The sequence below is a fragment of the Marmota monax genome, unplaced genomic scaffold (genome assembly GCF_021218885.2).
Source record: "Marmota monax isolate L192 unplaced genomic scaffold, Marmota_monax_Labrador192_F-V1.1 WCK01_AAM20220418_F8-fsc00251, whole genome shotgun sequence".
In the NCBI taxonomy this organism is placed as follows: domain Eukaryota; kingdom Metazoa; phylum Chordata; class Mammalia; order Rodentia; family Sciuridae; genus Marmota; species Marmota monax.
In genome coordinates, this window is record NW_026694546.1 from 1,533,113 (window position 1) to 1,605,201 (window position 72,089).

Here is a 72,089-nt window from a genome sequence, read left to right on the forward strand (position 1 = left end):
AACCTGATAAAGAACTCCTGGGAAAGACATATAATGAACTAGTCAACACTACTGTACTTAATGGTGAGAGACTGAATGCTTTCCTACCATGACCAAAAACAAGCCGAGGATATATATATTCATAACTTCTATTCAACATTCTACTAGAGGGTCTAGCCATTACAATAAGACCAAAAAAGAAACAAAGGTATCAAGATTTGAAATGAAATAAGGCAGCGTTTATTCATAGATAACACCATGATCTAGACAGAAAACCTGATGAAATCTAAAACAGAGCTACCATAATTAGCAAAGTGGCAGAATACAAGATCAATAGGCAAAATTAAGTTATAATTTCATATACTGATGCAAATGCGTACAAAATAAAAATTCAAAAATCAATGCCATTTATAATATCATCAAAAATATGAAATACTTAGGGATAGAAACATGTGTAAAAACTCTAAAATAAAAATTCAACACATCATCCAGAAAAAATAAAAGACCTAGAGAGAGATCTTCCTTCATAGATCAGAAGGTTCGATTTTTATCAAGATATCAGTTATCCCCAAATTGATCTCCAAGTCCAACTCAATATTAATCGAAATTCCTACAAAGTTTGTAGAATTTGCCAAGCTGATTTTAAATGTCATTTAATTCTAAATGTCACAAAAGACATGGAATTGCCAAAAGAATTTTGAAACAAAAGTACAAAGTTGGGTGGAGATGACTAGTCTAAATTCAAGACTTATTATAAAGCTATATTATTCATCTTTATATTTTGGCATCAGGATAGACGAGTAGATCAATATAACAGAATAACAAGACCAAAAACATATCTGAACATAAATGAACAACTGATTTTTAACAGACACAAAGAAAGTTTTGTGGAGATGAGACTCTTTTCAACAAATAGTTCTGGGACAGTGGATATCCATATGCAAAACATTCGTGGATGATATACTTTTGATTCATTCCCCTGCCAGAGACAAAACCCAGCCCAAAATAGATTATAAATCTAAATAGAAAAATCAGAACTCCGGAAGAAAACACAGGAGAAATTTTTTGTGACTTTGTACTTGGCAAAGATTTCTTAGATGCAAACAACAAAAAGGTAATCCATACATTTTTTTTTTAATTTGGTAAACTTGATTTTACTAAAATTTAAAACTTTTGTTCTCTCAAATACACTACTAGAAAAGTAGGAAGAAAAACCACAGAGTAGGAAAATAATTATGGAGTCAATATCCAACAAAGGACTTCAATTGGGATATATAAATAAATCTCAAAATTCCATAATAAGAAAAAACTTTATTAAGAAATGAGAAAAAATGATTTGAACAGGCAATTCACTAAAGATATTCTGGTTGCAGATAAGCATATCAACAACAACAAAAGATCCGACCTTATTAGTTAGTCGGCGATGAGAATTAAAATCACAGTGGCATAATACTATACAATTATTAGAATGGCTAAAATTGAGACTAACCAAATGCTAGCAAGGATATATAAGAACTGGAGTCCTTAGACATTGTCAACAGTGATAGTAAGTGGTATAACTGCTTCTGCAATCAGTGTGACAGTTTCCTAAAATGTCAAGCTTATACCTGCCATAGGATTCAACTACTTTATTCCTAAGTATTTACCTAAGATAAAAGGAAATGATGCTTCTGCAAAAACTCGTGTATTAATATTCAAAGCAGCTGTGTGATAGCTCCAAACTAGAAATGACTTTAAAATGCTTATTAACAGATGAGTAAATAAACATGTGATACTCTGACAATAGAATACTACTTGGTAATTAACTGGAAAAATCGACTCATACACTCGATAAATTTATTTTCAAAAAACACAAAATGTTTATTTATTTATTTTCAAAAAATACAAAATTAATTTCAAAAATATACTTTAACCCCATATATCGGAACTATTTTCATTTAAACATATTTTTAAAAAACAAAATAATGTACTTAAGCGAATGCAAATTAATTATAACTAAATAAATTTAAATAGTCAACTCCGCAGACAGATGAGCCACTTTTCAGAATGGCTACGTGTGGCTAGTGGCTATGAGGGAAGAGTGCAGATCTAGACCATTTGAGACTGCTCTGAAGTTTCTCTGCCATCTGTATTTATGCACAAAACAGAGGTCAACTAATTCCTTCAAATATTTGTAACCCACCTACGACAGATGACTGAAGCTTCCTTATATAGCAACAAAAAGGGGGGCAGTCATCTCTTTTCTCCTCTCCATGTCTTAACACTTCATTTTTAGAAAGATATTGCAAGTGGCATTTGGGGAACAGCTGGGTGTGTTCAATTGGTCCTAGTTCTTTGGACCCAACCTCCCTTACCATTGGAAATCTCTAAAGCTCCCTGAGAACAGTCTTTAAGTTTTGTAATTTCAGGTTCCCACAACTCAGTCTGAAATATATGTTGTAATGTTTTATGCAGGCACCTTACAACCTCAGAGTGACCCTCCTACCTCCCATTCCAAGAAAGTTGTAAGAGAAAGAAAGAAAGAAAGAAAGAAAGAAAGAAAGAAAGAAAGAAAGAAAGAAAGAAAGAAAGAAAGAAAGAAAAACAAGACCTCAACAACATTTCTTCTTGCAAAACCTGTTTTCATTCTCTTCATTACAAACCTCTGGTATATTCTCCCACACAAAGAGCAGATTATGTAAGAGATTATGGGAGAAAAGAGCAAGAGGAAAGGAAAAATAAAATTTTACAACAGCAAACTTTTCTTTGGTACACTGAAAAGTGAGAGTAACTTTCCAAAGACGTCAAATATCTAGAGACCAATTTAAGACACATGGACTAAAATCTGAAATTTGATATTTGTGGTTATGTTTATTTCTTTAGGTTGTATTTGACAAGTAGTTATAAGATTGACATTGTTGTACATACATTTATTGGAGATCATTACCTCTCCTTTTCCCCCTAAATTAAAAAAAAAAAATTATATATAGTTTCTTGTGCCTTGAAGTGGAGAAAAAAATCATTATCATGGAGATCTAATTTGTTGTTTGGTCATGGAGGTCATCTCCATGAGCCTTGTTTTCTTAGACATTTCCTTCCACAACAAAAATGAGATTCTTTGTCCACTCTCTGTCATCCCCCTCCTTACAAGTCTCTTCCCATTCTACTCCTCTGGGGCTCTGAGAAGAATTGCGCAGTATGGGCCCTCCTCAGTTCTTACTGATACTAGTTGGCAGAAATAGGAATCCTGAACTAGCAAAGGAAAAGGGAGGAAGGAGGAATGATTGAAAACTAAGATCTACATTATCTTTTTAATTCAAGCACATTTCTAAACAACTAAACCCACATGCTTCCCTAAGGTTCCCTGTTATTTTCCAGTTAGTGAATCTGGGCTTGTGAGTATACTTATAGGACCTCCATGATATGCATTCCTGAATTAAGTCCATGCTGAATCTCACTGAATGTCCTGAATTCTTCTCCATCCTGCCGATTCCGACTGTTTCCCCTAGGATTCCCACCACAGGTGATTGGGGACACTGTAATTAATTAACCTTCTGCTTCATAAGAAGCACTGGGACAACTTGATATTCCCCTGCCATTTGAGGAGCAAAAGAACAAGCAACTAACTCACATCTGGACAGAAAAAAGGGTAAGATGTTATGGTCACAGAGGTGACTATCTAGAGAAAGGTAAAACTGTCCCATGAGCTTTGCAGGAGCCAGACATCAGAAAGGGGCTCTGCCTGAAATGTGATATGCAAGAATAATTTTTGGTTTGGGTTCTAGCAGAAATTTCACTCATTAGGAAAACTGCTGTTGTGCGAAATGTAAGCAAGCTATTGACATGCATGCAGCATATGCTTGGAGCAATCTTCTGGGCTCTCAGGTGCATGTATGAATCTGCTCCAAGGTGGAGCATGTGGTAATGATAGGGGACAGACATATGTAAGTGGTGGGAAAACGAGGCTAAGGGAATAATTCTTTAAAATGAGTCCACTGTGCTGAACCCCACGTGGTTTCTTTTCCAAAACAGCAATTTACCTGCAGCTTTGCCTGACCTAAGTGAACAGGCTATACAACATTCCTTAGCAAACTACCTGTTATGTGCAGGAGAAACGCAGGCCAGAAATAATGTTGATAAGAGGAACATGAGTTACCCTGAAGGGGGAGATTTTTGTGACCCTTTTCATAGACCAGATCCTGAAACTCAGGGAGTTAAGAGTAATTCTTCTTCACCATAAAATCTGTAAGAATTCATGGTGAATTTAAGAATCCAGTTAGAACCTGTCAGCATGGGCCAAGGTGACATAGAGTGACATTCATGGCAGTAGGGACATGAATGTCCGAGGTCATCCTGCTGTCAGTCAAAAGTCAAGAGACTCTCTGGAAACTTGTGCGGGATCCTCAACGAAAGTTGAGTGCAAGACAGGCACATTGTCCCTCTCCTCTCTGAGAGAACCCACTCTCTCCCTTGAGCGTATCCCTTTTCTCTTTTCCTACCCCTCCAATAAGTTCTTATTATTCTGACCGATGTGTCTGAAATCTTTCTGACTTGATCACAAGAATCAGGGTTTGAAGGAGGGGTCTTCACTTGGCCTCAGTGTCTCTGAAGGCCCCAGGTCTGTAACACTAAGGTCTATCAATTGCCAATGAGATGATGAGCCATTCTACATGATAAAATGAGCTGCAAAGGAAGATGATATAATGCTGTGATAAATCTCGCACATTTTATTTGTGAATAGAGAGCTTTATAGGCAAAACTCAAGTATTTCTGGTTCTCTGACTGATGTTATATGACCCCTTCATTACACCAATACATTCTCAGCAGTCTAAAGCACTATCTACAACAAGTTTATAAACTTCTCTTGCTTCTCCTTCCTTTTTCTTTCAGTGCTGAGGATTGAACCCAGGATTTTACACACGCTAGGGAACTGCTCCACAAAAACTGCATCCCCAATGCTGTAAACTTCTTAAAGGAAGAACTATGCTGTCATTTTGGTCATCTTCCAGAGGGTCTTTATTGTGCATAATTAACAAATGAACAAATAAATTAACATTAGTTTATAAACAATGTGGCTGTTTATTCTGCCCAACCTTAGCTGTTATGGTTTAGATATGAGGTTTCCCCCAAAAGCTCATGTGTGAGACAGTGCAAGAATGTTCAGAGGTGAGATGATTAGATGCTGGGAGTAAGAACCTAATCCTCTACTGATGTGGATTAACTGGGTGGTAACTGTAAGCAGGTATGGTGTGGCTGGAGGAAGTAGATCACTGGAGGCATGCTTTTTGGGATGGATATTTTGTCCCTGGTAAGCAGAGCTCTCTGCTTTCTGACTGCCATGTCCTGAGGTGCTTCCCTTCCTCCATGATGTTCTGCTCTGTTTTCATGCCTAGAGATACAGAGTCGGCCAACCATAGACTAAACCTCTGAGACCATGAGTCAAAATAACTTTTACTCCTCTGAATTGTTCTTGGCAGATCTTTTGGTCACGGTGACTCAAAAACTGACTAAAACACTAACCAATTACATTTTAGTAATATTACACTTTACAACATGAAATGATCAATGATTAAATGATTTAATGCGTGGAATGATTGTATAATATTTCTATCATGTACAGAGTACAAAAATTGCCTAATTATGCATCTTACAGTTGTCATCAAGCTGTAAGGGTGAGTCAGAGCTGGTAGAAACAAGGAGAAGAGAGTTAAAGGACTGAAATGAAAGAATTTAAATCCTCAAAGACAAACTGGTTCTAATGAAAACAACAACAACAATAATAATAACTAACATATATTAGGCACTTGCTATTTGCCAGTATTATGTCAAACAATACCCAACTCTGTGATACAGATACTGTCATCATCTTAGAAAGGTTGGTTATGCTGAACTTGGACAGTCAGTCAGTGAAAGAGCTGTAATTTGAATGCAGGATGCCTGAACCCCAGGCTCTAACCTCCAGTTCACCTAGAGCTGCCTCCAGGGTCTTCATGGATTTTTTTTTTTTTAGAGAGAGAGAGAATTTTAATATTTATTTTTTAGTTTTCGGCGGACACAACATCTTTGCTTGTATGTGGTGCTAAGGATCGAACCCGGGCCGCACGCACTCCAGGCGAGCGCGCGCACCGCTTGAGCCACATCCCCAGCCCAGTCTTCATGGATTTTAATGGCAAGATAAATATGTTCCTAAAAACAGTCTATTAAAAACTAGGAAATAAAAAAGGAAACACCATTGTTGTAATTGTGGATACAATGATGGGATTAATTTTATGAACACCAAGGACACTTTATCCCTAAGTCAGAGAAATCATTAAGAAGCCACTTTTTTTTTTCTTTGCTTAGACAGGTCTCTGAATGTTCCGACCCTCATGGAACTAGATGAAGCCCAGAATGAGGCTTTCCTTTCAGTCCTTGTGGAGGATCAATCCTGTTCTCTCTGCTCATCTGTGACTTCATCTGAAAGCATGGTTAAAAAGACTTTGAGTGTAAGCAAACTTGCATACCAGACTCCCTCCCCCTTAATGCTTCCCAGTCTGTGAATAAGTGTGTCTCTTAATGCATATAAGTGCAGCGGGACCAACAGGCTCCAAAGATGAAAGGAAGAAATTCCGAACACTCTCAGGTGCTTCCTGGTCAAGGACCAGCCACTAAAGCCAAGGATGGCACTCTGGGTCCTTCTGCCCTGGGATCTAGAGATAGAAACAGTAATTTGGTTCATTTCAGCCCCCAAGAAAAATATCTTGTACTTAGTGCAAAAGAATAGTTGGGGAAGGAGAAATTAAAATAATGAATTTTATTCAAAATCTTGAGTTTATGAGTTTCAAGTCAGGTAAGAAGAACAAGGGAGCAAATGATTCCTCCACGTTATTGGCCAAAGGGAATTTCCTGGCTCAAAATATCTTGAATCCCATAAATTGTAAATAATGCCTTCTTGAATTACCTCTCAGTTGTGAAAAATCTAAACACCTATAATTTCAACTGTTCAGACCCATATCACCCATCTACATAGGTAATGAAAGCTTTTCCAATGCTTCAGGAGCTAAAATGAAAGGCATTTATCTGCTTTTGGATGAAGAGGATGAATTTAGACGGTGCTACATGTATCACAAAAATACTCCAGATTTTGCTTCTGCTGTTTTTCATAATTTAGCAGAGCAATAGAATTATCCTGGGAAATACCTAATGGAGTCCAGAAGAACAAAACGTAGATGGAATCACTCTTTATTCAACACCATAATGGCCAATTAGGAAATGTTTCTTGGCTGGAATTCGTCTGAAATGTGGATTTGCCATATATTTCTCAGAGATTTACATTGTAACTAATTAGGAGGATGTCTCAAGGTGATTACCAGACCCCTTCAACACTTGAACCTACACACCTGGATAAGATGAATCCACATGTTGAAAATTTTATATTCTAAATCTGTGATGTGTTAATAAAACTTAGGCATTTAAATTCTTATATTGCTTTTGTCTTCATTTGGAATTTCAAAAATAAAAAAAGAGGACCAGTAAAATCCCCCAAATAATATCTCTTGAAACTCTAAACTTGAAGATTTAAATTTTGGAATTCACAAACTACATCATGAGTGATGTAATCCAAAAGGCATTATCAATCATGTGAAATCAATAGATCCCATCTATGGTGAATTGTCTTGCAATTCACAGAAGTCACTTGCAAAGAAGTGAATGTGAAGTGTCACTTACAAAGAAGTGCATGATGTGAAACTGCCAAATGTATAGAAAATGACTACTTCCACATAGTCATCAATAAAATAAACTGACATTTTTCTTATACTAAAGAGACTGAGCTCATACCACATTTTCAAGTTCAATACACACACACACACACACACACACACACACACATAACATGGACATAGTCCAGCCACCTGAGCAGGTTGAACATCAAAGTTAAGAATCAAGATTCATCAGCAATACTCAGGAGTACCTTCTGTGGATTCCATGGGAGATTTGTAAGAAGGAACCATATCTAAAAGTTCTTAAAAGGGAAGAGAATATGTTCACAAATAAACTTTTTAAAAAGTGACCTAAGGATTTTATTGTTTTTCACATGTGACTAGAGATCCATGACTCTACTAAAACTCTGATTTCTGTTACAATCCCATTTAGAGAAGTGCTGTGTCTCCCAGGGAGTGTAGCTTGGTCAAAGTTGGATACACTAAACTCATTGCAGTATTGTAGATAATCAACAAAAGCATGGTGAGTTTAGGCAAAATAAGAAGAATTACATTGAAATACTGCATGACCTCACTCATATGTATAATCTAAAAAGATTAATAATAATCTCATAGAAATTATCAGAGCCTGGGGAGGGTGGGGAGGGACAGGAATGAAGAGAGCTTGGTCTACAAGTGCAGCTTAGATATAAGAATAAGCTCTGGTGCTTTATTGAACAGTAGGGTGACTATAGTTAGCAACAATGCATCATATATTTTCATAGCTAGGATAGAGGATTTCAAATGTTCTAATAAATAAATGGTGAATATTTAAGCTGATAGACATACTAATTTGATCATTATACAATGTATGCATGTACCAAAACATCATTGTTCTCTCATAAATATGTCAAATTGTTATGCTGATAAAGTTGAATTTTAAATATGAAATACTGTTTTTAATCCTTTATAATCATCTTATGATATATTGTGATTGTGTTGCCATTTTTTTAAAGACTTTTTTTTTAGTTGTCAATGAATGTTTTATTTTATTTGTTTATATGCGCTGCTGAGGATCAAACCCAGGGCCTCACACAAGCCAGGTAAGTGCTCTACCCCCTGAGCCACGGCTCCAGCCCCATTTTAATAAATATTCTTCTGCAACATTTTTATTGGCTTCTTGATATTCCATTTTATAGATGCAGCTTCATTTCCTTAAACATTTTGCAATTATTTCTGTGTTTCCCTCTTTTAAACAAGTCTGAAATAAATAGTTTTGATTTAACTGAATCTTTCATGTGGTGTTGGTTTTTTCTTTAAAGTAAGATCTAAAGATAGAATTGCTAGTCAGAGGATATTTTCATATGTAATAATTTGGGTATCTATGCACAAAATTTATCAATTGATGATCTATACTAATGTTTCTTTTCCAATGTAGTACCCAGAAAAGTATCCCATTTTAATCTGTAATTTTTATATGTGTTTAGCAACAAATTATTAGAGATCAGAAGACAAGTTGGCAAAAAATAGTAACAAATTGAATGAAGACTGAAGGGAAAGGCAAAAAATAAAAATAAATAAAAATGCTAATGGATTAGAAAACATGTGAAAAAGATAAATACAATATTTTTAGTAAAATAAGAGAAACAAACCATTACCAAGATGAATAAATAAAAATGAGAAAATATAAACATGAAAAAATAGAAATAGGAAACATAGTATGGGGAATTTAGAAAAACTATTAGAAATGCTTGCCTAATTATCTGAAAATAAAATTGAAAATATGAATAAAAGATAAGATTTCTTGAAAATAAATTATCATAATAAATTAGGAATTTGAATACTTAAAGAGGACACAAATTAGGGAACATCTGTTTTAAAAAGGTGCCAGAGTACTATCCTTGGTTGACAGGATAACTATCCAAGAGTGAGGAGGTTTAATTACAGAGTTGTATCAAATCCTCAAGAAAAATCAGCAACACTTAATTATTCAATGTCCCCCAGTTAATTTATAAATTGACTTTCTCTTTCAAAATGAAAAGTTAATATTTGCTTTCAAAATAAAAAGGCCTTCCTGTATAATTCTTATAACATAAAAACTTGTCTAGCTGAGAATTATCAGAAAATCTGGATTAAAACAAAAACCAAACTAAAAACAAACAACACATAATTTGAGAGCATTGGAAGACACTTGCGAATCCAGCAGTTCTGAGAGAAGAAAACCCGTTGAAAGGACCCCAACACTTCTTCCTGAATGTTCCTTCAAGGAATTTACCAACTAATAAACAGCAGATCAAGAGGTTGGATGGGGCTGTGGTTGTGGCTCAGTGGTAGGGTGCTCGCCTAGCATGCGTGAGGCACTGGGTTCGATCCTCAGCACCACATACAAATAAAAACCACATACAAATAAAATGAAGATACAGTGTCCACCTAAAAGTAAAATAAATAAATAAGAGGTTTGAAAAACCTGTCCCAGAAGAATATGCATTGGAAGAATAGGGCAGAAAAAATAAACAGAGTATTACAAACCTAAAAGAGTTGGAGAGGCAAAATAAGAGTCAAAGCTACTAGGAAGATAAGGGTACAAGATCCCAGAGAAAAGAGACATGCAAAGAAGCGATTCCTACCAGGCAGAGCAGCTATTTCCCTCAGAGCATTCAGTGTTTTGTAAACAATGCACTCCCAGAGTCTGAGAGCAGCGCAGAATGTAGCTGCGGAAAGTACAGTTTCTAATCAAAACTCCATTTCTGTAAATTCCTAAGATTGAAATATTTCTCAGAAGCGCTCAAGGACGGAAAATAAATGTCATCCAAACAATCCCCTGAGAAAGCACGAGATTTTGCAAGTGAAGAAATGTGTTAACTGTTCATGTCCAAGGTCCTGCTTTGTTTGATAGTGCTCAGAAGGATGAAGTATCTCATTCCTTTTTTAAAAAACTGACCAGAACCACAAAAATAAAAGATGCATTATCTTTTTTTTACACTGAAAGAACAGACTTAATGAGACATTTGGGAACAGCTGGAGCAGGCAGCTGTCTCCTCTTGACCATCTTTACTGCCTTACAATTAACCCACTCGAAGCATAAAATTTGTTGTTTCTGAACACATTTACCTTTGCAAAAAGATGTGTAACCACCACTAAAGTTAATTTTAATAAAACATTTTCACCACCTCAAGAGGAAATGTCATGCCCTTTAGCTACTACAATCCTATGTCCCTACCCACCTCTCAGCCCTAACCAACCACTAATCTATTTTCTGTCTCTCTGTGGATTTCCCTGTTCTAGACTTTCCTATGAATGGAATCATATAATAAGTAGTTCTTTTTGACCAGCTTTTTTTCACTAAGTATCCCATTTTCAAGTTTAATCCTTGCATGTAGCAATACATTGATGCTTTTCATAGATAACAACATGGCTATGACAATTGTGTTCATTCATCAGTTAATGGACATTTGGGCTGTTTCCACTTTGGAGCCACCATGAATGGAGAGCTGCCATAAACATCTGTGTCCAAGTTTCTCTGTGGGCATTTGTATTTGTTTCTTTTGGTTTATATCTAGGGATGAACTTCTGGATCATATCTATGTTTAATCCTTTAAGGAACTGCCAGAATGTTTTCCAAAGTGGATGCCCCATTTATATACTCTCGTGAGTAATATATAAGAGCTCCCGTTCTTCCACAATCTCACCAACAACATGTGTTCTCATCGGCATTTTGATTTTAACTAGCCTAGTGGGTGTGAAAGGATATCTCATTGTGGATTTGATATGCACTCTTTCTGATGAGTAGTAATGCTGAGCATCTTTTTATGTGCTTACGGGCCATTTGTGTATCTTCCTTGGACAAGTGTCTAATCAAGTGGTCTGCCCATTTTTAAATTGATTTGTCTTTTGATTATTGAGTTGTAAGTCTTCATCACACAGTCTATACATAAGTCCCTTATTTGATCTGTAATTTGCAAATATTTTCTTCTATTTGGTAGATTGTCTTTTCACTTTATTCATGGTGTGTCCCCTCCCCCCTTTTATTAGTGCACTATAGGTATACATAGTAGTTGGGTTCATTTTGACAAAATTATACATAAATGGATTTTTTTTAGAGCAAGCGAGAGAGAGGTTTTTAATATTTATTTTTCAGTTTTAGGTGGACACAACATCTTTATTTTATTTTTATGTGGTGCTGAGGATCGAATCCAGCGCCCCGCACATGCCAGACGAGTGCATTACCACTTGAGCCACATCCCCAGCCCATAAATGGAATTTAATTTACTCCATTTCACCCCCAAACCCAGAATTTCATGATGTCCTTTAAAGCACAATTCTTTTTAGTTTGATGAAATCCAATTTATTGATATTTCTCTCTTTGGTTGCTCATGCTTTTAGTGTTATATACAAGGATCCTTTGCCAAATCCAAAGTCAACAAGACTTACCTTTGCTTTCTTCTAAACTTTTTATGTCTTTATTCTTACTTTTAGGTCTTTGGTCCATTTTGAATTAATTTTTGCATATGTGTTAGATAAGGGTCAATTCATACTTTTGCATCTGTTGGATTTTGTCAAATACATTTTCTGAGCCTATTTGAAACAATCATGTGATGTTTTGTTTTTTATTCTGTGGACATGATGTATTACACTTTTACTTTCAACCTATATCTTTGAGTCTTAAATGTGTCTCATAGACAAAATCTACTTGGATCATGGTTTGTTTTTTGTTTTTTTTCTAAATCCAGTCTGACAATCTTTGAATGTTGGTTGCTTTATTATAATTATATTATAATTATTTAATATTATGGATATATTTGAATTTCAGTCTGTCATATTTTGCTTTGCCCTACAATGGATTTTTCTCTCTTTTTTTCTTTCTCTTTGCTTCTGTCTCTGGCTCTTGACCTGAACTCCTCTGCATGATCAGTGCACCAAGAATGTACGATTTATGTCACAATGAAGAGTCTCTGAGGAAAACAGGAAACTACCATTATCTTAAAAGGGGAAGGCTGAGCAGGATGCTGGACTCAGCAAAACCGAACTGGTTTAAGCTGATTTGGATGTCCTCTTGACCAGTCTTTGCCCTCCAAACTTAATTTTAATGCTTTTCCTTAGTAGAGCTCCCTCCTTCTAATGCCATGGCAGTTTACAATTTCTATGGCATCCCTAGAAGTAACAAATATGGTCAAAGGAAGGGGTGATTAAACTCTCAGAGATACGGTGTCATCTTCCTGGAATAGTTATAAATATTCTGCTCACATTTCCTCCTTATTTTTGACTTTCAGCATTTTTTTTTTGGATTAAACTCAGGGGCTCTCAACCACTAAGCCACATCCCCAGCTTTTTTGCGTATTTTATTTAGAGACAGGGTCTCGCTGAGTTGCTAGGTGCCTTATTTTTGCTGAGGCTGGCTTTGAACTTGTGATCCTCCTGCCTCAGCCTCCCAAGAGCTGGGATGACAGGGGTGCACCTCCGTGCCTGGCTACGTTCAGGATTTTTACTACGATGTGTTTTTTTGTTTTTTTTTCTACTTGCATTAACTACATTAGCCTGACCCTTCCTATTTTAAGAAGACATATAAACTACTTTTGCTTACTGGAGGTGGGGAGGATTGATTTGAGAGCTACACTCCTGTTCCTTCCTTCACTGGCCTCTGAATCAAGTCCTGCCTCTTTGGTCCAATGTCATCTGGTGTGATCATTGGCTCTGATCCCCAAGGTTAAAGAAACAGTCACAATTTTACTTCTCTCTTGCCTAGGTCACAATTTTACTTCTCTCTCTCTCTCTCTCTCTCTCTCTCTCTCTCTCTCTCTCTCTCTCTCTCTTCCTCTGTTCCTTCTTTACTGCTTTCTTTTGCCATTCAAGGAGTATTTTCTGATTAGCATTTTAAACTTTTTAATGGTTAGTGTGGGAAAAAATACTACCTTAATTTCAGTGATATGTAGAAATTAGTGCAATATAGTTCTATTTTCTTTCCCCCTTTTTTTGGTGGTCTTATTGTTATTATACATAGTGCATCTATTAATGTCATAATCCAGTAATATATTGTTTAATTACTTTTTCCATTGGTATTCATTGCTTTAGCCCAAAACAACTTTGCTCCCACAGGCTCGCTTTGTGTTATTATTGATCAATATAGCATAGACCTATTACCTTATATGCGATAGGCTCAATAATACATTACATACATGCTATTTTATACACTTGATTTTAAAACCAGTTAAGAAACTTCTCTGGTTTTTTTTTTTTTTTTTTTTTTTTTGGTAAAAATGGGCTTGCCAGAACAAATTTCTCAGTTTTTGTTTATCTGGGAGTACATTTGACCTTAATTTTGAAAGATAGCATTACTGGAGAGAAGATTCTCGTACACTTGTTTTTTTCTTTGTGTGCTTTAAATACATTGTCCAGCTACCTCTTGTCCTTCATCATTTCTTCTAGGAAAACAGCTGTCAATCTCATTGGGTTTCCCTTGTATTTGAGGAGTCATTTTTCTCTCACGGTTCATGAACTTAATGGTGTTTCTCTCTCCCTGTTCTTCAGGAAGAAGATACCCTCCAGCTCTCTTTATATATATATATATATATATATATATATATATATATATATATATATATATATATATAAGTTTCCACAGTTTTAAGCACCTACTAGAGGTCTTGGAATGTAACACTCAAGGAGAAAGGGAACTACTGTATCTGTTGCTTGCTTTCTTTTTTTCCTTTTCATTCCCTAGTGCATGGGTCATAACTTTTCTGTTTCTCTGCATGGCTCATAAGTTTTTTCTTTCTGCGGGAAACTGGATAGTCATATATAATGCATTCATTCTTGAATAAATCTTTAAGACTCTCATTTTTTGCTCATTCTTTCTTTTTTTCTCCTTGTTCTTCAGTTTATGTGCCATTCCAGTTCATCTATTTTCAAGTTCACTTATTCTTTCTTCTACTAGTTCATGTTTAACATTAAATACATTTGATGGGTTTTTTTAAAAAAATTAATTATACTTGCCACAACATAATTTCCATTTATTTTTAAATAAATTCTCTTATTTAAATTCTTTGTTCAATGCAACATTTATCATAATTCCTTTACTTCTTTTTCTTTTAGTTTTTGAACATGATTATAATGCCTGCTTGAAAGTCTTTTTCTGATAAATACAACATTTGGTTGTTCTCTCTCATAGATAGCACAGGTCACCCTTATTCACAGTTTTGTTTCCTGCAGTTTGCTACTTACAGTCAACTGAACACTGAAAATATTAAATGAAAAATTAAAAAAATAAATAATTAAGTTTTAAATTAGGTGTCATTGTGAACAGTGAAACAAAATTTTGTACTGTCCTGCTCTGGGAAACAAATAATATCTTTGTTCAGTGTATCCATCCTGTATATGCTACCCACATTTTAGTCATTTGGTAACCATTTTGATTGTTAGTTCAATTGTCACAGTATCACAGTACCTGGGTTCAAGTAATCCCTATGTACTAATCCAACTACATCACAATACCTGTGTCATTCACCTTACTGCATCTCAACCTGTAAGCATATCATCTCACATCATTAAAAGAAGAGTAAATATTGATTCATAAGATATTTTGAGAGAGACTAAATTTACATAATTTTTATTGTAGTATATTATAATAAGTTCTCTACTTTAAGTTATTGTTGTTAATGTCATAATATGTCAAATTTAAAAATTAAACTTTATCATAGGCATATATATATATATATATATATATATATATATATATATAAAGATTATACTATAAAGAGAGTTCAATAATCCACTAGGCGGTCTTATAATGCATCACCCAGGGATAAGAGGGATCACTCTATCTGCTTCCTCCTACCTCCCAGTGCATGGGTCATTCTGTTCTTTTCCTTTGCATGCCTCATAGTTTTTCCTTTTTATAGGAAATTGAATCTTTTACATTATATATATATATATATATATATATATGATAGCAACTCTGGGTTTGGGTTTTCCTACTCATGGGTTTATTTTTATTATTTTCCTGTTTGTTTATTGACTGGCTGGATTATTTTAATAAGTCTATTTCCTCCTTACAGACCTCTGATATCATTTCTCAGGCAGAGCTTTGAGTATGTTCATAGTCACTAAGGATTACAGTGATTTTTGTAGGGTTCCTTTTCTGTCTTTCCCTGATTACTCATCAGTTATTAAACTCTGCTTATTGCAGAGTTGCTCCACTGTTTTCAACAATGCTGTGCATAATAAATAGCTCTACCAACAAATCCAACCAAATTCTGACTCCTTTCAAATTATACTTTCTGCAGTGTTTGATTTTAGTTTAGACCCCAGGAGACAATTTCTATGGCTTGTATTATTCCCTGGTTCTCTCCTGCCAAGTAGCATGCCTAGAGTTCAGCCTGTATCTTGGATTTCCTCCCAATTGTCTTTCACCAAAACCTCCACTATCCTTGGAGAATGCCTTAGACCTTGAACTTCTTCCCTCTGTTTAAATGAAGTCAGTTCCTTAGGAAGAGATTAGGAGCTGTTATGTCACTCAGGCAAAATCTGAGCCAAAGTTTAATGGGGGTGGGGAAAACAGCAAGCTTCTCTCAGGCACCCTGACTGTATTCGCTGCACACTTGGAGAGGGGTGGGCGGCTGGTCTGGTTATCAAGTTATCTCTCCTGGTTGAAATCCTCACCTCATAAACAGGGCAAGAGTAATCAATGCTCCCATATCCTGAGCACAATGCACCCAAAGTACAGCCTCCATTCCAAAAATGGGGTTTAGACAGAAAAAGGAAGTGGCCACTTCTCAATTGCACTCATCTGGGGCTTAGCCTCAGCAATAGGTATGTAAGGGCAGAATGAAAAATGCTGAGTCCAGCTTTCCCTGGGAAGAAAGCCCTTTGGCTAGGAGCTGGGGATAGGGAGCCCTGGGTCACTGGCTGGAACGGCTGGATAGAGTTTCTATCACACTGAACTGAGAGGAAAGAAGGAGAGTAATCTTGATTCAAATAGTACCAAATTTCACAGGTGTTCTGGCACAGTTGTTTCTGTGTTTGCTGGTTTTATTTATTTTATTTTGTGTATTTATTTATCTAGGTACCAGGGACTGTACCCAAGAGCACTGAGCCACATCCTCAGCCTTTTATGTATTTTATTTTTGAGATAGGATCTCACTAGGTTGCTTAGGGTCTCACTAAGTTGCTGAGGCTGGCTTTTGAACTTGCAATCCTCTACCTCTGCCTCCTGAGTGGCTGGGATTATGGGTGAGTACTTGTTGTGCCGGTGGTATTTGCTGTGAGTCCTTTTTTTAAAATTTTATTTTTATTTTTTAGTTTGTTCCAATTAATTATGCATGACAGTAGAATGCATTTTGACACATTGGACATAAATGGAGCACAACTTCTCATTCCTCTGGCTGCAGAGTCATACCGGTGTTGTAGTCACACATGTATATAAGATAATAATGTCCGTCTCATTCCACCATCCTTCCCACCCTCATGCCCCCTCCCTTCCCCTCACTCCCCTCTGCCCAAACCAAAGTTCTTTCATTCTTCCTACCCCAACCCCTTATGAATCAGAGAAAACATTCAGCCTTTGGTTTAGGGGGATTGGCTTATTTCACTTAACAAGATATTCTCCTGCTCCATCCATTTACCTATAAATGCCATAATTTCATTCTTTAAGGCAGAGTAATAATCCATTGTGAATACGTACTGCATTTTCTTTATCCATTCATCTGTTGAAGGGTATCTAGGTTGGTTCCATAGTTTAGCAATTGTGAATTGTTGCTATTTTGTCCTTAGGAATGTTATCTGAGGATTTAAATAGTCTTTTTCTTTTTTTCCTCTGTTTGTGTGTGTGTGTGTGTGTGTGTGTTTGTTTAGTTGTTTGTTTTTTCAAGTTTTCACCAGTTTCACTGGGCCATGGATGGGTGGATGTTCATCTGTAATGCAGGATATTCTCTCTGGCCTCTTTTTGTTCCCCAATTAATTTAGAGCCAGTGGTGAAGGAGAGAGCAGCCCTGGATGACTAATCTGGTGCCAGGTTCTGCTCAGGGCAAATATTGCAAATATGTAGCTCAGTAAATAGCTGAGAAAACTGGAGAACCTGCTATGGTTTGAATGGCCCTGTTGGGGAGGCCCTGTTGGGGAGGCAAAGCTACATGTGGTAGGGCCTAGTGGGAAGTGGTTGTTATTGGGGATGCTACGCTCAGGAGAGATCAATGCTGGTCTGTCTCAAAGATTTAAGTTCGCTCTAAAGAGAGTAGGTTATTACACAAGTTCACCTCACACATTTGGCCCCTTCTACATGTGACCATTTCCCTTTCTGCTTCTCCACCACGATGTGAAGCAACCAAGGAGACCCTTACCAGCCCTTCTGGGCCACCTGATCTTGGACTTTCAGCTTCCCAAACTGTAAACTAAAATACATCTCTTTTCTTTGAAATATGTAGCCTCCGGTATTTTGTTTTTGCAACAGAAAACAGACTCAGAGATGACTACACAATACATTACAGAACCATTGCCAGGAGCCTAAGCACCCAACAGCCTGGCTTTGTTATGAAAGCAGGGTGGGGGAGGGGGAGCAGGTGGCCCTGCCCTCATCGGGGCAGGACCCAGGATGGAAGCTTGTAGTGTGAGGGGTTGGGGCTGCTAGTGAGAAAGTGGTGGTGTAGGCGCCTGGGCTGGGAGGAGCCTGGGTATAGACGGGCCATGATAGGAAGCCCTCTCTTCTGGGATTCTTGAAGCCTGTTCCACAAAGTATCAGGGAGCCATGTCCCATGGGCTCCCTGTGCATCCCAGTGGTGTGCCACACGCGGCCAGCCTAAGCCCAGCAGAAAGCAGAGCAGAAGGGCCTTTTGCCTCTGTCACTTCGGACAGATGAGGATAAGAGGAAGATGACAGGCGGCAGGGGCTTCTCCATATCCTTCGAGGTGAAAATAAAACAGCACATCCAAATATATTTATCAAACATTATTTTTGAATGGTGAAAACGGTGATCTGTGTTCCAGGACTGGAACTTACACAAAATATGTGTCAATTGAGCTACTTTTCTAGTATGTTCAGTGGTCCTGGGAAAGAATCCACTGAATATGATTGAACTTGGAGATTCCTGAGCAGAATATTGATATAGAAGCACTGAAGGTTGCCTTTGGATTACTATGTAGGGAGGATGTCTTAAGAAAGCCCGGTTGAGTTATTCCCATTTTGGAAGCAGCTTGTATGCTGCAGTTGGATGGTTTAACACAGCATTGTGGTGAGACAATGAAGGAAGCAATTAATGTGAAAATCGTGGCTATTACACATCAGCAGGGACTTATGGATAAGATTCTATAAAGAAAAAGTGCCGTGAAAATCTTCTAAACAATTTGATGACTCAACAGAATGTTAAAGTTTTTAAAGAGCTGGGTATCAACATCATGAAACAGCTCATTGGTTCATCAAACTTACTTGGGATGCCAGTAGACGTGGATGTACATATAGCTCTAAAACAAGCCTTCTTGGAACATATCTTTAAAACAGCTTTTGACAGAAACAGATGTCTGGTTTTCCCAGCAGAGAAAATATCTGAAGGCACTAACTTCCTTGAAACTGAGAAAGGAAAGCCATTTGCATCCGTGTTCAGACTTCTAAGGTTGCTGTGTATTACCAGTGATCTGGCTTCTGCAAGGGTTGTTGAATGAGATTCTCTAGAACCTTCAGAATAACCATCTTCTGTGTGTAAACATCAGTGGCTTCTATGCTTCTGGCAGAAAAGACAGTGAAGTGAGATTGTGTTTGGCTTCTTTTGATAGTAGTGGGAAACTAATATGTAGTAGAGCAACCGATTTTCAAATACTTAACACTTGAAAAGGATCCAGAGCAACTGGTAATGAACTTGGACAGCAGGCTTCTGATGCTCCCTTTATATATCCGCAGTAAGTTCTCTTATATATCGCCAGAAAAAAGAACTGAAACTAATCATTACCCAGGAAAATTTAAATAAATAAATAAATAAATAAATAAATAAATAAATAAATAAATAAATAAAAACCCGAGGATCCTAATCAGTTAGAAACAGTAGCATTTAGAAAACTTTTTAGGCCAGCTTTAACTTAACGGCCCTACTGATATTCACTCCTAAGGTGGCAATATCAAAAGCCCTATGTCTTGTACAGAAAATACAGAGTATAGTTCCTAGCCTTGTTATATTTCTGTGCATACGTGAAAAAGCATTTTAAAGCCAAGAAAGTATCTGACAAAACAAGAGTGTTATAAAGATGTCACCTATGCTTTTAATTAAGCATTAGTAGAGAATTGCTGTGGGTAAATTTCATCTCTTTGCTGCCAAATATAGATTTAATTTTTAGCTTAAAATTGATGCTGCTTAATGTTGGTGAACTTCATTTATCCATCTATAGACTTATTTTTATTTTGCTAAAACAATGCTAACGAAATAATTTGCATGGCCAATTACAAATACTCTTTGACTTTAAAGCTAATTTTTTTCAACTGCTCATTTTGATTCCTCCATATAGTCTAATCCCTTTCCAATCTCTACATGTGTTTAATTATGAAATACAATTTTTGTGGTTTGAGGAGATAAAGCGTAGGAATGTTTTTTTTAAAAAATAAGTATTTTCATGATTCTTTTTTAAAATATAATTTAGCTTTCCTAGAATTTTTAACAATAACAACAACAACAAAAAAAAAAAAACACTTCAGACCTTCAAATTAACTCAAGAGGGGAAAATCAGTTTGACTCCGAGTATACTATTTTGCCTTATATTGTTTTGTCCTTGACATTCTGTAAAACTTTATTGTTAGGTTATGAATCATTTATGTTCCAGATATTACAGTTTTAAAAGTTTTAATCATCTCTGATGTTTACAATTATTTATGTTCAAATTTTCGTTGGGAATCCTGTTTCATACTTAAGCTCATGACTTTAACCTCTGAATTAAATGTCTTTGAGTTATACGTACCAACAGAAATTTCATAGAAAATGTAAATAAGGTTGGAGGATCTAACATAGAAGCTGATAATAGCATTAAGGTAAAAATAGAACTTATTTTTGTCAAAAACGAAATGTACACTCGTCGTGATTTACATAGGTTGGCTTCTTGCGTTTATTGGTGTTTTGAAAATAGCTAATGTTCATTTTCTTTCAAGAGTAAGTACTTTAGTGGTTAATGTGTACTTTATATTTTTAAACATGGGAATCATTTTTATGTATCTGTACAAATAATAAATGCCGATTTGGTAAAAGGAAAATGATGCATAATGGCATTTAGCACTTTAGCTGTGGGTAATGGTATTTATTACAGAGTAAAAATGTCATTACCCACAGTTAGAGTACTAAATGCCAGTTCCTTGGTGATATTCGCCATAATAGATTGTTTGCTGCCTATCAGAAACTAGACCACACTTAGACTAGGCTATAGTAGACAGGTTCCCAGGGTGATGAAACTGTCTCAGGATGTGAGATCATATCAGAGCACTGGTCACAGATAAGTTATTTCTACTCAAGTGTTTTTATTTGAACACTCCTTTTTCTTGGTGGACCCCAAGAGTTACATGCAGAAAGTCAGGTCTAAATAGAACGTGAAGTTGATGCAGTTTTTCTGGAGACTAAGCTGTCAGTATCTACTAAATAAATAAAAAAAATCCTTTTGTCTTGGCAACAACCTTAGCAGGAATGTAATACTTGGACATACTTCAAAAATTCACCAATATTCATTTATAAGGGTGTTCATTGAAACATTTTGGATAGTAATATAAAACAGGACACAACCAAAGTGTCTATCACTGGGAGCTGGTAAGTAAAGATTTGTGTAGCTATATAGTAAAATATTCTATAGAATTTTAAAAGAATGAGTTGAGGGTTCATTAAAAAAGAATAAGGTATATGTTAATAGAGAATGATTTCCAATTTTTATCAGAAAATATGTAGAACGGTGTGAGCAGTATGATCATTTTTGTATAAATTTTTTAAAGTATTTACATGGATGCATATGTATTGGACATTGTTTTTTTTTTTTCTTTAAGAAATTATGTTTTATGACCAGTTGGCCTTTGGTAAGTCAATATGAGGTAGGAAATAGGCTTCAGATTTTATTCTCTGTAGAGATGTTAGAATGCTATATTCCTATTTGCAAATTACTTCTTAAAAGTGCAACAGGGTTACCCGAGTGGAGAGATGTGGAGGATTTTTTTGCTTTAGTTTGAGACAGGATCTTGCTAAGTTGCTCAGAGCCTCACTAAATTGCTGAGGCTGGCGTTAATCTTTTGATCCTCCTGCCTCAGCCCCAGGATTGGCTGGGATTACAGGCCTGTGCTCCCTGGGCTACCTGTTAGGACAATAAAAGTTGACAAATAAAAATTGTGAGATACAGCCCCAAAACCTGGAGCCAGATGACGTGGTTGCCTTTTCCCTGTCTCAGGATGGTGTTAGGAGCTCAGTTGGCACTGACGAATGTTTTAATCCAGAAGTCTGGCCCCAGGTGGCCATAATTCAGACCTTTCACTGTATCATACCTCAACATTAGGGATCTGAGCACTGATATATTGGGCCAGTTCATTTTACGCCTCTGTGTATTTTTTTCCTGTTTTCTGGTTTCCTTCCTCCTTTCCCCCAGAAAGAGGGCTTAATAAAATGGAATTCCAGACCATTTACAGCCTTCGTCTCAGCTACAATTCCCAGCTCTTCAATTAGCAGACATTTGCACAGACATCTGAAGGCATCATGTGCTTCCCTTAGCCTGTAGGACAGCTGTGATCCTGGTCCTTAACACCACACTACAACCCCAGACACCATCTCAACCTTGAAGCTCTTTACCCCACCCTGACGTGTATCTTGTCCCCATACATAGGCCCCACAAAAACCAAGAGAGATCAGTGAGTTACTCTGATGTTTATTTTAATGCTTCTTAGTCCACACAGTTGGTATAAAATCAGAAAAAGCAAAGCAAAAAAAAAAAATAATAAAGGTCTGGAGTCTTAGCATCAGAAGGGCACCGTATATACATCTACAGTTGGTGGCCAATACGAATCATTGCCAGACAGTCCTTGGAGGCATAGAACACTCTAGACCCAGCCAAGCCCTGGGAATTCAAAGTCCCAAAGGTCTAGACATTTGTCCTGATGCTCTGACCGTAAGAAAAAAATGTGGGAGTGATGAAGACTTTTAAGATTTATTAATTATAGTAATACCAGCAACCTAGCTAGGTACAAAAGCGGTTATAAACCATTTATATTACACAGAATTTTTCAGGTCTCCATTTCTATTTTATGTCATAAAATTGTTAATTGAATTTCCAGTGAGTCGTTTAGATGATTAGTGATCATAAGGAATGGTAAATCCATAGCACCATTTCACAGGTCTGTTGTCACTGATTTCTCATTTATGTGGGCCACCAAGGTACTCCACCTGCAAGGGCAAGTATTCTAAAGCCACAGGCCGTATTTTGGCCAAGGGTTCCGGTCTGGGGCGTTTGGTCTGTGCATGCTTAGAGCTTCACACAGAGGTTTAGGCAGTGAATGTTTCTGTTAAATGCACTGGGACACCCACAATATAAGGGCTTGGGGGCATTTGGGGTTCAAGCCCCACACTTTGGTTTTCTGTGAGGTGGAGTGGGAGGGAGGTATCTTCTTTCAGATGAAAGGGAAGGGGCCAGATGCGAATTACTTGATTTCTGGGCAAAACAAAAGATTGAAAACCAACAACAAAAATACTGCGCTCAATTATACGGTTAGGGTGTAAAGTTCCTTAGCTACTTTAAGGTTCAACACGAGGCTGATGGTCAACATAAAAAGCAAACAATACTATGTACATATATGTAAAAAGTGTTATAAATAGGTTTTATAAACCATAGATATTATATACATCTTTGATCAACAGCAATCCCCGCCCCCCTCAACTGTTTTCTGTTGGTTTGGCTTGAGTTTGGGTTCTTTTGGCTAGCTTTTTATTTATTTTATTTTATTTTTTATTTTTTCCTGTTTTCTGGTTTCCTTCCTCCCTTCCCTGTGTACGCTCAGAGCCTCAGACGGACCGTCAGGGCACATCATTCGCGTTTCCGCAAGATCACATAGACGACTCCGCTGAGAAAAGCCAGCGGGAAGGCCACCCAGGCCAGGATGTAGGCAAAGCCATAGGAGTAGTCAGAGTTCAGATGCCACTCGTAGTGCCTCACCGTGTAGATGGCCGCCGCACTCATCACGCACAGACCTGGGAAAGAGGGACAGGCAGGTGAAGGAGAGTTCATGCTGGGACAACCCCCTCTCCACCACCACCCCCCAACCCTGTGCAGGGAGACCATTTCTAACTCTGGAAGGAATCTGCTTCCAGGTTCAGAATCCAGAGGAGGCAGCTGGATGAGATGGGAAAGAGCAAAACAGACTTATTCTCTGGTTCCAATCCAGGCTACTGAGGTCATGAATGTCCTCTGCATATTTTCTATCCCATTTCTTTTTTTCTTTGACCGTTGTCAACTCCCAGGCCACAAGTGAACATGAGGGTTGCAAGAGAAACCTATATGTCCCTTTCCAAGGGTGAATGGCCTGGAGGTTCCCGGAAATCTGTGAATCACCCTACAGCGGCGTGACCTGAAGCCCATGGAAGGGAAATGACATGGTACCATGACTGGTGTCATGGCATGACAAAGGCACTAATTTTCTTCAGACCTCTGGGGTCTACATAGTCTCCTTAGCAGGGATTCCCCATGAAAGTAAGCTGGTGATGGCTATGGGCACTGCTAAGCATAGGAGAAGAAGAAAAGGAGGTGAGGAGGAAATGAGGAAGGAGAAGACAATACAGGTGAGAAGCAATGTTACAAAGGGAGAAGATTATCAAGGACCAGCTCCATTCCACTTGGTGGCCCCAAGATTGGGCCTGTAGCCCAAACACAGATAAAAGGGCCAGTCAGGCCCTTTTTAAAAGGTAAGTCAGGCCAGCCCTCCTTGACCTGCCAATGTAGTTCTTTGGTATGGGAAGAAAGCCTCCACCTCTGGCCCTGGGTAGCAATCAGGATCAAACCCAGTGGTCCATGCCCACATGACAGGCAGCATCCCTCTGCAGGGAGGGGGTCTGGTGACATCAACGCCCCAGCCTGGAGCCGCACAAAGGCTGAACTGTTTCCTCCTGAAAACAGGGTCTTTGAGAAGCTCTGAGTGACTCTATTATAAATCCAGTATTCGTGTGGAATTCATGTGGTTCCAAAGCTCCCAAGGCCCCAGACCACCTACATCTAACCTCACTGCTATTTGGGCTACCATCTTACTGGACACTGCAACTTTGTTTAAACAAAGTGCAGAAGTGGGACTGTGTCACATTAACCATCCTGATAAGATTGCTGTTCTGCAGTTCAGAGGGGGGGAAAAAATGCCCACACAAATTGACCCCCAGAAGGAAAGCCACACAATAGTCTTAAAAACTATCGTGGGATTGGGTCCAGGGCTGCCTGCTATGTACAGAAAGTTCAGGAAATTGCAAAGATATATGTCAGATGGGAACTATAGCTGGTGGATTGCTAGTCAAGGAAAAGAGCAGTTTTGATTTGTGTTAAGGTCCAAGATCCTCAATTATTTTGCTCTAATGATCCCTGGCCCACCACTACAAAGTGTTCATCTTTGTGTTCAAGAAATGATGACGGCTAGGGAGGTTTGTCACTAGTAGAGCACTTGCCTCGTATGCACAAGGCCCTGGGTTTGATCCCCAGCACCAGGGGAAAAAAGAAACATGGAAGTTGTCTCTTAAGCTACATGTGACTTACCTAACAAAAACAGTGCTATAAGGAGGAAAGCTTGCCCACCGAAGAGAACAAGGTGTTAACAGAGAGCAAAAGAGCAAGGAAATTGCTTATCTTGTGCGTAGGGCTTCTGCACGGGGAGTTTCACCAGCCACTGGCATGAAAAAGTGCTTGGTAGCCACATGGATTAGCTGTGGATCGAAATCACTGGCAGAGAAAAATATCAGGTTCTGTCCTTGAACAAGAGGGACAGAGAGAGGCAGGACGCCCAAGTGTAGCAACTAACTAGATGATCCAGTTTTCACCCTTCACCCTAATAGGAAGGAGTGAATCTAAGCTCAATTTCAATAAGCAATAAGCTTAGACACTTTCAAAGCCAAAATGAAAATACACAGTTAGCACTGTTAGGAGGAGATTGATGTTTTAGAGGATATATTCCTATTTCAAGGCTCTCTGCCCGTTAACAATAGATGAGTGTTCTGAAACAAAAACGGAATAAAACATGGACTCTGGCTGGGTACCCTCAGTCTGCAACCCTGGGTAATTAATGTCAGACAATAGTCATCCCCTGAGCCATACATTCCTCCTAATAAGTGATGTGACTCCCTGCTTTTCCAGCAACCAGTAGGTGGAGATGTGTCATCAAGGTCCCCAGGGACAAAAGAGGTGTCACAGATGAGCTACCTATGCTTTGGCAGTGACTGGGACTCCTTAGGAGGGTCCCAAGTCTGGGGACACAGGGCAGCTTTATGTGGCAGGACAAAGATCCTATTCAAATAGCATAAAAGTACTGGGCATTCAGCTCATAAGAGTTTCTACCTGTTTATGGCTGGCTGGCTCTGCAACAGCCACTTGAACATTCTCTATTAAGTCCTTTGGAAGAGAAGGAAGGTCTCAAGTCCCTTCAGAGCACAGAGCCTTTGGAAAGAAGCCACCATGGAGATGGATATGGAGAAAACAACTAAAGTAATTCTCCATACTTCCTTAGCATTTCCATTCCCCTGGGTTCAGTAAATGTGTAACGAGTGCCTACTGTATGCAGGCACTGTCCTAGATGCTAAGAACATCAAGATAAATGAGGTGAGGCCCTTACTTTAGGGGTGTCTGTTCAGAAGACAGATATATCCATACATACTTATGATATAATTTTAGAAGGAGAGAAATGTGTCAGATGCCCTCTGAGTACAGGTGGGCATGGAGTCCCCACTGGGGCACTGGAGGAGCCTCAGGAGGAGATGGTAATTGTGTTAGCCCTAAAGGATGTATAAGAGGTGGCCAGGTGAAGAGAGGTGGGAAGGGAATTCTAGGCAGAATTCCACTATTTACCAAGAGTGAGTCTGAGAAGACAGAAACTATCAGCAGATGAGGATACCAGTATCCCATGTTAGGGAGGCTGGAGAGCTCACTGAGGGCCTCAGTGGCATGTTCAGGGAAACCCTGCAGGAGCACTCAGCACAGGAGAAATATGATCAGATGCATGTCTTAGAAAGAATGTTCTAGCGGCAATGCAAAAATGGGTGTGGGGCAGGGACAAGGCAGATGGCCAGAAGGTACATTGAGGAAGCTTTTGCATATTTGCCATGCTGTTCATGAGTAAAGAGAAAAGTACCTAGAGGGGTGCAGTACCTATGGGGGATGATGCAATGGCTTCACTCAGGAGTGGACTGAATCTGGGTTGAGGGAGAGAGAAGAGTTGAGCAGGACCACCCAGTGCATAAGCAAAGGCAGGTGGGAACAAAGGAATATTTTGGAAGCCCAAGGAATACAATTTCAAGGACGGAATATTCAATATGGAATATAATGGAGTGACCTTACATTAAAGACTTTACAGTATAAATACTTTACAGTATATTTTGATGACTCCTGCAGAGGCAGCTACAGAAACTAGAGTGAAGTTGGCTAAGAAAGATAAGACCACCTGGTATTGGTGTGATGATGCTCTATCACTGAGCCACATCCCAGTCCAAATGCTCAATGTTCTATCAATCTGTCTACAACAAAAGAAACAAAATAGATGGAAAAGGTGAGACTCGCTCCAGAGTCGAGTTCTGCCATCTTCTTCGTTTTTCTTAATCATAGTGATTACACATTTAATCTGAGTCAGATTCTGCCATAGGAACACAGTTATCCAATCATCAAACAAATTGTTACTCAGGGGCTTCTATGTGCCCTGTGTGGTGCTAGTTCGTGGATCTAAAGTAGTCAAATGACTCAAAACAAGCAGATTTTTTTTTTTCTCTCTAGGTCCTGTATCTTATATGAATTTCTTGATTTTTTTTTTCACCATCTCATGTAATCCAACCCAACAGAGCAAAGGCAAGGATAATTACTATCTAGGAATAGGTGACTATAGGTTCTGAAAAGAAGAAAGACTACAAAATCCACATATAGGATCAGGACACTCCCTCTCTTAAAAAAAAAAAAGGATTTAGAAGAATCTATAGCTTATGAATGAGATTAACTGTCTGTGGGAAGATGTCCTAGAAGACCGCACAGTTCAATGGCTATACCAATAGTTCTCAAACCTGGGGGCACATCTGAGTCACTCAGGGAATGGCCACACCCCAGAGCTATTAAATGAAAGTCTCCAAGGATATGCATTGGTGTTGTTTATTTGTTTCTTTGTCTTTTTTTTTTTGTTGTTAAAGTACCCCCAGCTGATTCCAATGTGCAGCTTTGATTGAAAAGCACTGAATTGGAGGGAGCTGCCTTTTGGTATGCCTTCAGAAAGCAGACACCTAAGAAATATGGAATCCAGGAAGATAGTTCTTAAATGTGAGGCTTGTGGCTCAGTGTGAACTAGAGAGGTGATGATGTGGAAAACCAGGGAGACCGCTAACCCCACAAGAGCTGTCATCTAGAAGAAGGCAGAGAGGTCTCCTAAACAGAAACCAGCCCAAGGAGCCCACCCACCTGCCATCTGCCTCTCCTGCAAGAGCGAGTGTAGTGTCCATAAAGATCACAGTGGGCCCTTCAAAGGGAAGCTATGCACATAAACCAGTCTCTTGGGAAACTCAGCAGAGATCCTAGGAGTTTCCACTTAAAATGCCTCAGTGCTCTGAAGAGTCATCTGCTCTGCGTGGAATCTACAGATTGTGGTAGGCGTGCTCTTAGATTTTGTCTCCCGTGATCATAGGACTACATTCTTCTTTCCTCCTTCCCTCCCTCATTCCTTTTGTTCTCTTTCTCTCTCCTTCTCCTCCTCCTCTTCTCTCCCTGATTGTTTTAGCTTTTCTGACTTCTTCCTTGATTTCAAGCCATCATTTTCCAAGTTTGCACTAGTTCTTAACTCCAGCTATCCTACCCCTAATTTTCTCTCCTGTTACTATTTTCTTTTTTCCTTCCAGTACTGGGGATTGGACTAAGGGGTCTGCCACTGAGCAACATCCCCAGCCTTTTTTATATTTTATTTTGATACACAGTTTAGCTAAGTTGACCTTGTGATCCCTCCTGCTTCACCCTCCCCCTACTGTACCTGGCTCCAATTTCTAACTTCTTAATAGGCCATGAGTTGGGGAACAACCTGACAAGGTTGACTTAGAATTGTCACAGCCTCAAGGAGTCAGGAAGTCTGTAAGTAGATTCCCTAACTCTTAGTTCTCAGCTTTGGTGGGAAGACCCTAGAGCCATTTCAAATGCACATTCTAAGCATCCTTGGTTCCTAGGAGGCCAATCTTCAGGTCATTTTGACTGGAGTTGACAAGCAGGCACAGAACCTTCTTCAGATTTCAAAATTATAACTGCTATTTTAGTTTGACATTGCTTACTTCAGATAACTTCCCATTTAAATGTGGACCACTCAACCGACAAACATAACTGAAAACGAGGTCTTGTGAGAGATAAGCAACTAGATTGGAAGGGGATAAAGAAGAAACAAATCATGTGCTTTTAAATTCAGAGATATTTATGGCAGAGTTCTGAAATGCTTGCACTGAGTTCAGAGGGGGGAAGCAAAGCCGTGAAGCAAGGGTGGATTAGTAAAGTACTTTGGAAGACTATAAAATCTCCAGACCTCAGAGTTGTTCAGCTGAACAGAAATACTTTAGCCCGCAGCGCAGTGACATGTGAAGGGTTCTTATCTCTGGACTTTTTGTTCTGGCCTAGCAGGATGTTGCTAAAAAGACACTGTTAGAGGGTTTAAAGTGGAAATATCTCAGTGCAAAGAATAGAGGTGGAAGTTCTGCCTATTCTGAGAAGCACTTCCACAGTAACTTAGTCCTCAGTTCAGTATTTTTTTTATTTGAAGAGTTCTGCTGGTGCCAACTCTTATTCATCACAGATGCTTAGAAACTTTGGAATAATAAATGGTGCAGATGAATTGACTTTGCACCAGAAGTCAGTTTTAATAAAAGATAATAAAAAGGCAGCGATTATGCCTTTGATTTTATGTTCCTGATAATTTGGGGCAGGAGAGGTACCTAACTATATTTGGTCCACATGATACGGGAGGGGTTATAACACTTGGCAGTCCCTGCAATGAGTGGGGTGACCTTCATGTCTTAGGTTCAGTCTTAGGTTCAGTTTATTCATCAGCAAAACAATAAGCTTCCATAAATTAAATTAAAAATAATAAAATGAAACTTCTGGTTCCTAAGTGTATTTTAATTGATATTGAGCTACAGATGCAATGGGTATGATCATTTCATTTGATATCCAGCTATGTCATCAGTGAGCAAAAAAAAAAAAAGAAACCCTAGAAGGCATTAAACAGTTTTCTATATTATGTCTGGAAACTGAATAATAACTCTTTGCTTTTCATATACCTAGAAATGATATCACATTGCATAATTAGCCATTTCACAAAGCTGGTGATACTCTAGGAGTTGGCTTGGTACAATAAAACCAGGGCCAACAACAAAACACTGTTTGGCTTTAAAATCCTGAGATCCTGAGTATTGAAATGTATTGAAGTGTTTGGTGAAAGGGGGGCCTCTTCAGTTTACTTTCTTGGGAACTCTCTGGCTTCTAGAAAAGGTCATCGCATTCAACCTCAGGCAGTCTTTCTGTAAAACCCTTTATGAGGACTCACGTCTGCTGGTTAAACCACTAAGCCCATGTGCGCAGTTTCCAACCCTCCAGTCACTACAGAGCACAGGGTGACGAGAGAGCACCATGGGCTTTCTGACCATCAATAAAAACATGAGATGAGTCGTCCTTTGCCTACGTAGAAAGTCATAAGTGAGAACATCACACAGCACCCAGACCTACTCTGGTAAATATGAAGTTCATGATTTATGAACTGGGACTATAGAATCTACCATGATATCTGCCTCTTTTATTTCTCTCCAATGCCCTGCAGACTCACTCCACTGGCAGTCAGCAGACGGAAAATAAGTCAATTGGAAGCGAGACGCTGGCCAGAATCTAGAGAAAATGTTGGAAGATGCCTCCATCTACAACAGAAGCTTCTGTATACTGTGACTGTGAATAACCTATTGACGACCATATAGGGAGGAGAAGAAGGGGAGACTGCTATTTGAAGGTCCCATATTTGAATGATGGCATAGTACATAGGGTTGCCCAAATGAAGACATGATAAGATGACAAGAAAAAACTCAAAGTCTAATGAAATCTAAGAACTGGAGAACAGAGGGTCAAAATGTGTCTGCATAATTTCATCCCTACTTGCAGGTAGAAGACACATACCTGAGAGTTACCTTGCCAGCACTCAGCACATCAGGGCCATTTTCTGCACTGATGCAGAGATGATTTCTTGGAGTCTAATATAATTTACAGAAAGTAGCCCTCAAGACTGGGCTTGGCTCTACTATTACCCTCCATATTGACCTTGGATGATGTGTCCAGATTGTAGCTTCTAGCTTGACTGGGGAACTTCCTTCCAGAGCTACTCAGTTTTTTCATGAGCACCTCAATCTATAGAGAAGTTGGGAGTTCTCAAGTTCAAGGATACATATGCACATACACACACACACACACACACACACACACACACTGAACTTTATGATAATGCATTCAACGTTCAGACTCATGAATATCCATCATTCCAGGGCTACATCCTTGGACAGGCCCCGCTTCTACATGGACTTTACAACTTACCAGCAAGAATTTGGAAGACTCCAGTGATGTAAAACCGGCCTCCCTTGGTGAGGGTGAAGAGCTGGCAGAAGAACAGGAACAAGGACAGAACACTGAAGATGACGGACAGGATCATGGTGGCCTGGACGGATTGCAGCCATTCTGGGGGAAGAAATACTTGGTTAGAAAAGGTGGACGTGGCCAGAAAGAGGAGCACCTGCCATGAGGTATGTGACCCTGACTGCTGAGTGCCACTGTCCTCTTCCCTTAGCAGAACTCAGACAATTTACTTTTGCACTTTAAAAAGACCTTCTTCATTTCATAGTTTTCTTTGGGAGAAAAAAATATATATATATGTACTACATATATATATATATATATTTTTTTTTTTTTTTTTTTTTTTGTTCTCCTTGTTTAACTTTGGACATTGTAGGGAAGGGCCATAAGAAAACTACAGTCTTGTTACTCAGAGTTAAAATCAATTTAAAACATACTGAATTTCCTTCCAGTGTTTCTACCAAGTGTGTTACTGAGATATACAGACTATCACTGACTCATAATGGCTCAACTTATACTTTTTTGACATTACAATAGTGCAAAATTGATACACACTCAGTAAAACCCATACTTCCGATTTTGAATTTGGATCTTTTTCTTGGACTGACAGTATACAGTATTGTCCCTCCTTCACAATGCTGGCAGTGGCCATGAGCCACAGCTCCCAGTCAGCCATCCAATCATGAGCGGAAACAACCAACCAGTCTACAGTGTTGCTAAACTGTGATGTTCTGAAGGTTAGGTATATTAAAAGCATTTTTGATATATAATATTTTCAGCTTATGATGGGCTTATTGGGGCATAACCTCATCATAAGTCAAGAAACATCTGCATGTACATGTGTTAGAGGGCTTGAGCCCTACCCAATCTTGGAATTCTTGCTTTCATGGATCTTAAAGGGCTTATAGGAACCCCTAAACTGCTTTCCAATAAGACGAGTTTAAACCACTGTTCACAATATCAGCATCTCCCAAAGAGGTCGTGGGGATGGTTGTTAGAGCCCAAACTAATTTTGTAGGAAGTTGAAAAAAAATAATGCTGAAGATGATGGCTAGACTTTATATAGGGACAGAAACCTACTTGCTTGGCAGAGCTGTATCTTTTTCTTGGGCAATCTTGATCATGGTTTTTAGCCTCAGCCCAGAGCAGTTTGTGCCCAGTCAGATCACCAGATAGGTTCATGGGTTACATATTCTCATCTTTGTTGAACCCCCAACCTTCAATCAAACCTCTACGCTTCCAGCTGAAATTCAAACAAGAAAACAGGTCCCCCCTGTGGTCTCTCCATTTCACAGTTTGCTGCAAATTAATGTCATTTCAGGAGGGAAGGGGAGACAAGGAAATAATCTTAGTTCACAATAGGGGGAAGCTCATGGTATCCACCTAGATGGGCTACATTAGGTCTTGCCCACCCTGGGTGGATACTGGGTCAGGCCTTGCTCCCAGTGGAAAAGATGATCTGAAGGAGACAGGGTTTTATCTTCCCAGCTAATGTGCACTGGTTTAAAAATGCACATCCATCAATGCTTAAAACAATATTCAAAGCTAAGTAATCTGGATGGTTTTATACAGGTTATGCATCCCTGACCCCAAAATCCAAAATGCAAAAATGCTCTAAAACACAAGACTCTTCGAGCCAACATGATACCACAAGAGGAAAATTCTACACTGTGAAACTCTGTTTCCTTCACAAAATTATTTGTTTCATGCACAGACTTATTAAAGATATTGTATAAAAATTACCTCAGACTATGTGCATAAGATATATAATGAAATACATGAATTTGGTGTTTAGGGTTCCATTCACAAAATATCTCAATATATATATATATATATATATATATATATATATATATATATATATATATATGCAAGTACTCCAAAAATCTAAAAAAAAAAAAAAAGTCCTAAATCTGAAATAGTTTTGGTCCCATGTACTTCAGATAAGGGATACTAAACCTGTAATTATAATTGAATACAATTAAACCTGTTTTGAGCTCCAAGTAGAATTTTAAAGAATTTTAAAGATGCTGATTAGGCTTCACAAAGATTTTTTTTTTCCCCCAGATTCAGACTTGAAGCATTTTAGAGTTGGAAGAAACCTGAGATCAACTAATCCAGCTCCTTTGCACTGAGAGAAATTTCCGGAGATGTTTTTGATGAGCCTAAGTGCCACAGCCAAATCTGGAAGGCCCTTGGTTCCAATCTAGTACTCTCTCTCTCTCTCTTTCTACCCTTCTCTCCCTCTCTTTCTTTAGGTCAATTAAGACAAGAAGATGATGTCTAATGGGTTGTGAGCCATCCTGATTTCATTTTAATGTAGCCTTAATTAAATGTTTATCTTTATCTAGCATCATGGTTCTTCCCGATAAGCACTATGCAGGAAAACTAATGCTGCCATAATATCATTTAAAAAATGTTATCTAGCACTCTGTTAGAAGCAGCTAAAAGCACAAAGTAATCTGAAACCCAAATCTGAAACGAAAACAGTGTGATTCACTCTGGCTGGGAAATGTCATGAGGGGCAAGCCTGGTGGAGAGGACAGTCTGGATCTCAGGATTTTTATTTTCCCTTCACTTTCATCCTCAGCGTAAGCTATTTCTGGGTCTCACAGAGAAAGAAAACTTAAAATCTTTATATGTTAAATGTACACTAATAAGAAAAGTACCATAGATTTAATAATGTACCTAAGTCCTTGTTGAAACCTCTTTTGCCAATGCTTTGAACTCTAGTCTTCACCCAATTACAAACAAGTGATCTTTCTCTTTTTTTTTTTTTTTGAGGTTTTATTTTTATTTATTTTTTTTTTAAATTTTTTATTGTTGGCTGTTCAAAACATTACATAGTTCTTGATATATCATATTTCACAATTTGATTCAAGTGGGTTATGAGCTCCCATTTTTACCCCATATAGATACCATCTCACTCCAGTAAGATTGGCAGCCATTATGAAGTCAAACAACAACAAGTGCTGGCGAGGATGTGGGGAAAAGGGTACACTTGTACATTGCTGGTGGGACTGCAGATTGGTGCAGCCAATTTGGAAAGCAGTATGGAGATTTCTTGGAAAGCTGGGAATGGAGCCACCATTTGACCCAGCTATTCCCCTTCTCGGTCTATTCCCTAAAGACCTAAAAAGAGCATGCTACAGGGACACTGCTACATCGATGTTCATAGCAGCACAATTCACAATAGCTAGACTGTGGAACCAACCTAGATGCCCTTCAATGGATGAATGGATAAAAAAAATGTGGCATTTATACACAATGGAGTATTCCTCTGCATTAAAAAATGACAAAATCATAGAATTTACAGGGAAATGGATGGCATTAGAGCAGATTATGCTAAGTGAAGCTAGCCAATCCCTAAAAAACAAATGCCAAATGTCTTCTTTGATATAAGGAGAGTAACTAAGAACAGAGTAGGGTCGAAGAGCATAAGAAGAAGATTAACATTAAACAGGGATGAGAGGTGGGAGGGAAAGGGAGAGAGAAGGGAAAATGCATGGAAATGGAAGGAGACCCTCAGAGTTATACAAAAGTACATACAAGAGGAAGTGAGGGGAAGGGGAAAAATAATATAAGGGGGACAAACAAACAAGTGATCTTTCTCTAAGCTGTTGCCCAGATAAGACTGGAATTAAGGAACCAAGGATGTTTTTATTCAATGAGCTTTTGTTGAATGTCTACTGTCTTGGGCCAAGTCCACTGGTTGGCTCTCAGGGTATAAAGACAAAGAAGGCAGTTTTCAACAGCACAATAAATAAACATATAAATTAAGATAGTAAGTCCAACTATATCGTCAGTTATAATATATGTGAAATAGATTCAACTTATTCATAAGACAAGCAATATCACTTTGGATTTAAATCATTCTAGTCATTTTCTGGTCTGAGAGATACACCTAAACAAATGGTGATTGGCAACAAAAGTAATTTAAAAAGAATCCCAGGCAAATGTTAACAAAAAGAAAGCAGATAAAGTAATGATAACATCTGGAAAAAAGCAGAATTTAAGTTGAAAAAAAAATAACCAGAGAAATGTTTCACAGATTTAGTTTACTTGATCTAAGATTGAAGAAATAATAACATATACATACACATATAACAACCAGGCCTAGAAAAAATAGAAAGCAAAAAAAATTAAATATGAGAAGAAATTGAGAAAACTGTAGAGTGGAAGATTTTAGCTCCTCCTTCAGGAAATAAATCAGAAGACTGAAAATAAGGAAGCTTCAGGATTATTCGTATAATAAGATCAGCAATTTCAATCCAATAGATACATAGAAAATTTGTGTCCAAATGACAAAGACTATAAATTATTTTCAAACACACATGGGACAATCTTACAAACTGACTATGTATTAGGCAACAAAAATAGCTCTCCAATCTCAAAAAAAAAAAAAAAAAAGGAGAAACGATTTAGGCACAACATATAACTAAAGGAATTTAGAAAATAAAAACACTCAAACTTGTAAAGATACCAATTTTATCCAATCTAGATGCCATTTTAATCAATATCCCAACTGGAATTTGATGAAGTGATTCAAAAATTCATCTAAAACACAATGAGCAATAAGAACCAAGAAAAAATTTGAACCAAGTACAAAAACAACAACTAAAACACAAACAACAATAACAAATGAAAAAAAATCACAAAAACATACCCAAGGAGATAGCATGTGACCTACCAGATATCAGACATATATTGGTTGTGTCTATTATCTTGAATGATATATATTAAATATATAATAAATTAACAAAATTATATCTTCATTATGAGTAATTATTCCAATTAATTTATATATTTTTATTTGTATTATCTGATCAAGTCTGAGCAATTCAAACAATGTAGTATTAGTTGTGAAAGAAAACAGAATGGGACAGAATGACGATTTTGGAAGTATACATATAAATTTATTATGCAATAAACATAGCCTACAAATCATTAAGGAAAAAAATACAACAGACTATAAGTGATATTGGTTAGCCATTTGTGAAAAATAAAATCAGGTCTCTGGCTCATATAAAGTTTTTAATGAAAAATTAAAAAACCATAAGGTGTGTGATTGGCAAAGAGAAAATATGAATAGACAGGAAACATTAAAAGGTGCTCAACCTCACCAGGAACCAAAAACAAACAAACAAAAAACACAAATGAAATCTATGAAGAATGTGATACCATTTTTTTATTCATCAGATTGTCAAAAGTAAAAAAAAAAAAAACTGATTATATCAACAGAGTAAATGTGTTATTAAGTATCTGCATAGGGATAATAAGAAGAAGAACATAATAATCCTTTTGTAATTAGAAATTTGGCAAGCTATATTTAAAATTCCCAATGCTTGTAACATAATGAGTCAACAACTTAATCACTACATTAAATACTTGAATCAGAAATGTGCGAATAAGTACATTCATGGTAGTATATCATTCTTATCAGGGAAAATATATTATAGCATATCTCCATGATATGGAATATTTTGCCACATTTAAAAAAATCATGGTCTGGAAAATGAAGAGCCTTTGAAAAATCACACTATAATCAAAACAGTAAGGTGTGTGTACACACAGTATATCCTTATGTCAGTGCATACCAGAATCTATATATGTGAATACATACATCTCTATGCATGCTCATTTCCAAGAAAAAAGAAACAAAGTATATCAAACTAATATCCCTGGGTCCCCCAGGAACTGGAATTGGAATAAAGAAGACTTTGGTCAAGAAAACCTTCTAATTGATCTATATCCTTTGATTTATTTTTAATAGGGAAGATATTTTCACACAATGCAGTCATTCCTCCATGTACCCATAGCTCCACATGTTCAGATAAAAAAAATGCAGATTAAAATATTTGAAAACAAAATTGTGTTTGAACTGAACGTAGACATCCACTTGCCATTACTCCCTAAACAATGGAGTGTAAGACCTACTTAATAGTATTTATATTAGGTATTATAAACATCTAATGATTATTTAAAGTACATGGGAGGATGTTCATAGGTTATTTGCAAATACTACCTTGTTTTATATAAGAGGCTTGAGCATCTGAGGATTTTGGTATGGAAGAATCTGAGAACAAGAACAACTATAGGTAGTATTTGAGAAGTTAAAACCAGGGCTGGGGTTGTAGCTCAGCAGTAGAGCACTTGCCTAGCACGTGTGAGGCCCTGGGTTCGATCCTCAGCACCACATATAAATAAATAAATAAATAAAATAAAGGTATTGTGTCCAACTACAACTAAAAAAAAATTATAACCAATTTAAAAGATGAAAAGGTAAAAAAGACATGCAATCAGTAATAATATTTAGGCTTCCAAACTAAAAATCCCTCGGATTCCTGGGCAGGGTTGAATTCCCATACACAAAAAGAAAAGGGACTTCTTTCATCAAATGCCATCCATCAGAAGCTTCCTATGAACATCCTAACCTATGAACATCTTCCCATGTACTTCAAATCATCACTAGATTATTTATAATACCTCATACACTATAAATACTATTAAATAGTTCTTATACTCCATCGTTTAGGGAGTAAGGGCAAATGTATGTCCATGTTCAGTACAAACATAATTTTGTTTTCAAATATTTTCAATCTGCATTTTTTTGATCTGAACATGTGGGGCTATGGGTACGTGGAAGACTGACTGTATTGTACGGGCAGCAAAGGAAAACAGAGCCAAGCCCATTCCAGCCCCGAAGGCTAGCTCAAGACTCAAGAGCTCTGTTGTCATTGTTCAAAGGGAAGCCTGCAAGGCCCTGAGGAGATTCCTAAGCTCAAATGACATTACTCCCCAGCCAGAATCATTCTTCAGAACTGGAATAGACAGATGACCAGGGGGGTGGTAATGGAGAGCAGATATCACACACTCTGGAAAGGACAGGTGTTTGATCCCATCTGAGAATGGGACCTCAGAAGAGGATGTGTAAAGCCAGACTCTACCCAGAAGACGTGTGCATGTACTGTGGTTAGAAAAGCGCCCGGAACAGCTCTGTTGCCTGGTTCTGCTGACCACCAGCTTAACTTGCCACTTACCTATTTTTGGTCTTGATTCCTTTTCACCAACTTGAGGTACTAACATATATTTCAGAGGGTTGTTGTGATTATCAAACAAAAGAGTTGCTATAAAATTTCTCTTAAAGAATAGAGCAGGGCTGGGGGTGTGGCTCAGTAATAGAGTGCTTGTCTAGCTTGCATGAGACCCTGGCTCCCCCGCTATTCCTCTATCTTCATCCCCATCATTGCAAAAAAAGAAAAAAATATGTGCAAAATAGCTCCATTAAGGCCAATATTGAGGGGTAGTGTAAATAAGCACTTATGAATCATCAGGAAGTTCAGTTTCTGGCACATGTCCATCTGGGGAAGATGGACCAAGCAATGTCATAATAGGGACACAGTATTTCACTGAAGCCAGATTATTAGTGCACCTACCAGAATTCTAATAAGTGTTTTGATACAACTTTGATAGCAATTCATATATACTCTCCAAACATCAGTACAGATAAGCAAAATCTCTGTAAAAGAGTCAGTTGGCAAACATTTCAGATTTTGGAGGTCATAGGATTTTTGTAGCAACTACCCAACTCTGCTGGCCTTTGTAGGACAAAATCAGCCCTAGCCAGTATGTAAATCAAAGGGCATGTCCAATTCATCCAAAAAAAAAAAAAAAAAAAAAAACCTTATTTACAAAAGCAAGTAGTGGGTTACATTTGGCCTGCAGGCTATAGTTTGCCAACCTGTGCAAGACAACTCAGATATACAGAAAATGGTTATTAGAGTTGAGAGAAATTGCATGTAAGGGAGAAAGTTGTTAATTGTGAATCTTTTTTACATAGTCAAACCCAATATAACGCCAGTCTCAAGGAGCAAACCCATGGATTTCTACACAAGCCCTTGTGCTGGGATACTCTGTCCCCCACAAAATGCAAGTCTGCAATTATTTAACATAGTCCATGTCGAGCACCTGCTGTCATTCTCTAGGCCTCACTCAATGTAGGAATTTGTGGAACTGACAGTGCAGTATTCTAAGCCAATCTCCAACCTCGGTGTTGAGCACTAGAATTAAAAGCCCTGCAGGTCCCTGCAGACCTAGTGTTCCAAAGAGAGCGTCAGGTACAGGGGTTGCTGGCAGCATTCTGATGCAGGCTGTGGCTGGACACTCCCCCAGCTGATAAAGGGAAGCCTGAGTTGCACAATGACCAAAGTTCCCTTCAAGGTCAGATTCTTGCCACAGGAGCAGCTGAGCAATGAAGGAAATACATGTGCCCCCTCAGCTGTATTCTTAACTCGGGCCTACAATCTAGTGGGCCAAGGGCTCAGAAAACGTGAATTGTTCATCTGCACCTTATGTCATCAGCATGGTCAGCAGCCCTTTCTTACCCCTGCCCCATCTCTACTCCCACTTCAGGAAACTCATAAAACTTTGTCTGACTCAAGAGAACAGGCTGTAGTGAAAGTGAAATGAAGGATGATTGCAAGACAGAGCATAAATTGGGAGGCCATGAGGAAGAGGTCCAACAGAGGAGTGAATCACAAAAGCAAACATGAATAACTCCCCTTTGTACAGTGCTGCACTGTTTTAAAATGCACATGAACCTCCCAAGACCAAGACCCCCACCCCCAAACCTCCCAACCTACTACCCCATCACCAAAATCACCATTTTCCCTATTTCTCAGGATGAACATCATTCTAGAAATAGATGAATTTCCAAGAGGCCCCCACCCTAAACAATGTGACCTTTGCCTTTACAGCTTACCCACCAGCTTGGAGCCCAGTGTGGGTCCTGCCCCAGCACTCAACAGACCAGCTGGTAACTATGAAATGGGCTTAGTTCTCAGGCTAACTTTGCCTGTGAGCCATGCAGAAATCAAATCAAATGGAAAAGCTACCCCATGTTCTCAGAGCTCACAAAGATAATGAAGATCACATGAGAGACTCTTTCAACAGGTAATTATGAGAAGTGCATTAGCTACAACAAACATATATGGCTGGTGACTAATAAACACAAACCACTCAGTAGCTGAAAAGAAGCTTCATGTCAAGGTATTCCGGTTCAACTTGATACAGATTGAACATCACTAATCTGAAAATCCAAAATGCTCCAAAATCTGAAACTTTCTATCAATATGATACCACAAGTGGAAAATTCTACACCTGGCCAAATTTGACAGATTGTAGTCACCATGCAGGTGCACTGAAAATATTATATAAAATTACTTTTAGGCTATGTATATAAGATGTATATGAAACATAAATGAATTTCATGTTTAGAATTGAATACCTAGTATCCTAAAGATATCTCATTGTGTACATACAAATATTCCAAAATCTGAAGGAAAAAAAAACCAAAATCTGAAACACTTCTGGTCCTAAGCATTTTGGATAAGGAACATTCAACCTGTACAATTGATTGCACTCCTAATTAAGAGGCTCCGTGGCACACAAACTAGTTTCTTAGTCTAGTTTGGTGATTTGATACCCACATTCTTGTTCTGCTAACTAGTTCTTAGACTTTAAAAGGGAGTAACATGTAGCCCTGTGGTAGCAGAGTTTATCAGAGAATAGAAAGCTAAACTATAGAATCGGGAAAATCTGGGTAGGTTGTGCTTCTCAAAGAATTGCTCTTAGAAGACTTATCCCATTAGTTGATATAAAAAAGGGAGTATCAGGTGCACGATCAAATATATTAGCCTTTCTTTGGACATTCACAGTGTACAATGCTTATTAAAGGTTATGAGAATTCTTGCCATTAAAAAAAAAAAAGCCTTCTGGTGTGCAAGCCTATAATCTCAGCAACTTGGGAGGCTGAGGAAGGAGAATCACAAGTTCTAGCCCAAGCTAGCAATTTAGCAAGGCTCTGCCTCAAAATAAAAATTAAAAAAGGCTGGGGATGTAGCTCAGTGATAGAGTGTCCCTGGGTTTAAGCCAGGGTACTATAGGATGGGCAGGTGAGAGGATGAGGAGGACCCACTTAACTTTTAAAATTTCCTGTTTTCATGTTTATTTTACATGATTCACTGGGGAACCATTTCTCTTTAAAAAACATCCCAAGTACAAACACAGAATTTGGCCACAGTAATGAACTACAGAGGGAAAGGGCACCTGTAAGTGCATAATTGTGAGCTGCACAAGTGGAGAATGGAAAGGAGATACTTGAGTTGCTGTGGAGATCTCTGGGGTTTGAAAGAAATTCTCTGTATGAAAAAAAATCAGAGACACCCCACCCCACCCCCGCGCTGCCCCGCCCAAGGCATACAGAAAGGCCGAGCATCCTGGAAATCTAGAGTGGTGCTTCCCTGAGCACAAAGCCATTCTGCTCTCCAGGCCTCCTGAAATTCTACCCAATTTCCAAGGCCCTGGTAGAAGAGCAACCAGTGATGTGGGAGGAATGCCTTGAGAAGATGGCCTGCGATTGATTCTACCCAATTTCCAATTTCCCTGTTGGATCTTCCTATGCCACAATTGTGTCCCAAATATGCACAGTGGCTCTGAAACCCATGCAAGAAAGGGCCCCTGACTCCAATTCCTACCTCAACTCCCACTCTACTAAGGAAACAAAGTATATGCCTCAGGATATGCAGCTTGTTAGAGGTAGACCTACTTCATAACACAGGGCTCCTGATGTCCACTCCACGAGATTTCCACAACAGCACACCAGGAGTGCCAGGAAGCTCAATGATATGCTTGAAATATACGGAATTAAATGATCCAACTGGCATTTGTTAGATTTATAATCCACAAAACGTGGAGAGGAAGGAGGGAGAATGGTGTGGCACAGGGAGAGAGGAGCCCCTCAGCTCTCCCTTCACAGGCTGTTGAACCAAACCAGTGACCAGACCTCAGAAGAGCAAGAAGAGGTCCGTACTTGCCATCTAGAGACCACATTTTATGCAGCCGGGGATTCCAGCAGCATCTGACTAGCACCACAGAAGACACTGAAAGAGGAAAGGAGGCATCAATAGAAGAGAAGGTAAAACTGTAGTCTTTAAATATTTAAGGGCTATTATACAGAGGACGAATCACAGTCATCCTGTGCTGATCCAGGGGCCACTACAGAGGTTCAATCTCCTTGAGGATGAATAATAAGACTTGGTAAACCCCAGTCTAGAACATCAGGCCTCATGAAGACAACCAGTAGTGACTGGGCCAGTCGAGGAGGAGGCAGACTTGGTCTAATGAGGGAGTTTCTAACTGACAACATCTCAAAGCATCCCTTCCACATCACTGGTTGCTCCTCCTCAGTCTCCGCTTCTTCTCAGATGCCCCATTCCCCAGTCTCCCAGACTCATCTCCAAGCCCTGTGTCCTTCCTTCTACTCCCTTCTGATCTGCTCCCCAAATAATGTCATCTAGCACAATGACATCGAATATCCTTCCATACAGACTAACCACTCCCAAATATGAATCCCAGGCCAGACCTCCCCTCCCCACCAAGCTACAGATATCTCAATCCAAGAGATTCTTTGCTGACATCTCCGATTGCCCAAACCTGAATACTGATTTATATCTCCTCCTGAAACATTCTGTTCCTATCTCTTCTAGCTCAGTCAAAGACCCCCATTTCACACCTAGTTGCTCAGGCCCCAAACCTAAAAGTCATGACTAGTCACCTTTCCTTAACCCCCCTACATTTAACTAGCAGCAAAACCTGACATCAGCCCTGTCTCCTTCTCTTCACCTAGCCGGCTGGCCAAGCCACCACCTGCTTCCTGGGGTTCTTAACAAAAAATTAAATATCTTTCCCTTAGAAGAATGCCTGGCACCTATGTGAGTATCATCATCTTCACCATCATCACCGTCACCGTCATCAGTATCTCATTATCATCATCATTCCCAGCCTAGATCATTATCACGGGCTCATCAGTCCCCCGTTTCCATTTCTGCTTCTCCCCTCAAATTGTTTTTTTAATAAAACAACTGAAGTGAGCTTTTAAAACATAAATCAAATCTTGCTACTCTTTTGCTTCAGATCTTTCAATGGTGTCCCAATGATCCTCCTCAATAACATGGCCTGGAAGGTTCTAGATGTTTAGCCCAGTTCCCCTCTCCTGCCTCACCTCACCACCTTCCTCCAGCTACTGCACTCAGCCACACCAAACTCTTTCCTGCTTCATGGCTCTTCTCTTTACATTCTGGAATTTTCTTCCCATGGTTATTTACGTGACTGGTCCTTCCCTGACAATCCACAACTAAATCTCTATGAAAGGAAGAGGCCTTCTGTGATCAGCTCCTTCCTCCCCAGAGATGACTCTCTATTTCACTCTACAGAGCACTTTCCACTCTCCATGAATCTTTATTGATTATGTATTGCCTCTGTCCTCCAACTAACAGTGAGCGCCACAGAGCAGGGTCCTGGTCTTTCTCGTTCACCTCTGTATACCCAATTTATGGAACACAGTCTAGTACAAAGGATTAGCTTGATATATTTGAAGAATAAATGAGTGAATCTCATTGTTATCTCCTCAGAAATGAAAAGGGCTCTCTTGAAAGGTAGAAGGGTCCATATCCACCTTGTAGGGTGGACAAGTGGTAGGCATATTGCAGACAGCTGTACTGCTCCAGTTGGTAAAAACCTAAAAATGCTGGGAGGGGTTGTGGGTCACTAACTGCACACTCAGAAGGCCTCATTCTAAAGCCAAGATCTACCACCTTAGGACACATCACTGCCAGTCCTTCCCTGTTCCTGAAACATAAAAAAAAAGCTCTAGTAAAATCCCAGGGATGTGACTGAAGTTTTTTGTTTGTTTGTTTTGATTTGGTTTTTGAGATGGGAATCTCACTATGTTGCCAAGGCTGGTCTCAAATTCTTCCTGGACTCAAGTGATCCTCTCACCTCAACCTCATCACTGAATTTTTGAAAAGCAAAGAATAACTATGAACTTGGGGTCATCATTCTAACACAGGCTCCAACAAGCATTCCACATTACTCCTAGATATTAGCATTCAGGAGAAAAATGAAGGGTTAAGATAACAGTATCTGACAACATCCCATATCTTATACTGCCCTTTCCCCTATAGGGCACGCATCCCAGGACAGGGCCCTGTAAGATCAAGAGCCATTCCTTGGGTAGAAATTATGGGTTGGCCCAGGGAGCCACAAAGATTTTAAATTGCAAAACATGAAGCCATAAATGCAGAGGGCCTCCTGTGTTTTCTAAAATCTGACCCAAAGCTGAGCCACAGATGAGGAAATGGTCTGGCATCCTTGCCAAAAGGACAGTGTCACCAAATGGAAAAGCAAGATACAGTCTGGGATCACTCTGAAGATGGAGACCAAGGAGAACAACAATGCTTCATACTGGGGGCTGCTGAGGCTAGTAGGAATTTTTTTTTTCAATCCAAAGCATTGATCCAATGCTACCCACAACCTATTCAATGTCATGAATTTGTTGTTGGTGGTTAGGATGGAAAGAATAAATAAGGAATGGTGTCTTCTCAACTTGAGGCCCCTGTCTCAGTACACACTTGGCAATGGAGCAGACCTGCCTATTGTTGTTGGAAAATGAGGACTGCCTTTATAAACTGGAAGGGTGAAGGATGCTTTGAGGACAGATTCAAGAAGGGCCCAGTTATTCCCTTCATGCTTTGGACCTTGTCTTTAAAACTGAAAATGATTCCAGAATGTACACATTTACCCTTTCATGTGCCATAACTCTTCAGCATAAAAAAGTTTGCAAGACAAGACAGGCCTTCATAAATGAGCATAGGGCACAGCAGCCTAGTTTGATGAAAGATCACTTCTGCCTGGGCCCTGTCTCGGTGTGGTTCTCTGAAACTGATAAAGACCATGCCAAGGGACAGGGCAAGACCAGGCTATGCCCTTCTATCTCTCAGGTAACCAATTAGCCCATGACCTGATTCCAGTAATCTGCCCCACTCTGCTACATACTAGGTTCATGCAGATGAAATAAAGAATGGAAGAAAGCTTATGTGGACTTGGAATTAATATTTAAATAAATTGGAGAATCAAAAACAAAAAAGCATCATTTAATACCAAGCTGTGTTTTGTCTATATGCTCTGTGTCAGCAGATTTTAAACATGCCCACAGAGACTTGGGGATGAGGATTGATACATCCTCTACCCAAACCAGAGCTTCACAGATCTTATTAGCTTTGGAGCCTAGAAACTGGTGTCTTCCCCTCTGCCCCCTTGGCTTGTGTGGATGCTACAGCCCCTACCCATTGGGCCCTGGCTGCTTTCATCCAAGGTTCCATATCTTAAAGCAAAGAGAATTTTTTTATTATTTATTATTTTTTATTATTTTCTAACATAGAATCCTGTTTGTAGCTATTTACCAATTGTCATCAATGAGGGAAATGTGAAAGGAGCAAAGTCACAGAACACAGTGGAAGAGATCCCATCATCTGGGATCATCATATGATGATACATCGGTGCGTTTCTATTTTGTAGGATTTCTGAAATATCCTGCCTTATGAATGTTTCTGGACTATTGCTACAGGTGGGGATAAAACAGGTCACTGAGAATTTAAAACAGTTCTAAATGTAATCAGAAAAATTGGAAATGCATCCACAGGCATCAAACTCCTTACTAGTGTCTGGAAGGACTTTCAAGACAACCTGCAATTCTACCCCTTTACTCTGTTCCCAGGACTCTGGCCTGCCCTCTCCTCTTCACCTAAGCCCAGCTCCTCCTCTCCCTGGTGATCTTGCACTTGATGGTCGGTCCCCCTGCATGGAACCTCCCCCAGATGTTTCATATAGCTGAGTCCCAGGCATTTATTTCAAGGAGTCATTCTTCAAAGAGCCCTTCCTTCCCCACTGCAAGCCCTCTTTAAAACATCACCTTATCTTGTTCTCTTTATAACTCCTGGAACTACTCCCAAATTGTTCATGTTTATTGACTGATTTGCCCACTGCCCTGTAAGCTCTTATTCACGCTTGTGTCCTTGGTGTCTACAATAGCATCTGTCACATAATAGATGTGTAATGAATAGTTTCTGAGGGAAAGAACAGAAAGAAAGAAGGGAGGGAAAGAGAAGATGATGATGAGATGTGAGAGGAGATTTAGGAGAAGCCAGAAGAGATGCACCAGGTGGAATCCTATGGGCCATGTTAAAGATTGCATCTGGAGAGAAAGACCAATGAAAGACCTCTGAAAGGTTTTTTTTTAATTTCAGGAATAGTATGATTAAATTTGTATTTTTAAACACATCACCCTGGCTTCAATATGAAAAATGAATCACAAAGAAACAAGAAAGGCTCAAGCCAGCTACTCCAAAGGCTGCCTCAGTGGCTCTCACAAATGAGACAAGAGACATCATTAAGCATAACAAGACTTTGCTCATGACTAGGAAGGGAGAGACAAATAGAGAGATGTTAAGATCCCATAGTTTTCAATACGGGTGAGTGCAAGATTGGTATTGGTGTTGACAGAGACCAGGATGAGCAATAGAATATCTGGAGAATGGTAAAATAATTAGGTCCTGCCCTGAAACTCAGAGGACCTGGGTGTGCTATTGTAAAAGAATATAAATGGATGTGTTGGGTGTGGTCAAGCCTCAAGGAGATTCATTTTAAGACAAGATTACAGGGAGGTACTTGCTTTTAAGTTTCTACAAATTGAGAAGCTATGCTCCCCACAAGGCTAAATTCTCAGGCTCCCTTCTAAATAAGTGTAGGTGTGGTCATATGACTAAATTTCAGTAAAAGATAGAAGCGAATGTGTGTGGGTCTATCTAGAGCATTCCATTAAAAGGGAAAAGAATATATTCTTTCTTCTCTCCTTTCTCCACACTACTACTTAGATCATGGATAAGATGGCTGGTACTCTAGCTGCCTTTTGGTCCATGAGGATAAGAACCAAGCACTCCCCACCACCACCTAAATGGCAAAGAAAGTAGCTAAAGAATACCTGGGTGTCTAACACGTTCATGAATTCATCCTCTTTCTCTCAGGCTGCCTACTTTCAGACTTCATTTAAAAGAGAGAGAAATAAGTCCATTGAAGCCACTGCCATTTGAAGATATATCATCCTAAACAGTCAATTCTAATCCTAACCAGAACACTAGTCAACGGGTCTACCATATCCCATGCATTGCTTGTACTGCAAGGGAATATCCTCCCCCTTGCTTGTATTTACTTAAATCCTGCCCATCCTTTGGAGGGTAGATCAAATTCCACCTCCCACTGGAGATTTCCCTACCACTTCCTCCCCTGAACTCTGGTGCCGTCTGCCTGCCCCCACTTCTTGTGCATCTGACCTTTGTGCCTTCACAGTGAGTGATTCAACTCTCCATACTTAACCCTGACACTTCACTGAGGCTCCATATCATCAAAGGCATGGTCCCCATGGTGTCCTAGTCCCTGCATGTATTCCTGAGACTTGAGAGGCTTTCAAATGAATATGCCTTCTGGGGTGTTTTGGGATTTTTTGTTTGTTTGTTTGTTTATTTGGTTGGTTTTTGTTTACCTCTGCCTATAGGCCTTACAGATAAAAGAGACAGAAAGTAAATAAATAAATTTTAAAAAGAAGATGAAGAAGAAGACTACCACAACCACAGGAAAAGTGGAAGGCAGTTAGTAAGAAATTTAGAACTATTCCCATTTAAAGAGGGAGCTTGGGGGAAAGATCTGATACATCTCCATCAAATTCTATAGCACAAATGTTAGATTGCCTCAAAACACCAGGGGGCTCCATTCAAAGCAAAGAGAGTCCCTTCATTTAAAAAAAAAAAAAAAAAAAAAAAGCCACAGGTACATTGGTGCAGTGGCTGGGCACTATAGATCCAGCTACTCAGACAGGAAGATCACTTAATCCCAGAAGTTCAAGGCCAGCCTGGGCAATATAGCAACATCCCTGACTTAAAAAAAAAAAAAAAAAAAAGAAGAAGAAGAAGAAAAAGAAAAGGAAGAAAAAGAAGAAGTCATGTAAACCAAAGTATTTTCCCATTGCACATTTGCAACACAATCTTTGCAAATAAATATCAACAATTACTTTGAATCACTTAATAAAGTATGTTTCAAATATTCTAAAAACAAACACAAACAAGGTAAGTGATTTGTAATAGTAGCAGTTCATTGTCTGATGCTTTTAAAATTCTGTATTTTTCCACCCTATTCTTTTCAAAGCAATTGCTAAACCCAATCAAAAAAGCAAAGGGGGCCTCCCAGGATTCACTATGTACTGCTAAAGTTGTAACACAGGCCAGCATGTTAGGAAGATGTCAGCAGAGATAATTACTATTGGAGAAGTTTAAACGGAAACTTCTAATTTAGAATTAGCCCAAGTGGAAACAAGCCCAGCTTGCTTAGGGTCATGTCCAGATTTCATTAAAATGTCCTTATTGTGAGAACCAAGAAGGCAAATGTGGAGGATAATGGATATTCTGGGGTTTACATGGAAAGGCACTGAGTGGATATGGAACTAACACTCAGGACTTCAAAGTCATTGTAAGTGAATCCAAGAAGTTGAGCTTGGCACACAAGGAACAAGTTAAGAGATAAGAAATTTCCTGTTTTAACTAATGACAGTGCCTCTTTGAGATCTTCTAGCACCAAGTGACAGCTATTTACAACTTCGGCAGGCACTTAAAGCAGGTCAGCAACAGGCTACACTGCAGTATCGCTCTCCTTCCTGCAGACAGTTTGCAGCACAATTTAGCAGTTCCTGGGCCTCCTCTTTCTGCTGAAACTCAGCCGGGCTTTAACACGCCTGCCAAAACTTCCCCCTTCCGGGCCTAAGAGTCCAGGATTCCATGCCAACCCCACGTGGTTAGATGCCACTTGGGGACAGCGCCTGTGGACACAGAGACCAGAGCCTCAGAAAGCCTGTGGCTCAGTTGCCACTTGTGGCCACCAGGTGTCAATAACGAGTAGGAAGACTCCTGTCCTGAGTTGTCAGGGAACTTGGGCCAGACCCTGAACTGGAAGAAACCGGATGCTGTGGCTTTAGGGACAAGCAGCACTATCATCACATTCTCAGGCATTCATGAATTCAGGCATTCATTTACTTATTTGCCAACCTACCATGCAAACTCACCATACAACCTCTAGGATGGCTTTATTCCATGTTTCTCACACACTCAGAGAAAAGACATACTGCTCACTTCAATGGGACTAGGATCTTTTACCCTGTCCCCTCCCCCAGGAAGGTGGAAACATGAAGTACAGTTTTCTACTCTTTGTCTACTCTCCCCATGTAAGGTTTTAAACGAGTATGTCAGCAGCATCTATTTATACCGAGGATCAAGGCACTTGGTTGTAACATGTTTCGGGACTACTGGGTACAGAGTCCACGGGAGGGGAAAATCTAGCAAAGAAATCAGATGGTGCAAAGCTAGTACCAAGTGCCATTTCACTGCCTGCTTTATTGAGTTGGATCTAAACTGATTTCCCTTATCAGATGCGGCACCTTCAGCATAAATATTGGATCTATGAGTAGTTGCTACAACATTTAAAGTTGTACTTTATTGGCATTTCAAACCCAGGAAAGTTCTATTCTATGTATAGCTACTTGTCTCTCCAGGATGAGGACACTTCCTTTAGAACTCAAGACTATGTCAAACCAGGCCCACCAGTATTTCAATACCAACTACTATAACCTTACCCAGCAACCAAACAACACATTTTATTCGCCTCTGCCTCTGTGTATCTCAAAACACAAGATTCCTACTAAGCATTCACCCCCCTCTGAGTTCTTGGGGGGATCTAGTGGGTGCTTCCCCTGATAACTGTCTCCTTAACTTGACCCTAAGTAAACCTGGCTTCAAATAACTAACAGGCAAAGATGCTGTGCTCAAGAGGAGAAATGCAATCTTCTGGATAAAGGACCCTCAGGCTTAGCTTTGGGTTTTGCAGACAGCTTCAAGTCCCCAGCTTGCAATAAGGAAACACTCAAAGGTTTTGATACTGGGTGGCACCATGGAGGCCCAAGACCTCGGAAGTCACTTTGTAATGAGGGAACCCAAAGCGGGTCCAATCATCCTCAGGACAGCCTGCTGTCACTCCAGCAGGAAGAGGCAAGGCATTTCTGAATACAGACAGTCACCAAACCAAAGACACCCTTTAGATCACGTTCCTAGTGGAATCTGCTAAAGGTCTGGCCATGACACCACCTTTATTGCTTACCTGTATCCCAGTTTCTTGACTCACAAATAGCATTACACTAAATGATCAGGAGGAAACTCAAGGGCATTTCTCTCGGCAGAGAGAATCACAATGGTGCCCAGGATCTTAGCTTCCCGAGTGAGGCGACTGCCCCTTTTCCTTCCACCTTGAATTCATGGCTGGGTCACATTCCACCCACCCCAGCAATCACTTTTTAGCTGATGTCTTTCAAGAACAGGTGTTTCCAGGTCTAAATTGAGAAACAGACACCGAAGGACAAGCTTGTGGAGCAAAAAGCCAGTCTCACCATTAGCTGACGAGGAGAAACAGTGCTGGATATTTCCTGAAGAAGATGTGCTGCAGTTCTGCCAGAGATCTGTCGCATGTCCATTGCCCACGATCCATTGCTAGAAAGAATTAAACATCCTGAATCAAAGGAGGTAATGAGGAGTAAAGGGAATGACAAGAAGCAGTCCGAGGGATGGCAAAGAGCAGCCCTATCCACCTGGCTGCCTGGCCTGCTGCTGCCCTCCCCAGTATAATACTGGTCAAGTTCACTGTTATGATCAGAAAATAAGAGGGGTGACAGTCTAGTACAGACATCATGCACTTTGCAAATGGAAAAGTAACACACACACACACACACACACACACACAAATTATGTGCAGAGGTGAGTAGTACAGAAGGAAGAGCTATGGTGTCACCCCAACATAACTTCATTCAACCATCCAATCTACCCTCTTCATGTCCTGGGTATCATTCCCCAAGTGATTCCACCCCCCTCTCTAAGCCTGTTTCCTTACTTACAATTCCTATCAATTTGATAAGATTATCATCACACATAATTAAGGTCTTATAAAGATGTCTGTAAGTGATAAAGCAATTCACAAATCTCTAACATAATTGTTTCTCAAATAGACTTAGAAAATCATGTGTACAGCTTGCTTTACGTTAAGACGTTAAAGTCACAGGCATGTAACTACCTGAGTTGCTGCTCATCTTCACAGGCAAGTGAAAAAGTTTAAAATCTAATATGTCGGATGGTTTTGTAACAAGTTATTCTGCTGACCTGTTCACATCAGTGGGAGCTTGACTAACACCCATAAAGCAGATGTGGAACTTGCAAACATTTTCCGGAAAAGCCAATTTTAACTTTCTAAATTCAAGAGGTGTTTTATAAAGTAAGCCACCCATCTGACCTATGGTTTGGATAAAAAAAAAAAATTCTTAAATGCTCCACTTACTTCCTCTAGAAGGTTGCATCAAGAAAAAAAAATTGCTAAACAGTCTTATCAAATGAAGCCTGCGGGACAGTGGATGGGCCTTGAAATTATTGTGTTATAAATTGAAGCCTAAGCAGCTAATCTAGTCCAGCGATTGCTTGCTTTCTACCCCAGAATCTGCTCGGATTTTCTCAAAACAACTGAAAGGAGGCAGATTGCCAGAAACAAAAAGAAAAGGAGAAAAAAGAAAAAAAAAAAAAACGCTCTGGGACATCTGAGACTTCTAGTTGTCTGCAAATAACAACCCCGCTCTGAACCAGGAGGGGTACTGGCTGGGCATCAAGGTGAGGAATTGCCCGCCACCCGGGGAGCCTCCCCTGCCCGCTGGTCACTCACGCTGACGATCGTGGAGACGAACAGCAACACTAGCACAGCGACGTGGAGGACAATGATTCCCAGCAACAGGAGGAGCATTCTGGCAAGTTCTGCTCAGCGGAGTTCCTGCCTGCCCAGAGAGAGAGAGAGAGCCCAAACTGGATGAGAGGCCGAACGCACTGGTCGGCCAGAGGCGCAGGCAGCGGAGCGAGGGAGGAGCGCGCCGAGGGAGGATCCCTGTGCTAGCGGAATGCCGGGTCCTGGCACTGAGCTCCGCTGCCCGCCTGCCCGCCGGCACCGCTGCCAAGAGGGGGCGGCAGCCGACTGTAAGATCCCCGCCCAGCCGGCAGCTGGGCCCGCCTGCAACCGAACATCTTTTGCATTTGGAACAAAACAAGCGGTGTGCACGTCTCAATCGCCCCAGGAGGAGTTTCTAGAATGACTAGTCCACTGGAGGCCTCCAACTGTCCCGGAAGCCTCCCAGGGACATCCTGACTCGGGAAAGGCGAGAGACCACGCTTTCCTAAACTCGGATTTAGATGGGGATACCCCTCTAGGGTAGAAGTAGGGATAAGGGAAAAGTTAGCTCCAGATTTATAAGGGCCTGGAGTCACCAGAAGCCAATTAGGAGGGAGAGCGCAGCAGGAAGGATGGTTTCCCAGACCCCAAAGTTCTCGGCAGTCCGTTGGTCTCCAACTTTCCACCCAGTTTTGCCAGGGTCAGGGAGCCATCCTGGCCTCAGCTCCGCCTGGCGTTAGATCTACTGGAGGCTCTGGAGAGACAGAGCAGAGCCGGGGGAGTGTGGAAAGGAAAGAATGGCCCGGGAGGGTTGCCCGGACCTGGAGCTTTCCGCCCATGGTGCGCTTTCCCCGGGCAGCCCCTGAGGGAGGGGGACATTCTGCTCCCGGGCTAGCCCCTGTGATCCCCAGGGGGATCTAATCTGCGCCCCAGGCACTTAGAACACCAGCGCAGACCCAGTCCTGTCTGGGCGGGGCGGGGAATCGTGAGCCCAGGAGCTTGATCTCAGGGGTGTAGATGTCTGGCGGGAAGGAAAGACAGAGGGTAAAGAATTGATTGGAATCCCAGAAGAATTCCAATTGGTTAGAGCGGGCAGTAAGAACGTCTTCCATCCGATTTTGTGAGCTCCTAGACTCTCATTTACAGACTTTAAGGTTGGGGTGACCTGTTAGAACGATTGTGTCTCTGAGGACCCGTCAATGACAGAGTCTTGTGCCAGAGAGGCATTTCAGTGTTTTAAAAAGTACCCCAAATCCCTGAAGCCTCCGTTTCTCTTCACAAGCCACACATCCAAAGAAACCCTGAAAAGCACAGAAGAAATAACCAAGGCTTTCTGATGTCTTTCAGAGGGGTTAAAATTAAATGCGATGCTTCCTAGTGCCCAGGAGCAAGAAGATGCTCGCTGGGGCATGTGGCGTGAACCTGGAGGACCACAGGGGTCCAGTAACCCTAGAATGTCTACTCTAGGGAATATTTTACCAATGCGTCCTGGAATCCACCCCTCTCCAGCGAGTCTTCCTGCGCCGCCCTTAAGTAGCCTCTATCCAGACACCACCACACCCCGCGCCTGGTATGGTGGTCTACAGACCAGAAAGGCACTTCTCACGGTCTACTTCCCAGGTAGGAAGGAAATGAGACAGACAGAGGTCTGCAAGCTCCTCACAGACAGTTCAGGGACCTGGCCAGAGTCGGTTGCCTGCTGTCAGCCTTCTGGCAAACTCCCGACAGAAGATGCCCATGTTTCTCCCCATCTACTCGCTTTCTCCATCAAATTACTTACAGCCCAAAGGAATAGTTGTCTTGGATCAGAGCGGTCTCGGGCACAAACTTGAGTCGTATGCTCTGTTGCTGGCGTCCCCAAAGACAGCTGTGCTGCGGGGCTGCGGGCGCGAAGCAAGGGGGCAGTGGGAGGCTCCTGGCTTTCCCCTTTAACCGGAACAACGCCCTGTTTGCGTCGCGGCACCAGGGTGTGTCTCTGGGTCAGCGTGTGCGGGAGGGCGGGATTCAGGGAGGAGAGCTGGCAGGAGGGAGTAAGGGAGGGCAGGCGGGGGACAGTTATTTGGCCTTTAATGCGCCTCGGGGGAAAAAGCCAATCTCTGCAAAACCAAGGCGACTTTTACTGGAGACTAGAAGCCGCTGAACTTTTCTCACCTCCCACCTCTCCTTGACTCCGCGGTGCTCATGGAAACTTATAAATTGGCCCCTCGGCCCCTTCAGTCCACGTAGGAAAAGCCAGCCAGATGTCGCCCCAAGGGTGTCCAACGCGGGGCTTCGGGGCGCCCTGGCGCCAACTGAGCGCACGCGTGGGCTGAGGCCAAATTCTTCTGCTCCCTGTAGCAGCGAACCTGCGCTTAAATGCTGGAAGACTTCCCTCTCCTCTGGAGCCCAGGCATGCCTGGCTAGCCCTGGCGCTTTAGCTGGACATTCCCCCACCACACTGGTCCCCTCTGTGTCTGCATCTAGGAAGTGTGCTGACTTCTAAAATTCCTGGAGACCAATCTAGGGGACCCTGCTTGGAGGAAAATTAGCGGGAGGAAGAAGAACCAGCTTGACTATGGGACACTACGTTGGGATCCCGCTGCTCCTAGCCTAGGCAAAACCAGACTACCAACGAATAAGTTCCAGGCGAAGTTTGCCTGAGGCAGTCTGGCTTGGCTCCCATCCTTGGCCGGCGTCCTGGCCACGGGGTATGAGGGAAGCGGCCATTTGAGGTGGGGGAAAAGCAGCCAGGGAAATCAGCTGATGCATAGCCGCCTGAGTGTGGCCCGCCCAGCTCTATGGAGAGAGTGGCTAGCACTTGGCTTTGTGCAGGTGCGCCCATCTAAGATGCTTTCCAGCCGGCCCTGGTGCACCAAACAGGGAGCCAGAACGTGGCTGATAAATGTCTTCGCGTGCTAATAATGCAGCAGTTTACACCACATTCTCCCTACCTGTGTCATGAGGCCTCATCACCCTAAATGGCTCAAAGAATTCCATATTATTTTGTCATTTGAAAGTAGCTGTTATTTTAACTAATCTTATATCCTTACTCTTTGAGTAAAAATAAATACAAATTTTTTTTCAGTGGTTTAAAAGAAAAACTTTTCAGATTAAAAATAAGACTTGTAAAAACTTTTATTCAATTCCCATTAAATGCCAGATGCTGGCATATAGGGTCAGTGGGAAGCAGTGTGGTACATTGGATAGGCACTCTGGCTCTGGACTTGGACAAACCTGATCACCCACTTACTTCTGTTGTGAATCTGGGCAATTTCTGAAGTTCACTTCAGTTTTGTTGTTTATAAAGAGGGCTTTCAGTTCAGTGTCAGTTTTCTTGTTTGCAAAGACAGTTAATACTGCCTGTTTCAAAAATGATGATAATTAAAGGAGACCACATGTATCAAATAGTCAGCATAGTTATCTAGAATAAAATAAGGACCTAGACCCCAAATTGTCACCACTATTATTATAATATCTCATTTAACCCTCACACTGACCCTTTTCAATGCACACCAAACCACCATGACTCTAAAATAGCTTATAAAGCCATTACATGAGAGTGCATATGCAAGTGGAATGACTAGAGAAATGGAAGTATTTTTTTTTTCTACTTCATGGGTCATTTTATAAGCCAGATTTGCCCTAGAAATTATTGCCTAGTTTTGTGCTATTCTGCCTTTTATTTATATGACAAGTATTTATGTACTACTACCTATCCAGTACTATTCTAAGTGCTTTATAAATATTAGCAATATTTAACTCAGGATTTTCTTTCCTATACTTTCTGTTTTTTTTAAGTAAACTTTTAAATAAATTATACATCTAGAAAAGTTCATGCATTATAAATGCACAACAGCTTGCTTCTTCTTTTCTTTTGAACCCAATATTTTAATCAATAACTACTCAGGTCACAGCCACACCTTAAGCTTCCAGACTGGTGAACCCATCCATCTCTTACAGCCTCTTACTTCCTGCCTGGTTCCCAGTAGCAGAGAAGAAATGCTGCTCAATACAGTGCCAACCAGGCCACACCCAGGACCTAGCCAGCTACAGGTGGAGGGGTCTTCCTAACCTACTTGCCAAGATCCCTTGCCAGCTATTTCCCATCAGGGAAAAAGCCTCTAGCCCTCTTTCTCTCTTCAGTCTGGATGTGGTAGGTTTCCTAGATTCTCTCAGATGATTCTCCTCCTCCCCAGCCAGAGTATATATCCAGCTCTTAACCAAAATTTGTAAAAATCCTCTGATTCTCCAGTCAATTCCAACACAAATGTGCTGTCTTCATTGAAGTTCCTTCCTTTTACATTTTGCAGGGGTTAGGGAATCAGGTAACTCTCTGTAAATAAACACACCACCCAGAGGAACAATTTGCCAATTAAACTCACCAGACCAAACAGCGTAACCCCTTCCTCCACGCAGATTTCTTTGCAGTCAAATGCAAAGGATAGCGAGGCAAGGCCCTCCCCACTGGGCAGCCAGTGACCCACAGACAGATTAAGCCCCACTGCCTTCAACCGGGTTCCTGGAGATGTTCCCTGCAACTGAACTCAGACCAAGCGTCTTTCCAGTTTATTCAGGGGCTGGTCCAATGCTGGGATATGTCATGGTGGCCTGAGAAGCTCTCAGTCTCTACAATTTAAAGAGACAGTGTCCAGCTTTATGTACCTTCTAGAACAGCATGATCCCCAGAGGCTCTGCAGGGAATGGAGAGCCTGCAGTCAACTGAGACAAGAGCTTAGGGTATGCCTGAAACCCAGGAGCCACAGCTGTTCTTCCTGAGAGAGCCAGCCAGCATCCTAGCAGAGAAGTTCAGACAATTCTTAGCACCTCCCCTCAACTCCCAGAGAATTCTGCAGGGATGAAATCTACTCTGTGAGGGTCTGTGTGTGTCGTGTTATATGTGCACAGTTAAGTTTCATTTTAAATCAACAACATCCTTTTAAGCACTCCAACATGGCACAGATGACTTCTCAGAGTATCACCCCAGGGAGGCAAATGTCTCAAAATCACCAAATCAGGTTATTTGCTCAGTTGGCAAAGATCTCTGCTACCTGCCCCACCCCAATATACCACACTGGCAGTATATTAGAATAAAGCTCAGAGAAATGGCTCTTCCAGCTCTGTCTTTAATGAGCCCTTCATCAAGTAATTATTAAATGTTGACTTTCATAAGCTAATTCAATTCAAGTAAACAAACCTCTACAGAAAACATTCTGACCTGTCAGGCAGGGTAGGCTGAAAGAGCAATTGGATAGCCACAAAAAGTTGGCAAACAAAGGCACGATCTTCTTTTTAGCTTCTCACTCTTTCAGGCTCTCAAAAAGCATTCCCATCTAGGCTTCTCTGACCACAGGTGAGAGCAGCTTAGCAAAAGAATAAGCAAAGCTCCTAGGTGGGTGCTCTAAGACAAAGGAATTTGGTTCCATTGAACAAATTTCATGGAATTCTGGCAATTTCCCATATCTTATGTCAGGGATCCCCAATTTGGAGCTACCCATAGAATTTGGGGAGGTCCCTGTCTGCTAGGTTCCTTAATCTTCTAGAAGTGAGTCTCAGAGGCCCTGTTCAATTATTCTGCTCATAGCCAGCCTCTTTCCAGTCCAAATGAAACAATTTCACTTTTTTTTTTTTTTTTTACCATTTCTTAAGTCATCTTTATTTTTTCCAACGAGGTTCCAGCCCTGATTGCTCTTTGGAACCACCCAAGAACTTCACCAATGACCTAGCCTAGACCTGTGCCCAGAGATGCTGCTGTTGGTGGTCAGGGAAGGGGTTCAGTGTGGGTAATTTGTAAGGTTCTTCTTCCCCAGAATGTTTCATTGTCCAGCCAGGTTGTTGGGAGTTAGCATGTCCCTGTTTTCCTTCCAGTTCCCTTCTGCGGTGGGACCCAAATTGAGGTAAGGATCAGCGTGGGCTGCAGTGTTTCACAAGTTGAGGTTTAGCCTTACCCAGAAAAACAAGGTGTGTGTGTGTGTGTGTATGTGCGCAAGCGTGCGCACACGTGCAAGAGAAAGAGAAAGAGAGAGAGAGAGAGAGAGAGAGAGAGAGAGAGAGAGAAGGGAGCACTCCTCAATCCTCCTGTACAAAGCACGTGGGAGCCAAGGATCATGGTTTTTCCAACCTCTCTATAAATGCATCCCCATGATTAGACCTGAACATTGTATGATGGAGGCTGCTGCCCTTTAGGCCAGGACCAAACATGGACACATCTGAGAAGACCATTCCTCTTCCAAGAGCTAAGAATTTGGAAGAAGAGCGTTGGGTGAGGTGAAGGCTGATGGTATGGATTTTGCTTCTAACTGAATAGAACTGTTCCAATCAGCCAGCACCCCCCTCCCCCCCACCTCCATGAGCTTCTCTTTCCAGAACCCGCTTTCCATACCCTTTTGCTCTCCTCTATCCCTAGAAGACAAACCCTGAAAGTCCTTCTGGGTTGGGTTCTCTCCCCCACACCTCCATGGAGCCAAATAAGAAAAATACCTCTCTGGTCTTCTCTCTCTGTTTCAAGTAGCCCTCTTAGCTGGAAGGTACACCTATCCTGGACATCTGAGTAATGTGTCTGCAGGGCCATGGAGAATATTCCTCTGGGCCACTTTCCTTATATAATGATCACATAGAACAGTCATCCAATCAATCACATTTATCATTAATATTTTCTTCCTCTCACACATAGGGAAAATTAGAATTATGAAACTTCCCTGAGGAAACATAGGTTAAGCCAGATTGGTTAATTCTAATACTTTTGTGCTTTTCTGCTGCAGTAACAACACATTATCCATAAGTTATTGATTAAAATACTAAGAATAGACCATACTTATTTGGTGCCCATTAAGAGTCAGTCACCACCCTGAACAATTCAATGAATCAAATAATTGAATCCTTACTTTATGGAATAGACATCACTGTCAAATGCTTTTATAAGAAGGGGAGACTGAGGCACAGCAAGACCTTGAATAATGTTCTCAAGACATTGCTACAGTGCCCATGCTGTCTTGCATCCTACATCGCTCCTACCTGTGTCCAGCACATCTATCTTCTTTCTCTGTGTTTTTCCATAGACTCTAAAATTTAATTTTCTTATTTCATGAAAGATACTGACATAGGGTACCTATTTAGGTAGTCACATATCCTTTGCCATTAAAAGGCAAGAATGTGTCCCAGAATATCCACTGACTACACCATTCCTTAAATGACATCTTTCAAATTCACAACTTCATCTTGGGATAAATCGCATCATTAGCCTCTTCATCTGTGGGAGAGAGAAAGCACAGAATCACATGGGTGCCACTTTCCAGCATCCTGCCTCTTCTGGTCAACAAAATCATGCCTTCCTGTGGGAAGGACGATTCACATATGGGTGCAACACCAGCAACTGGGGAAAAATCTGCTTGTGGGAAACAGTTGATGTCATTAAGACTGTCACTGTCATCCATGCAGAGAAGACCCCAAGCAGACTCCAGAGAAGGAGGAAGTCCTTTCTGCACTTTGTAGCTAGTAAAATACTATTGCATATAGTATCTCATGGGATGAAGATGTGGGGCTTGAGAAATTTACCAGGTTATCTCCAGGGACCAGCAAGTGAAGGCCAAGGAGGAACTTGAAATCAGATCCTCAGTTCCCTAAGCTGTGATTTTTCCATTCTGTGGACTCCTCCAAGCGCAAACTAGAAAAGAGTCTGAATTGGGCAGTCATCCAGGCGATGAAGTGGTCGTCGAAGCATCTATCACACCAGGTTCTCCATGTATCTGGACAGTGTTTACACTCCAGTTGAAGCCTTTCCTGTTTCACTGAAGCCAGCAGCCTGCGTGGGAGTTCTTGGCTGGACCTAGATGCAGCTGGTCTGAAAGGGTCCTCAAAAGTCAGGTTTCTCCCTCATTTGGGTGCATCCTAGGCTTCTCTGACCACGGGTGAGAGCAGCTTAGTAAAAGAGTAAGCAAAGCAGGGGAGGCAGAAAGCAAAGAAGGCAGGAAAAGAGGAAGGAAGGGGGAGAGAGAGAGAACGAAGAGGAGGAGAAGGGAGAAAGAAAGGAACAGAAGGAGCTAGTTTGATTTACCATGACAGACCCCTCTATAAATAGATAAGTTTGAAATTATACATTATGTCATGTCTAAGTCCCGATAAACAAAGACAGGCAGAAAGCAACATACAGACACACAAAGTGGCACAGGCCGTTCCCTAGCTGGCATATTTAAAATTCACAACTTCATCTCGGTATAAAGTGCATCTTTAGTCTCTTCACCTGTGGGAGAGGGAAAGCACAGAATGATTATGTCCCAGCACTGAAACCCTTAAACAAGTACAAAGTACAAAGAACTCTTTGTTCCTCAATGCATTGTTGCTTAGGGAAGCTGGATTCCAGAGATGCAAGTGGAGGGGGGAGAACACAGTCTTTTCTCTCACATCTCTTGAGCTAGCGGAGGAAGGATGGAGCATTTTACATTTAAGCAGGAGAGGGTGAGGAATGGATTTGTATTTGGGAAAGCAGCCTCTGAAACTTTTCTAAAACTCTTTTTACTCCCAAGTGACAGGCTTCTGCTCTAGCAGAGGTGGAAAAGCTGAGTCACGTATTGCTACATAAGGTTGGCAAGGAGAGGAATAGGAATGAATGGATTTCCTGGGCCCCTGCAAACCAGGATACTACTACTGGGAAGGCAGTTGAGAAAGGTAGACAGGAAAGTCTAACATAGCGCAAGGGAACGCTTGATTCAGATATACCAAGAAATGGAGCATTCAACTCCAGTAAGAAGAACAGCATGAACACAAATGGTCTTAGATGAGAATCTGGGAGGTCAGCCCCATTATTATCCCCATGATGTGTGTTCTGTGTGATCCTCTGGCTTGAGGATCAGCAGCTGCACTTAGAATGAACTTGAGGGCAGATGTTTTCTTCATCTTTAAGTCTCCGAACTAGTTCTCAAGTGTGAAACCTCAGCTCAAGCATGGAAGGTCACTGGCAAAGGTCAAATCCTTTTGAGAGTTCAAAGAAAAACTGGGCAAAGCTTCAAGCATGCTTCCTCTTCATTGTTAAAGACTAGGAAATATCTAATCCAGAGGACTTCAGTGCTGAGCTTGGGCCTCCTGGGGTAATTGTTTTAAAATTTTGGGCTCAGAAACTAAAGTTTTAGAAATGCACCTTAAAATAGTCACGGATATGCAAAAAAAAATGGCTGTAAAGATATTATTGAAACCTTTTATAATGAAGAAAAATGTGAATGTCCAAAATCTCAAACTCTAGAGGAATGAATAGGTAAATTTTAGTGTAGTCATGAGATGAAATACTATGTAAGTCTTGAAAATAATGTGGAGGAAATATATTTAATGAAATGAGGATACATTACACTTATCATTTGGGGGGCACTTGCTATGGGCCAGAAATTGTGCTAAACCTCTCATTTAATACCTACAATAATCCCACAGTGAAAGAGCTATGACCCTCTAAGACACCCAAAAAGCTGGTAAATGGCGGAACCAAAATGTGAACTTTGGTCATGGGAAGCCAAGACACCGCATTCTTAACCACTCAACTCTCTCAGATGTATAGTCTCAGATATACATGTGATAATATATATATATATATATATATATATATAATATATATATATATGCTAATAATATATATATATATGATAATAAAAGCAAAACCTGAAATATTACAAAGTCGGGAGAACCAATGAAATTGTGTTCTTTTAACACTACACATTGTGGTTTGGATCTTAAGGGTCCCCCAAAGGCCATATGCTAAAAGGCTTAGCATTCAGCCTTTGGCACAATAGGGAGGCGATGGACCCTTTAGGAGGTGAGGCCTGGTGGAAGCAAGTTAGGTTTCTGGGGGCATGTCATTTCCTTTCTCTGTTTATTTTCTGAATTCCATAAAGTCAAAAGCTCTCCTGCACCATGTGCTTCCCACCACAATGATCTGCCTCACCTCCGGCCCAAGAGCAATGGAGCCAGCCCACCATGGACTGAAATTCCTGAAATCATGAGCCAAAATAAATCTTTCGTCCTTATAAGTTATCTCCCTCATGTATTTTGTCATAGCAATGGAAGACTGACTAATACACTGTTTCCAAGTTCTGATATAGGATGGGAAAAACAAATTTGCATGGAGTTGAACATATAATGGGAATAATTGGGATGAATAATCATGCATCTCAGGCCTCCATTACAACAAATCTGTGACTTTCTGGCTTAAGAGGAGGAGGTACACACTGGGTCCACTCCAAGAAGTGGCCAGGAGGACCACCGGCAAGTGCCCTACTTCATCTTTTGCACTGCCTCAACTGGAGTCTCACATCCAGGCACAGAGGGAGGATGACACTATTGAACTAAGTTGTATGTCTCACAATGTGGATGGTAAAATGCAAGCATTTATGTAGACTTAGAGTTTGATAATCTTATTCTGTCCTTTTAAAATCATATCCGGATGCGCAAAAGAAAACAAGTGACCTAGATCTTCCTTTATCTCGAGAGACTTTTAATGTGCCAAAAGTTTATTGGTTTAGGTATGTGATTTTGAAGATTAGAATCCTTATTACCCACAGCAAAATCATGATTGACATGTGATTCAGATAAGTAAAAGTACCCTGAAAACTATGGTCAGTTTAACCAAGGGAGAAAGCCCTGTGTAATACCAATGGTCCATCACCTACTACTGTATCATTTTATTTTTCAGAATCTCTCTCTCTGTCTCTCTCTCTCTCTCTCTCTCTCTCTCTCTCTCTCTCTCTCTCTCTCTCTCTCCTCTTTCTTTCTTCCTCTCTGTCTTCTTTCACCCCCTCCCCTCTCACATTTCCCAGCCTCACAGTATGCACCCATAGTAAAATAACATTAATATCTGAGTTCCACTACCTTGTGAGAGTCTCAATGATTGGGAGACCCCAGGACCTTTCTTAATTTTTCATCTCACCAAGGTATTTTCACAAGTCTTCCCCCAGGGAAGACTTCTTTCAGTGTCTCACTCTTATATACTTCAAGTCACTTGATATGCAGTTATGCCTTGGTGATTCCCTAGAAGGAGACTGGACTACAAAGCCTTTCCTAAACGTACCGAGCCTTGGAAACTTTGTTCCCAGGTTATGACCAAGACTTGGGTTCCATGGACCTCCCTGCTGGCTTCAGTGGCCTTCTTCCCTGACATTCTAGTCTTCATCAAGGTAGGAAATAAGACTATTGTCATCTCAGAAAAAGAAAAGGCATATTTGAAGGCAGGAGGTGTTGACTAAGGACTCTGGGCCAGTTAACTTTCCCCAGACAGGGAACAGAAAACATCAGTCGTGGCCAACATTGAGTAGAAATCCCAAAGAGATTTGTTTCTGTGATCCCGGGGTGAGGAATTGGGTAGATGTGGTCTGAGGTCACACAGTGCTCCAAGATAGAGCCACATTGTTCCCCCCATGGCTGCTCGGGCTCTCTTGTCGTATTTTGGAGAAGAACACAGTGTTTTGACTCCGGGAGTAGCCTTCCCATGGTCTTTGGAAGAGTTCCCTGGGACCCAGTTAAGGTGTTATATAAATGAGCCCAAGATGGCCTCTGCATATTGAATTGTTTATTTCTTTTACTACAGGCTGAGACTTATTAGCTCAAAAGTCAAATGCTGTCAGATTCAAATGTTTTATACTTCTAGTTATTGTTAAAGGAATTTCAAAACAAAAACCTCATATTTTTAGACCTATAGAACTTATTTATTTAAAGTACCCCGTGAAATCTCAATCCATATCTTCTACCCATGGATAAGATAGAGCCTCATGGTTATAAGAACTCCAGTGGCTACAGCCCTTCAGAGTTCTCTGACTCAGAGAACTGCTGAGTGGCATTGATGCCACCTAGGAATAGAGGCCCCGCTCTCTGATATTCTCTCCCCCTAGGTATTCCTTTTCCTCCTCCCCTTTTGGTTAGTGGCTCTTGAGCTGTAACCCCTGAAAAAAATACCATGCCACAAAGGGCATTCCTCCTTTTATTCCACCAATAAAAGTTGTTGTGGAGGCTCCTGAGGCTAAAACAGGAGGATCACGAGTTCAAAGCCAGCCTCAGGAACAGCGAGGCGCTAAGCAAGTCAGTGAGACTCTGTCTCTAAATAAAATACAAAACAGGGCTGTGGATGTGGCTCAGTGGTGGAATGCCCCTGAGTTCAATCCCTGGTATTGCCCCCCCCAAAAAAAGTTGTTGTGTTTTACTGCCCCTTGTTGTCACATTGTTTCCTCTATTAGTCCCCAAAGTCCCTTGAATGACCCTCCACATATAGACAGAAAGAGATGAATGAAGAGGAATAGTGGAACTGGGGGGGGGCACAGAAAAATCAGTGATGCTCCAAGTGTTCTTTCATGCAAAGAGGGACATGAAGGAAATCATTTATCCTTTAGAGGAAAAGAAGCATCCTGGTGGTGACGGGCCACAGGCCACCCCAGCTTCCTCAAATAACCCAGATGAAGGATTTCTTCCAAAGAACCCAGGGTGAAAGTGATTGACATGGATTGCCAGTTACAGACTTCCTCAGCTGAAAGCCTCTGAAAAAAGTCTTCATACCATCAAGCTAAGAGGGAAGACTCAAAATGAGGCGGAATGCACGGGCTACTCAGCTATGGTGCTGAGGCAAATAATCAGCTGTTACACAAACCGGTGTGTAAGCCTGGTGGTAGTCCACGAGCATACTACACAGACAGTGGAAGACGTATGCTTCCACTTTGGGGACTGAGGGAGCCATTTTTCATTCTACAATTTCAGGTCCCAATTTTCAACCCTTCTCCCTTCCATACATGCTGTGTGGATGCCTTAAACAGCTTCACACTGCAGCATTAGTTCCTGGTCTCTACAAGCGGGTTTTTAAATCAAGGAAACAAAAGCCATGCAGTTTCCCTTACTAAGGTCACTGGACTGTGCTGACTTCTTCCATGAGGCAAGAGTAAACAGAAGATGACTAAGTGTATTTGGCACCCAAAGCGATCCTCAGGCAGAACCAAACTCGGGGAGAAATGTATGCTGACCATCTTAATCTCATCTCTGGGAAGAGAAGGGAAACTGAAGTCCTTTTTAAATATAATATTCACTCGACAGATACTTACCGAGTGAGGACCATAGGCCAGGAGTCACTTCATTCTTCATTAGAATGCAGAAATAGCCACAAATACTTCCTGGTCTCATATGCATGGCCCCTTGCAATGTAACTTTTCTGTAATCTCCATAAAGACATAGAGTCTCTCCCTCCATTCTTTGAATCTGGACCTGGCCGTGCTTTGGCCAGTGTGATATTAACAATATGACACAGTAGAGGCTATAAAAGTACTTACTCCTTGGGACCTGCTCTCTTGATGATGGGGACTTTTCCACCATCAACTGAACAAGCCCAGGGAAGTTTCTGGGTATTATTGGTAGGCAACATTGAGAGAGATCCCAACCACTCCAGCCATCAAAGCTCAGGCTCTAGACATGAACCACCCAGAGAGACAACAACCTAAGAGCCCGGCCTGGGCAAGAAGAGTTGCCAAAGAAAGCCCATCCATCCCTTAGAATTATGAGATCCGATAATTTACTGCTTTAAATCAATGAATTTGGGGTGGTTTGTTACACAGCAGAAGCTAGATGATACATTCATGTTCCTAGAACTGTGGTTAGATACCAATCATTATATTTAGAAAAGGACTCGATGCCATCTGGGGCAGAGACAATGACCCCTGCCACAGCAAATTAACTCCCACTCGCTTCTGCATTTCTAGGATCTGAAAACATTGATTTAATAGTTGACTTAGCAGCATCTCCAAAATAGGAGAGTGCAAATCCAGAGAGACTGAGAAGATTCCTAAGGTTCTGTGGGAATTGCTTGACTCGGGAGACTCAGGCATTTTCTGAGACTTTTATGGTTCTGGGTAGAATCAATTCTATAAGTCTGAAAAGAGTCCTAAGGACTTTGGAGAATTCTAAGTTGCATTGTAGAGCAGGCTTTCTCAAACTAACTGTGGTGAAGTATTATGTTGGCTTGTTCTTTATTTCTAATTTATCATGATCTACAGGTCATGGGAGATAGACTTGCCCACTGATAGTGCACTTGGATGCCCTTGGAACATCACATTGCAATAAAATTGTCTAAATTCTTACTCTCTTCATCTACATTTATCTCATTGCAGGCGAGTAATAGTCTACAAACTAGCATGGTTTGCTGTGCAGCCTACACTTTGAGTAACTTTGCTATAGGGTACTCTGAGATCAGCCCTACAGATATGCAGTCCCAGGCCTGGTACCATGAATTCCCATCTATGACACGAGTTTGACTATTAACACTTTTCTTTGAACACTTATCCAAATGTTGTTTCTTCCATCCCCAGTGCAAGGCCTATGGAAAAATCAAATAGCAGGAAATCTTATATGAAGAATAGAACTTTTCTTTAGGAAGGGTGCTAAATTACAAAAATAAGAACTCTCCACACTTAGCACCTTATTGGCTGGGGAAAAAAATAGTTGGAATAGGAAGCATTGTTCTACAACCAGGTGTGAGTTGTTGGCAGCATTGATTCAATGGATGCTGATTCTTCCCTTAAAACTGCTTCAAGGACCACTGGGTGCAGTTGAAAAGAGCTGTAGGAACATCTCACCTTGCTGTCTGTACTGCAGTTGAGTGTTTTACCAAAACTGCATTGCATTCTGGGGGTTCCATAGAACAAGTACAATATCTGTCAGGGGAAAGTCCTAGGGAGAGTTCATAATAGATATATAAAAGAATTCTAAAGGAACGGAGAAGTCCTGCAATAAGAACAAACTAAGAACCTATTACCCTAGACACTTTCCTTCCTGGGTGATAGATGGGTTGCTACCTGGCATTTCTGACCTATAAATAGCACAATCTATTGGATCTGGGTTGCCTTTATATTTGTCTGTTTTCTGCATTTCTGGTTTCTCCATTGGGCAAAAGCACCATGATCTCTGGTACTCTTCCTTTTCACTGGGCCTGGAAGAATGGCCTTGCATAGAGGATGGTGAGAAGAAGGGCTGTTCTTCCATCAATGTAGCGGTGATCCAAGAATACATCATCAACAATCACAAGCATATCCATGGAGTGACGTTCAAGAAGCAGGCCTCTCGGTAACTCAGAGAGATTTGGGGATTTGCCGTGAAGGAGATGGAATTCCAGATGCATGCATGAATTCTAGGCTCAAGGAAGCTAAGTCAAAGGAATCAGGATTGTCCCATATTGTTCCTGTGTGCAATTGTCCAGGAGTGCCATGAGGATGAAATTTCACCAAACAACTCTTTATTTTGGTGACCTATGTCCCTGTACCTCTTTCAAAAATCTACAGTCAATGGAGATGAGAACTGACGACTGATTGTCAAATAAAGTTATAAATGGCACCATTTCGGACTCAACTAAAATGGTTGAACAATAAAAGTAATGTTAGCTGGGCACAGTGGCTATAATCCCAACAGCTCAGGATGCTCAGATAGGAGCATTGTGAGTTCAAAGCCATCCTCAGCAATGGCTAGGCACTAAGCAACTCAGTGAGATCATGTCTCTAAACAAAATAGGGCTAGGGATGTAGCTAAGTAGCCAAGTGCCCCTGAGTTCAATCCCCCGTACTCATCCCACCACCAAAAAAAAGTCAATGTTAAACTTATAATTCTGAGCAGAAGGTAAGTGGCCCAGCATGTCCCAGGCATGAATCTTTCACCAAATGTTTTGCTTTGGTTTGTTTTCCGCATGTGCTCTCACAACACAAAACCGTAAATCTGATTGTAATCCTGTTGCCTGAGGAGGCAGGGAACCTGTGACAGGTTGTTCTTCATGCAGAGGTAGTTATTGACAGATGGGATGGGGGCACCTCAGGCTATTTTAGGTGAGCCTAGCTAGAGGACTGGAAGTTAGTATTTTATTCAGCTTTTTCACTGCTGTGACCAAAAGTCCCAACAAGAACAATTTTAGTGGAGGAAAAGTTTATTTAGAGCTCAAAGTTTCAGAGGTCCCAGTCCATTGCTCTGGGCCCAGCTCCCAGTGGGTTCCGCTTCATTGCTCTGGGTCCAAAATGAGGCAGAACATTATGGGAGAAGAGGAAAGCAGGTAAGACATGGCACCAGGAAGCAAAGAGACCCCATTCACTAGGGACAAAATATATACCTCAAAGGCACATCCCCAATGACCTACCTCTTCCAGCCACAGTTAATCTCTATCAGGGGATTAATGCACTAATCATGTTAAGGTTCTCGTAATCCAATCATTTCACCTCTAAACTCTCTTGCATTTTCTTACAGCTGAGCTTTTGGGGAATACCTCACACCCAAACCATAATACAGAGGTAAAGATTCTTGAGTCCCTTTATGTTCCCAGTTCAAGTTCACAAGTTCTTTACAATAAACCTCCTTTCTCTTCACCTCTTGCTATTTTTTCACAATCCAAATGCCTAGTTTGCACACCGAAGTTTTTTTTTGGTACTTCTCGAAGTCATAGTTGGAGATTCATTTATTTAGGTTACAAGTGTTAAAATAGGCATAGTTTTATCAGAAAATTCCTAGTGGTGGCAGATGAAAGCAGTTCCCTAGAGGAGGAGCCCAGGTATAAGAGAGAGGGACAAGAGATGAAGAGAGAGAATTCTAGAAGGAGGCAGTTCCCTGGGATAGTGCAGGCTGCTGCTGGGGCAGTCTGGTAGGTCAGGGGATACCAGGAGGCAGCTGGTGCTTGGATGAGGGGTACCAAGAGCAAGCAGAAAGAAGACACGCTAAAGGCAGTTAATGGGCACCAGAATGTCCCAGGTCCCAAATGCTTATTGCAGTTTCTTATGTACCTTCACAGTAACCTTATAATCCCAAATTAATGAAGGCTCAGAGAAATTCAATGAGATACCCAAAGTCATGCAGTTATTATAGGCTTATAAAGAACTACTACTATATGGATCCCCAACAAAATCACTTTTTTTTTTTACCACTAATGATCCGATTTTAGAAATATTTTATTTTTTTTTCCCTTAACTCTTTTTAATGCTTAAAGTGGACAATGTTGGTATGTCAACCAAATACTGTCAAATCCCATCTTAGTATTTCTGTGTGCCTGTTCCTCACCCTGCCCCGCATCACTGGGCTTCCAACGACCTTTACCTATCTTTCTCCTTTGAAGGGCTGCCGGACACTGTATCTACCAGCAGGAGGAACTAGAAATGCCTGGGAGCTCACCTGTCATCCTGCTATACCAACCTTGACCATTAACCAGAACTTCAAGTTGAGGATTTACTAAAGTCCTTTGCTTTGGGTTGGGGCAATTCTTAAATGTAACTTACCCTCCAGTGTTCCCTATGGGATCAGGATGAAAAAAAAAAAAAAAAAAAAAAAAAACACCTTCTGCAGAATTTGTCCTGAGCTCATGTCTTTGTTTGGCTTCTCTGGCTCAGCTTCTACTTTACCAGTCTTCCCTGGGGGCACTTGACTTATGATTAAATAATATATTAGTCAAGATAGAATGGGGTCTACTAAAACAGCAAATAAAATCCCAAATCATAGTGGCTTGATCCATTGAAAGATTATTCTCATTCACTCCAAGTCCAGTTAGAGTTGGTGAAGACTATATTCCAAGTGGTGACTCAGGGAACCAGGACGCCTCCTTGTGACCCATCATATCAACACGGAGCATCCAAGGCAGTTGGAAAGGAAATAAAGGTTGAAGGGGATAATGTTGGCTCTTAATCATCTGCACTATATTTTTTTTCTTCAGATTCCATTGGCAAAAATTGCTCCAGTGGACCCAAAAGCAGGTAGGGAGATGTAGGAGAGCACACATTATCTGATGAATAGTTTCTCTGCATCAATGGCTGTGTGTTCTCTGTTTTACCAAGTATCCACAGAGGGTATTGCCTCCCTGATACTGACATTCATTTGTTCTTTATTAGCTTACACAACCCTCTTCATTCATTATGTTACTCCAGGTTAAAAGAATCAGTATAAAGTTAGGGAGTCTCTGGATCCATAAGAATACCACTCCCTGCCTTCAAGACCTGACCCTTAGGTAGGCCTCCCAGTCCTTCCAGCCATCAGAGAAAAATCTCCATCCACTGACCCAAAGATGCCCTTTACCAAGCAGAGGTGACACTCAGCTATTCCCAGAGGCCAGACCAATCACAGGCATCTCAACTTTCCCCCAACACTCTATAAGCACTGAGTATAGTCCCCTCTAACTCCTTTTGGATGCCTGTTTCCCTGAGTCTCAAGTTGTTTTTGCTCTCTCACACATATGTGCTGACCAGTTCTCTGCAGAGTTCACTTGTCCACTCTCTCCCTTATCTTGTACTCTAGTCTTGTGAACTCTAGCTGCCTCACACTCCCCAGATTCTCAGCTCTTTCTCCTCAACTCAGGGAGTTCTCTGGGCTCTTCCCAGATTCCTCCTCGATGAGCCATGGGCTGGAAACCTCAGCATTGAAAGCAGGGGCTCTCATAGCTTTCAACTCATTTATTTCTCATTCCTCAGGAATCACTGTTCTTTGTTGTCAGATGCCCAGTGTCTTGAATACTGTCGTCCTATTTACTTTGTCTGGTGTTTGTTTGCTTGTTTGTTGTCATTTCTGGCCAGAGAATAAATCATGTCCCTATTACTCAGTCCTGGGCAGAAATAGAAATCTCCTTGTTGTTTTTTTTTTTTTTTTTTTGACCCGTGTTTTGCAAACAAGTGAGGGTCTTTCTCAATGCTTGACAGGATTGGCACATGATTTATCCCCTAAGCATCTGATCCAAGACCTCCTCCTTTGCAAATCTCCTGTCATCTACCACCTCCCACTGTGCACTGAACATAGAAGAGAATCTTCCTATTCATGAGGGATGCTTTCTGAGCATGTCATGATTTCCCATATTGGTCTCCACCAATGCATTATATTTTTTTCTCTCAAAATGTTTATTTTCTGGGTAAGAACAACTGCTCCCTCCAAAGATTTTTAATTTCTCCTCACTTCCATCATGATTAATTGAAGATGGCTTCTGTCTCAAGGTGGTTTTTCACAACAATACTGAGATAGCATTATAGCACATGCTGTGGCCACCATGGAGAACCAAGAGTCTCTGAGATACGGGTGTTATGAGAAGCCAGATGAGCCCCTCAATTGTTTGGTGACTTGTCTCTGCTTGTTACTCTCAAGCCCCTACATTTCATGCTGTGCCTCAGCAAAATGAAAATCACTGCATGTCACAGATCTGGGAGACTGCTCACAGACTGCTGACACCATGAATACAAAATCCAGTTGTTATGGACATAATTATGCTTTGCTGCATAATTCTTTATTGGATTACTCCTAGTTGGATGTAAGCCTGAGGGAGACCGGGTCTTGTCTTACCATTTTTATATTCCCATGCCTTATTATACTCGAGGTCATAAAATATGTATTTGTTGATTGAATGAATTAATGAAAGTGTAGTTGGAAAAACATACAAATCTCCAGACTTCCATGTATTAATAGAATGCCTACACTGTGATGACCCTGTGTTTAAGTGCACCACACTTTAGCAGTTAAACATTGTTTTGAATTTTTTTTTTTTTTGACGGAGAGGGGTTACCAGGGATTGAACTCAGGGACACTCAACCACGGAACCACATCCCCAGCCCTATTTTGTATTTTATTTAGAGACAGGGTCTCACTGAGTTGCTTAGCACCTCACTTTGGCTGAGGCTGGCTTTGAACTTGCAGTCCTCCTGGGTCAGCCTCCCAAGCCACTGGGATGACAGGCGTGTGCCATCATGCCCAGCTGCTTTGAACTTGTTGACAGCTCACTTACTTTTATTATCTCAAACTCTCCAATCTAAGAAGTCATGAGTGTCCATTCCGTCATTTAGACTTCAAGACAGGATTTAGGGGGGAAAAAGGAAGAAGAATGTGGTATTGTGATATCAGAGAATGACTCCAGAATACTTTGTACATTGACAAGCACTTCTTGAAAAGACTCTCAGGTTATTCTTCTTATCTCCATCACCTCTGATGCTTCCTGAATGCTTCTTATATGCAGGGACTCTGAGGGTTTTCCTAGGACAAAGCAAAGTCCCTTTTGTTTTTCAAT

At 40.7% G+C, this 72,089-nt stretch overlaps 1 protein-coding gene and 1 pseudogene across 2 annotated transcripts; one reads left to right on the plus strand and one right to left on the minus strand.

The window, feature by feature from the left end:
• The first annotated feature begins 16,858 nt into the window (after positions 1-16,858).
• On the plus strand, positions 16,859-19,363 carry LOC124076646 (germ cell-less protein-like 1; annotated as a pseudogene).
• Positions 19,364-22,472: 3,109 nt separating this feature from the next.
• On the minus strand, positions 22,473-56,610 carry Pmp22 (peripheral myelin protein 22). 2 transcript variants are annotated; one of them, XM_058571586.1, is made up of 5 exons: positions 56,470-56,610; positions 52,112-52,220; positions 50,799-50,898; positions 31,385-31,525; positions 22,473-23,808 (listed from the first exon to the last, which is right to left on the minus strand). In XM_058571586.1, the coding sequence occupies exons 2-5, from the start codon at positions 52,187-52,189 to the stop codon at positions 23,645-23,647; spliced, it is 483 nt and encodes a 160-aa protein (XP_058427569.1). In that variant the 5' UTR covers positions 52,190-52,220; positions 56,470-56,610; the 3' UTR covers positions 22,473-23,644. The 2 variants fall into 2 exon arrangements, with proteins under 2 accessions (XP_058427569.1, XP_046276675.1); XM_046420719.2 differs by lacking the exon at positions 56,470-56,610 and adding an exon at positions 53,889-54,062.
• Positions 56,611-72,089: the final 15,479 nt, after the last annotated feature.

What these genes read in the sequence shown, in the direction of transcription:
- Pmp22 (XM_058571586.1), bottom strand. Translation starts at nt 52,189, where the DNA reads ATGCTCCTCCTGTTGCTGGGAATCATTGTCCTCCACGTCGCTGTGCTA. An exon ending in TTTCTCCTCGTCAGCTAATG is followed by an intron (nt 31,526 to 50,798) that starts GTGAGACTGGCT and finishes TTCTTCCCCCAG; the next exon opens with AATGGCTGCAATCCGTCCAG. An exon ending in AGTCTTCCAAATTCTTGCTG is followed by an intron (nt 23,809 to 31,384) that starts GTAAGTTGTAAA and finishes CCTCTTTCCCAG; the next exon opens with GTCTGTGCGTGATGAGTGCG.